General features: G+C 42.4%; 3 protein-coding genes across 3 annotated transcripts; all 3 read left to right on the top strand.

Annotated features, from left to right (window-relative positions):
• Positions 1 to 26,172: 26,172 nt before the first annotated feature.
• On the top strand, positions 26,173 to 31,896 carry LOC115125012 (GTPase IMAP family member 7). The gene is made up of 2 exons (XM_065024011.1): positions 26,173 to 27,742; positions 27,878 to 31,896. The coding sequence occupies exons 1-2, from the start codon at positions 27,739 to 27,741 to the stop codon at positions 28,771 to 28,773; spliced, it is 900 nt and encodes a 299-aa protein (XP_064880083.1). The 5' UTR covers positions 26,173 to 27,738; the 3' UTR covers positions 28,774 to 31,896.
• A 1,653-nt stretch (positions 31,897 to 33,549) lies between these two features.
• Positions 33,550 to 41,871, top strand: LOC115125014 (GTPase IMAP family member 8-like). Its single transcript, XM_065023437.1, has 3 exons — positions 33,550 to 33,630; positions 39,273 to 40,033; positions 40,168 to 41,871. The coding sequence occupies exons 2-3, from the start codon at positions 39,433 to 39,435 to the stop codon at positions 41,052 to 41,054; spliced, it is 1,488 nt and encodes a 495-aa protein (XP_064879509.1). The 5' UTR covers positions 33,550 to 33,630; positions 39,273 to 39,432; the 3' UTR covers positions 41,055 to 41,871.
• A 14,089-nt stretch (positions 41,872 to 55,960) lies between these two features.
• On the top strand, positions 55,961 to 56,884 carry LOC135573742 (histidine-rich glycoprotein-like). Its single transcript, XM_065023436.1, has one exon. It carries the CDS (start codon positions 55,961 to 55,963, stop codon positions 56,882 to 56,884), a length of 924 nt encoding a protein of 307 aa, XP_064879508.1.
• Positions 56,885 to 72,089: the final 15,205 nt, after the last annotated feature.

The raw sequence follows: 72,089 nt of genomic DNA, 5'->3' as shown, positions 1-72,089 counted from the left end.
ATCCTAGACCTGATCCTAGTTCACCACTCCTTCTCTGAGACCTGATCCTAGACCTGATCCTAGATCACCACTCCTACCCTGAGACCTGATCCTAGACCTGATCCTAGTTCACCACTCCTTCTCTGAGACCTGATCCTAGACCTGATCCTAGATCACCACTCCTACCCTGAGACCTGATCCTAGACCTGATCCTATACCTGATCCAAGACCTGATCTTAGACCTGATCCTAGACCTGATCCTATACCTGATCCTAGACCACCACATCTACCCTGAGACCTGATCCTAGATCACCACTCCTACCCTGAGACCTGATCCTAGATCACCACTTCTACTCTGAGACCTGATCCTAGATCACCACTCCTACTCTGAGAACTGATCCTAGACCTGATCCTAGATCACCACTCCTACCCTGAGACCTGATACTAGACCTGATGCTAGATCACCACATCTACCCTGAGACATGATCCTAGATCACCACTCCTACCCTGAGACCTGATCCTAGATCACCACTTCTACTCTGAGACCTGATCCTAGATCACCACTCCTACTCTGAGAACTGATCCTAGACCTGATCCTAGATCACCACTCCTACCCTGAGACCTGATCCTAGATCACCACTCCTACCCTGAGACCTGATCCTAGATCACCACTCCTACCCTGAGACCTGATCCTAGATCACCACTCCTACTCTGAGACCTGATCCTAGATCACCACATCTACTCTGAGACCTGATCCTAGATCACCACTTCTACTCTGAGTCCTGATCCTAGACCTGATCCTAGATCACAACTCCTACCCCGAGACCTGATTCTAGACCTGATCCGGGTCCACCCCCCCTACCCTGAGCCCTGATCCTAGAGCACCACTCCTACTCTGAAACCTTATCCTAGATCACCAAACCTACCCTGATACCTGATCCTAGACCTGATCCTAGATCACCACTCCTACCCTGATACCTGATCCTAGATCACCACTCCTACCCTGAGCCCTGATCCTAGAGCACCACTCCTACCCTGAGACCTGATCCTAGATCACCACTCCTACCCTGAGACATGATCCTAGATCACCACTCCTACCCTGAGACCTGATCCTAGATCACCACTTCTACTCTGAGACCTGATCCTAGATCACCACTTCTACTCTGAGTCCTGATCCTAGACCTGATCCTAGATCACAACTCCTACCCCGAGACCTGATTCTAGACCTGATCCGGGTCCACCACCCCTACCCTGAGCCCTGATCCTAGAGCACCACTCCTACTCTGAAACCTTATCCTAGATCACCAAACCTACCCTGATACCTGATCCTAGACCTGATCCTAGATCACCACTCCTACCCTGATACCTGATCCTAGATCACCCTGAGCCCTGATCCTAGAGCACCACTCCTACCCTGAGACCTGATCCTAGATCACCACTCCTACCCTGAGACCCTGATCCTAGAGCACCACTCCTACTCTGAAACCTGATCCTAGACCTGATCCTAGACCTGATCCTAGACCACCACTCCTACCCTGAGACCTGATCCTAGATCACCACTCCTACCCTGAGACCTGATCCTAGATCACCACTCCTACCCTGAGACCTGATCCTAGACCACCACTCCTACCCTGAGACCTGATCTTAGACCACCACTCCTACCCTGAGACCTGATCCTAGATCACCACTCCTACCCTGAGACCTGATCTTAGACCACCACTCCTACCCTGAGACCTAATCCTAGACCACCACTCCTACCCTGAGTCCTGATCCTAGACCTGATCCTAGTTCACCACTCCTTCTCTGAGACCTGATCCTAGACCTGATCCTAGATCACCACTCCTACCCTGAGACCTGATCCTAGACCTGATCCTATACCTGATCCAAGACCTGATCTTAGACCTGATCCTAGACCTGATCCTATACCTGATCCTAGACCACCACATCTACCCTGAGACCTGATCCTAGATCACCACTCCTACCCTGAGACCTGATCCTAGACCTGATCCTATACCTGATCCAAGACCTGATCTTAGACCTGATCCTAGACCTGATCCTATACCTGATCCTAGACCACCACATCTACCCTGAGACCTGATCCTAGATCACCACTCCTACCCTGAGACCTGATCCTAGATCACCACTTCTACTCTGAGACCTGATCCTAGATCACCACTCCTACTCTGAGAACTGATCCTAGACCTGATCCTAGATCACCACTCCTACCCTGAGACCTGATACTAGACCTGATGCTAGATCACCACTCCTACCCTGAGACCTGATCCTAGATCACCACTCCTACCCTGATACCTGATCCTAGACCTGATCCTAGATCACCACTCCTACCCTGAGACCTGATCCTAGATCACCACTCCTACTCTGAGACCTGATCCTAGATCACCACTCCTACTCTGAGAACTGATCCTAGACCTGATCCTAGATCACCACTCCTACCCTGAGACCTGATACTAGACCTGATGCTAGATCACCACTCCTACCCTGAGACCTGATCCTAGATCACCACTCCTACCCTGATACCTGATCCTAGACCTGATCCTAGATCACCACTCCTACCCTGAGACCTGATCCTAGATCACCACTCCTACCCTGAGACCTGATCCTAGATCACCACTCCTACCCTGAGCCCTGATCCTAGAGCACCACTCCTACTCTGAAACCTTATCCTAGATCACCAAACCTACCCTGATACCTGATCCTAGACCTGATCCTAGATCACCACTCCTACCCTGAGACCTGATCCTAGATCACCACTCCTACTCTGAGACCTGATCCTAGATCACCACTTCTACTCTGAGACCTGATCCTAGATCACCACTTCTACTCTGAGTCCTGATCCTAGACCTGATCCTAGATCACAACTCCTACCCCGAGACCTGATTCTAGACCTGATCCTAGTCCACCACCCCTACCCTGAGCCCTGATCCTAGAGCACCACTCCTACCTGAAACCTCCTAGATCCCAAACCTGATACCTGATCCTAGATCACCACTCCTACCCTGAGCCCTGATCCTAGAGCACCACTCCTACTCTGAAACCTTATCCTAGATCACCACTCCTACCCTGATACCTGATCCTAGACCTGATCCTAGATCACCACTCCTACCCTGAGACCTGATCCTAGATCACCACTCCTACCCTGATACCTGATCCTAGATCACCACTCCTACCCTGAGCCCTGATCCTAGAGCACCACTCCTACTCTGAAACCTTATCCTAGATCACCAAACCTACCCTGATACCTGATCCTAGACCTGATCCTAGATCACCACTCCTACCCTGAGACCTGATCCTAGATCACCACTCCTACTCTGAGACCTGATCCTAGATCACCACTCCTACCCCGAGACCTGATTCTAGACCTGATCCTAGTCCACCACCCCTACCCTGAGACCTGATGCTAGATCACCACTCCTACCCTGAGACCTGATCCTAGATCACCACTCCTACCCTGAGACCTGATCCTAGTTCACCATTCCTTCTCTGATACCTCATCCTAGACCTGATCCTAGATCACCACTCCTACCCTGAGACCTGATCCTAGATCACCACTCCTACCCTGAGATCTGATCCTAGACCTGATCCGAGTTCACCACTCCTTCTCTGAGACCTGATTCTAGACCTGATCCTAGATCACCACTCCTACCCTGAGACCTGATCCTAGACCTGATCCTATACCTGATCCAAGACCTGATCTTAGACCTGATCCTAGACCTGATCCTATACCTGATCCTAGACCACCACCTCTACCCTGAGACCTGATCCTAGATCACCACTCCTACCCTGAGACCTGATCCTAGATCACCACTTCTACTCTGAGACCTGATCCTAGATCACCACTCCTACTCTGAGAACTGATCCTAGACCTGATCCTAGATCACCACTCCTACCCTGAGACCTGATACTAGACCTGATGCTAGATCACCACTCCTACCCTGAGACCTGATCCTAGATCACCACTCCTACCCTGAGACCTGATCCTAGAGCACCACTCCTACTCTGAAACCTGATCCTAGACCTAATCCTACCTGATCCTAGACCACCACTCCTACCCTGAGCCCTGATCCTAGAGCACCACTCCTACTCTGAAACCTTATCCTAGATCACCACTCCTACCCTGATACCTGATCCTAGACCTGATCCTAGATCACCACTCCTACCCTGAGACCTGATCCTAGATCACCACTCCTACCCTGATACCTGATCCTAGATCACCACTCCTACCCTGAGCCCTGATCCTAGAGCACCACTCCTACTCTGAAACCTTATCCTAGATCACCAAACCTACCCTGATACCTGATCCTAGACCTGATCCTAGATCACCACTCCTACCCTGAGACCTGATCCTAGATCACCACTCCTACTCTGAGACCTGATCCTAGATCACCACTCCTACCCTGATTCTAGACCTGATCCTAGTCCACCACCCCTACCCTGAGACCTGATGCTAGATCACCACTCTACCCTGAGACCTGATCCTAGATCACCACTCCTACCCTGAGACCTGATCCTAGTTCACCATTCCTTCTCTGATACCTCATCCTAGACCTGATCCTAGATCACCACTCCTACCCTGAGACCTGATCCTAGATCACCACTCCTACCCTGAGACCTGATCCTAGACCTGATCCGAGTTCACCACTCCTTCTCTGAGACCTGATTCTAGACCTGATCCTAGATCACCACTCCTACCCTGAGACCTGATCCTAGACCTGATCCTATACCTGATCCAAGACCTGATCTTAGACCTGATCCTAGACCTGATCCTATACCTGATCCTAGACCACCACCTCTACCCTGAGACCTGATCCTAGATCACCACTCCTACCCTGAGACCTGATCCTAGATCACCACTTCTACTCTGAGACCTGATCCTAGATCACCACTCCTACTCTGAGAACTGATCCTAGACCTGATCCTAGATCACCACTCCTACCCTGAGACCTGATACTAGACCTGATGCTAGATCACCACTCCTACCCTGAGACCTGATCCTAGATCACCACTCCTACCCTGAGACCTGATCCTAGAGCACCACTCCTACTCTGAAACCTGATCCTAGACCTAATCCTAGACCTGATCCTAGACCACCACTCCTACCCTGAGACCTGATCCTAGATCACCACTCCTACCCTGAGACCTGATCCTAGATCACCACTCCTACCCTGAGACCTGATCCTAGACCACCACTCCCTACCCTGACCTGATCTTAGACCACCACTCCTACCCTGAGACCTGATCCTAGATCACCACTCCTACCCTGAGACCTGATCTTAGACCACCACTCCTACCCTGAGACCTAATCCTAGACCACCACTCCTACCCTGAGTCCTGATCCTAGACCTGATCCTAGTTCACCACTCCTTCTCTGAGACCTGATCCTAGACCTGATCCTAGATCACCACTCCTACCCTGAGACCTGATCCTAGACCTGATCCTAGTTCACCACTCCTTCTCTGAGACCTGATCCTAGACCTGATCCTAGATCACCACTCCTACCCTGAGACCTGATCCTAGACCTGATCCTATACCTGATCCAAGACCTGATCTTAGACCTGATCCTAGACCTGATCCTAGATCCTAGACCACCACCTCTACCCTGAGACCTGATCCTAGATCACCACTCCTACCCTGAGACCTGATCCTAGATCACCACTTCTACTCTGAGACCTGATCCTAGATCACCACTCCTACTCTGAAACCTGATCCTAGACCTGATCCTAGACCTGATCCTAGACCACCACTCCTACCCTGAGACCTGATCCTAGATCACCACTCCTACCCTGAGACCTGATCCTAGATCACCACTCCTACCCTGAGACCTGATCCTAGACCACCACTCCTACCCTGAGACCTGATCTTAGACCACCACTCCTACCCTGAGACCTGATCCTAGATCACCACTCCTACCCTGAGACCTGATCTTAGACCACCACTCCTACCCTGAGACCTAATCCTAGACCACCACTCCTACCCTGAGTCCTGATCCTAGACCTGATCCTAGTTCACCACTCCTTCTCTGAGACCTGATCCTAGACCTGATCCTAGATCACCACTCCTACCCTGAGACCTGATCCTAGACCTGATCCTATACCTGATCCAAGACCTGATCTTAGTCCTGATCCTAGACCTGATCCTAGATCACAACTCCTACCCCGAGACCTGATTCTAGACCTGATCCTAGTCCATCACCCCTACCCTGAGCCCTGATCCTAGAGCACCACTCCTACTCTGAAACCTTATCCTAGATCACCAAACCTACCCTGATACCTGATCCTAGATCACCACTCCTACCCTGAGCCCTGATCCTAGAGCACCACTCCTACTCTGAAACCTTATCCTAGATCACCACTCCTACCCTGATACCTGATCCTAGACCTGATCCTAGATCACCACTCCTACCCTGAGACCTGATCCTAGATCACCACTCCTACCCTGAGATCCTAGATCACCACTCCTACCCTGAGCCCTGATCCTAGAGCACCACTCCTACTCTGAAACCTTATCCTAGATCACCAAACCTACCCTGATACCTGATCCTAGACCTGATCCTAGATCACCACTCCTACCCTGAGACCTGATCCTAGATCACCACTCCTACCCTGAGACCTGATCCTAGATCACCACTCCTACCCTGAGACCTGATTCTAGACCTGATCCTAGTCCACCACCCCTACCCTGAGACCTGATGCTAGATCACCACTCCTACCCTGAGACCTGATCCTAGATCACCACTCCTACCCTGAGACCTGATCCTAGACCATTCCTTCTCTGATACCTCATCCTAGATGATCCTAGATCACCACTCCTACCCTGAGACCTGATCCTAGATCACCACTCCTACGCTGAGATCTGATCCTAGACCTGATCCAGTTCACCACTCCTCTCTGAGACCTGATTCTGACCTGATCCTAGATCACCACTCCTACCCTGAGACCTGATCCTAGACCTGATCCTATACCTGATCCAAGACCTGATCTTAGACCTGATCCTAGACCTGATCCTATACCTGATCCTAGACCACCACCTCTACCCTGAGACCTGATCCTAGATCACCACTCCTACCCTGAGACCTGATCCTAGATCACCACTTCTACTCTGAGACCTGATCCTAGATCACCACTCCTACTCTGAAACCTGATCCTAGACCTGATCCTAGACCATCCTAGACCACCACTCCTACCCTGAGACCTGATCCTAGATCACCACTAGACCTGATCCTAGATCACCACTCCTACCCTGAGACCTGATCCTAGACCACCACTCCTACCCTGAGACCTGATCTTAGACCACCACTCCTACCCTGAGACCTGATCCTAGATCACCACTCCTACCCTGAGACCTGATCTTAGACCACCACTCCTACCCTGAGACCTAATCCTAGACCACCACTCCTACCCTGAGTCCTGATCCTAGACCTGATCCTAGTTCACCACTCCTTCTCTGAGACCTGATCCTAGACCTGATCCTAGATCACCACTCCTACCCTGAGACCTGATCCTAGACCTGATCCTACCTGATCCAACCTGATCCAAGACCTGATCTTAGTCCTGATCCTAGACCTGATCCTAGATCACAACTCCTACCCCGAGACCTGATTCTAGACCTGATCCTAGTCCACCACCCCTACCCTGAGCCCTGATCCTAGAGCACCACTCCTACTCTGAAACCTTATCCTAGATCACCAAACCTACCCTGATACCTGATCCTAGATCACCACTCCTACCCTGAGCCCTGATCCTAGAGCACCACTCCTACTCTGAAACCTTATCCTAGATCACCACTCCTACCCTGATACCTGATCCTAGACCTGATCCTAGATCACCACTCCTACCCTGAGACCTGATCCTAGATCACCACTCCTACCCTGATACCTGATCCTAGATCACCACTCCTACCCTGAGCCCTGATCCTAGAGCACCACTCCTACTCTGAAACCTTATCCTAGATCACCAAACCTACCCTGATACCTGATCCTAGACCTGATCCTAGATCACCACTCCTACCCTGAGACCTGATCCTAGATCACCACTCCTACTCTGAGACCTGATCCTAGATCACCACTCCTACCCGAGACCTGATTCTAGACCTGATCCTAGTCCACCACCCCTACCCTGAGACCTGATGCTAGATCACCACTCCTACCCTGAGACCTGATCCTAGATCACCACTCCTACCCTGAGACCTGATCCTAGTTCACCATTCCTTCTCTGATACCTCATCCTAGACCTGATCCTAGATCACCACTCCTACCCTGAGACCTGATCCTAGATCACCACTCCTACGCTGAGATCTGATCCTAGACCTGATCCGAGTTCACCACTCCTTCTCTGAGACCTGATTCTAGACCTGATCCTAGATCACCACTCCTACCCTGAGACCTGATCCTAGACCTGATCCTATACCTGATCCAAGACCTGATCTTAGACCTGATCCTAGACCTGATCCTATACCTGATCCTAGACCACCACCTCTACCCTGAGACCTGATCCTAGATCACCACTCCTACCCTGAGACCTGATCCTAGATCACCACTTCTACTCTGAGACCTGATCCTAGATCACCACTCCTACTCTGAGAACTGATCCTAGACCTGATCCTAGATCACCACTCCTACCCTGAGACCTGATACTAGACCTGATGCTAGATCACCACTCCTACCCTGAGACCTGATCCTAGATCACCACTCCTACCCTGAGACCTGATCCTAGAGCACCACTCCTACTCTGAAACCTGATCCTAGACCTGATCCTAGACCTGATCCTAGACCACCACTCCTACCCTGAGACCTGATCCTAGATCACCACTCCTACCCTGAGACCTGATCCTAGATCACCACTCCTACCCTGAGACCTGATCCTAGACCACCACTCCTACCCTGAGACCTGATCTTAGACCACCACTCCTACCCTGAGACCTGATCCTAGATCACCACTCCTACCCTGAGACCTGATCTTAGACCACCACTCCTACCCTGAGACCTAATCCTAGACCACCACTCCTACCCTGAGTCCTGATCCTAGACCTGATCCTAGTTCACCACTCCTTCTCTGAGACCTGATCCTAGACCTGATCCTAGATCACCACTCCTACCCTGAGACCTGATCCTAGACCTGATCCTATACCTGATCCAAGACCTGATCTTAGACCTGATCCTAGACCTGATCCTATACCTGATCCTAGACCACCACATCTACCCTGAGACCTGATCCTAGATCACCACTCCTACCCTGAGACCTGATCCTAGATCACCACTTCTACTCTGAGACCTGATCCTAGATCACCACTCCTACTCTGAGAACTGATCCTAGACCTGATCCTAGATCACCACTCCTACCCTGAGACCTGATACTAGACCTGATGCTAGATCACCACTCCTACCCTGAGACCTGATACTAGACCTGATGCTAGATCACCACTCCTACCCTGAGACCTGATCCTAGATCACCACTCCTACCCTGAGACCTGATCCTAGATCACCACTCCTACCCTGAAACCTGATCCTAGACCTGATCCTAGACCTGATCCTAGACCACCACTCCTACCCTGAGACCTGATCCTAGATCACCACTCCTACCCTGAGACCTGATCCTAGACCACCACTCCTACCCTGAGACCTGATCTTAGACCACCACTCCTACCCTGAGACCTGATCCTAGATCACCATTCCTACCCTGAGACCTGATCTTAGACCACCACTCCTACCCTGAGACCTAATCCTAGACCACCACTCCTACCCTGAGTCCTGATCCTAGACCTGATCCTAGTTCACCACTCCTTCTCTGAGACCTGATCCTAGACCTGATCCTAGATCACCACTCCTACCCTGAGACCTGATCCTAGACCACCACTCCTACCCTGAGACCTGATCTTAGACCACCACTCCTACCCTGAGACCTGATCCTAGATCACCACTCCTACCCTGAGACCTGATCTTAGACCACCACTCCTACCCTGAGACCTGATCCTAGACCACCACTCCTACCCTGAGTCCTGATCCTAGACCTGATCCTAGTTCACCACTCCTTCTCTGAGACCTGATCCTAGACCTGATCCTAGATCACCACTCCTACCCTGAGACCTGATCCTAGACCTGATCCTACCTGATCCAAGACCTGATCTTAGACCTGATCCTAGACCTGATCCTACCTGATCCTAGACCACCACATCTACCCTGAGACCTGATCCTAGATCACCACTCCTACCCTGAGACCTGATCCTAGATCACCACTTCTACTCTGAGACCTGATCCTAGATCACCACTCCTACTCTGAGAACTGATCCTAGACCTGATCCTAGATCACCACTCCTACCCTGAGACCTGATACTAGACCTGATGCTAGATCACCACTCCTACCCTGAGACCTGATCCTAGATCACCACTCCTACCCTGAGACCTGATCCTAGATCACCACTTCTACTCTGAGACCTGATCCTAGATCACCACTCCTACTCCTGAGACCTGATCCTAGATCACCACTCCTACCCTGAGACCTGATCCTAGATCACCACTCCTACCCTGAGATCCACTGATCCTAGAGCACCACTCCTACTCTGAAACCTTATCCTAGATCACCAAACCTACCCTGATACCTGATCCTAGACCTGATCCTAGATCACCACTCCTACCCTGAGACCTGATCCTAGATCACCACATCTACTCTGAGACCTGATCCTAGATCACCACTTCCTACTCTGAGTCCTGATCCTGATCCTAGATCACAACTCCTACCCTGAGACCTGATCCTAGACCTGATCCGGGTCCACCACCCCTACCCTGAGCCCTGATCCTAGAGCACCACTCCTACTCTGAAACCTTATCCTAGATCACCAAACCTACCCTGATACCTGATCCTAGACCTGATCCTAGATCACCACTCCTACCCTGAGATCCTAGATCCCACTCCTACCCTGAGCCCTGATCCTAGAGCCCACTCCTACCCTGAGACCTGATCCTAGATCACCACTCCTACCCTGAGACCTGATCCTAGAGCACCACTCCTACTCTGAAACCTGATCCTAGACCTGATCCTAGACCTGACCTACCACCACTCCTACCCTGAGACCTGATCCTAGATCACCACTCCTACCCTGAGACCTGATCCTAGATCACCACTCCTACCCTGAGACCTGATCCTAGACCACCACTCCTACCAGACCTGATCTAGACCACCAGATCACCACTCCTACCCTGAGACCTGATCCTAGATCACCACTCCTACCCTGAGACCTGATCCTAGACCACCACTCCTACCCTGAGACCTAATCCTAGACCACCACTCCTACCCTGAGTCCTGATCCTAGACCTGATCCTAGATCACCACTCCTTCTCTGAGACCTGATCCTAGACCTGATCCTAGATCACCACTCCTACCCTGAGACCTGATCCTAGATCTGATCCTATACCTGATCCAAGACCTGATCTTAGACCTGATCCTAGACCTGATCCTATACCTGATCCTAGACCACCACATCTACCCTGAGACCTGATCCTAGATCACCACTCCTACCCTGAGACCTGATCCTAGATCACCACTTCTACTCTGAGACCTGATCCTAGATCACCACTCCTACTCTGAGACCTGATCCTAGACCTGATCCTAGATCACCACTCCTACCCTGAGACCTGATACTGAGACCTGATGCTAGATCACCACTCCTGACCTAGATCACCTGAGACCTGATCCTAGACCTGATCCTAGATCACCACTCCTACTCTGAGAACTGATCCTAGACCTGATCCTAGATCACCACTCCTACCCTGAGACCTGATCCTAGATCACCACTCCTACCTGAGACTGATCCTGATCCTAGATCACAACTCCTTCCCTGAGACCTGATTCTAGACCTGATCCTAGATCCACCACCCCTACCCTGAGCCCTGATCCTAGAGCACCACCCTACTCTGATTATCCTAGATCACCAAACCTACCCTGATACCTGATCCTAGACCTGATCCTAGATCACCACCCTACCCTGAGACCTGATCCTAGATCACCACTCCTACCCTGAGACCTGATCCTAGAGCACCACTCCTACCTGAAACCTGATCCTAGATCACCACTCCTACCCTGATCCTGATCCTAGACCTGATCCCCAGATCACCACTCCTACCCTGAGACCTGATCCTAGATCACCACTCCTACCCTGATACCTGATCCTAGATCACCACTCCTACCCTGAGCCCTGATCCTAGAGCACCACTCCTACTCTGAAACCTTATCCTAGATCACCAAACCTACCCTGATACCTGATCCTAGACCTGATCCTAGATCACCACTCCTACCCTGAGACCTGATCCTAGATCACCACTCCTAGAGACCTGATCCTAGATCACCACTCCTACCCTGAGACCTGATTCTAGACCTGATCCTAGTCCACCACTCCTACCCTGAGACCTGATGCTAGATCACCACTCCTACCCTGAGACCTGATCCTAGATCACCACTCCTACCCTGAGACCTGATCCTAGTTCACCATTCCTTCTCTGATACCTCATCCTAGACCTGATCCTAGATCACCACCCTACCCTGAGACCTGATCCTAGATCACCACTCCTACCCTGAGATCTGATCCTAGACCTGATCCAGTTCACCACTCCTTCTCTGAGACCTGATTCTAGACCTGATCCTAGATCACCACTCCTACCCTGAGACCTGATCCTAGACCTGATCCTATACCTGATCCAAGACCTGATCTTAGACCTGATCCTAGACCTGATCCTATACCTGATCCTAGACCACCACCTCTACCCTGAGACCTGATCCTAGATCACCACTCCTACCCTGAGACCTGATCCTAGATCACCACTTCTCTGAGACCTGATCCTAGATCACCACTCCTACTCTGAGAACTGATCCTAGACCTGATCCTAGATCACCACTCCTACCCTGAGACCTGACCTGATGCTAGATCCCACTCCTGACCTGATCCTAGATCACCACTCCTACCCTGAGACCTGATCCTAGATCACCACTCCTACCCTGAGACCTGATCCTAGATCACCACTCCTACTCTGAGACCTGATCCTAGACCACCATCCTAGATCCCATCCTAGATCACCACTTGAGACCTGAGACCTGATCCTAGATCACCACTCCTACCCTGAGACCTGACCCCTGAGACCTGATCCTAGATCACCACCACCCTGAGACCTGACCTGATCCTAGATCACCACTTCTAGAGACCTGATCCTAGATCACCACTCCTACTCTGAGAACTGATCCTAGACCTGATCCTAGATCACCACTCCTACCCTGACCTGACCTGATCCTAGACCTGATGCTAGATCACCACTCCTACCTGAGAACTGAGACCTGATCCTAGATCACCACTCCTACCCTGAGACCTGATCCTAGACCTGATCCTAGATCACCAGATCCTAGACCTGATCCTAGACCTGATCCTAGACCACCACCTCTACCCTGAGACCTGATCCTAGATCACCACTCCTACCCTGAGACCTGATCCTAGATCACCACTTCTACCTGAGACCTGATCCTAGATCACCACTCCTACCTGAGAACTGATCCTAGACCTGATCCTAGATCACCACTCCTACCCTGAGACCTGATACTAGACCTGATGCTAGATCACCACTCCTACCCTGAGACCTGATCCTAGATCACCACTCCTAAACCTGGATCCTAGACAGATACCTGATCCTGAGACCTGATCCTAGACCACCACTCCTACCCTGATCCTAGATCACCACTCCTACCCTGAGACCTGATCCTAGATCACCACTCCTACCCTGAGACCTGATCCTAGAGACCACTCCTACTCTGAAACCTGATCCTAGACCACCTAGACCTGATCCTAGACCTGATCCTAGATCACCACTCCTACCCTGAGACCTGATCCTAGATCACCACTCCTACCCTGAGACCTGATCCTAGAGACCCTGAGACCTGATCCTAGATCACCACCCTGAGACCTGATCCTAGATCACTCCTACCCTGAGACCTGATCCTAGACCACCACTCCTACCCTGAGACCTGATCCTAGATCACCACTCACTCCTACCCTGAGACCTGATCACTAGAGACCTGATTCCACTAGACCTGAGAGCCTGATCCTAGAGCACCACTCCTACCTGAAACCTTATCCTAGATCACCAAACCTACCCTGATACCTGATCCTAGACCTGATCCTAGATCACCACTCCTACCCTGAGATCCTAGATCACCACTCCTACCCTGAGACCCTGATCCTAGATCACCACTCCTACCCTGAGACCTGATCCTAGATCACCACTCCTGATACCTGATCCTAGACCTGATCCTAGATCACCACTCCTACCCTGAGACCTGATCCTAGATCACCACTCCTACCCTGAGACCTGATCCTAGATCACCACTCCTACCCTGAGACCTGATCCTAGATCACCACTCCTGCCCTGAGCACCACCACTCCTACCCTGAGACCTGATCCTCACCAAACCTACCCTGATACCTGATCCTAGACCTGATCCTAGATCACCACCCTGACCCTGAGACCTGATCCTAGATCACCACTCCTACCCTGAGACCTGATCCTAGATCACCACTCCTACCCTGAGACCTGATCCTAGAGCACCACTCCTACTCTGAAACCTGATCCTAGATCTACTCCTGAGACCTGATCCTAGATCACCACTCCTACCCTGAGACCTGATCCTAGATCACCACTCCTACTCTGAGACCTGATCCTAGATCACCACTCCTACCCTGAGACCTGATTCCTGATCCTAGATCACCACTCCCTACCCTGAGACCTGATCCTAGATCACCACTCCTACCCTGAGACCTGATCCTGATCACCACTCCTACCCTGAGACCTGATCCTAGATCACCACTCCTACCTGATCTGAGACCTGATCCTAGATCACCACTCCTACCCTGAGACCCTGATCCTAGAGCACCACTCCTACCCTGAGACCTGATCCTAGATCACCACTCCCTGCCCTGATACCTCCTACCTGATCCTAGATCCTGACCTCCTACCACTGAGACCTGATCCTAGATCACCACTCCTACCCTGAGACGATCACCACTCCTACCCTGAGACCTGATCCCACTCCTAGAGCCCTGATCCTAGATCACCACTCCTACTCTGAGACCTGATCTGATCACCACTCCTACTGATACCTGATCCTAGACCTGATCCTAGATCACCACTCCTACCCTGAGACCTGATCCTAGATCACCACTCCTACCCTGAGACCTGATCCTAGATCACCACTCCTACCCTGAGACCTGATCCTAGAGCACCACTCCTACTCCTTATCCTAGATCACCAAGACCTACCCTGATACCTGATCCTAGACCTGATCCTAGATCACCACTCCTACCCTGAGACCTGATCCTAGATCACCACTCCTACTCTGAGACCTGATCCTAGATCACCACTCCTACCCTGAGACCTGATCCTAGACCTGATCCTAGATCACCACTCCTACCCTGAGACCTGATCCTAGATCACCACTCCTACCCTGAGACCTGATCCTAGATCACCACTCCTACCCTGAGACCTGATCCTAGATCACCACCTTCTCCTGACCTCTCCTAGACCTGATCCTAGATCACCACTCCTACCCTGAGACCTGATCCTAGATCACCACTCCTACCCTGAGACCTGATCCTAGACCTGATCCTAGAGTTCACCACTCCTTCTCTGAGACCTGATCCTAGACCTGATCCTAGATCACCACTCCTACCCTGAGACCTGATCCTAGACCTGATCCTATACCTGATCCAAGACCTGATCCTAGACCTGATCCTATACCTGATCCTAGACCACCACCTCTACCCTGAGACCTGATCCTGATCACCACTCCTACCCTGAGACCTGATCCTAGATCACCACTCCTACCCTGAGACCTGATCCTAGACACCACTCCTACTCTGAGATCCTAGACCTGATCCTAGACCACCACTCCTACCCTGAGACCTGATCCCTGAGATCACCACTCCTACCCTGAGACCTGATCCTAGATCACCACTCCTACCCTGAGACCTGATCCTAGAGCACCACTCCTACCTGATCCTGATCCTCTACCTGATCCTAGATCACCACTCCTACCCTGAGACCTGATCCTAGATCACCACCCACTCTACCCTGACCTGATCCTAGATCACCACTCCTACCCTGAGACCTGATCCTAGACCTGATCCTAGATCACCACTCCTACCCTGAGACCTGATCCTAGACCCACTGATGAGACCTGAGACCACCACTCCTACCCTGAGACCTGATCCTAGATCACCACTCCTACTACCTGAGACCTGATCCTAGATCACCACTCCTACCCTGAGACCTGATCCTAGACCTGATCCTAGATCACCACTCCTACCCTGAGACCTGATCCTGATCCTAGACCTGATCCTAGACCACCAGACCTACCCTCTACCCTGAGACCTGATCCTAGATCACCACTCCTACCCTGAGACCTGATCCTAGATCACCACTTCTACTCTGAGACCTGATCCTAGATCACCACTCCTACTCTGAGACCTGATCCTAGACCTGATCCTAGATCACCACTCCTACCCTGAGACCTGATCCTAGATCACCACTCCTACCCTGAGACCTGATCCTAGATCACCACTCCTACCCTGATCCTGATCCTAGACCTGATCCTAGATCACCACTCCTACCCTGAGACCTGATCCTAGATCACCACTCCTACCCTGAGACCTGATCCTAGATCACCACTCCTACCCTGAGACCTGATCCTAGATCACCACTCCTACTCTGAGACCTGATCCTAGATCACCAATCCTACCCTGATACCTGATCCTAGACCTGATCCTAGATCACCACTCCTACCCTGAGACCTGATCCTAGATCACCACTCCTACCCTGAGACCTGATCCTAGATCACCACTTCTACTCTGAGACCTGATCCTAGATCACCACTCCTACCCTGAGACCTGATCCTAGACCTGATCCTAGATCACCACTCCTACCCTGAGACCTGATCCTAGACCTGATCCTAGATCACCACTCCTACCCTGAGACCTGATCCTAGATCACCACTCCTACCCTGAGACCTGATCCTAGATCACCACTCCTACCCTGAGACCTGATCCTAGATCACCACTCCTACCCTGAGACCTGATCCTAGACACCACTCCTACCCTGAGACCTGATCCTCCTAGATCACCACTCCTACCCTGAGACCTGATCCTAGACCTGATCCTAGATCACCACTCCTACCCTGAGACCTGATCACCACTCCTACCCTGAGACCTGATCCTAGATCACCACTCCTACCCTGAGACCTGATCCTAGAGCACCACTCCTACCACCTGATCCTAGATCACCAATCCTACCCTGAGACCTGATCCTAGACCTGATCCTAGATCACCACTCCTACCCTGAGACCTGATCCTAGATCACCACTCCTACTCTGAGACCTGATCCCACCACTGAGACCTGATCCTAGATCACCACTCCTACCCTGAGACCTGATCCTAGATCACCACTCCTACCCTGAGACCTGATCCTAGATCCTAGACCACTCTTCTACCCTGAGACCTGATCCTAGACACCACTCCTATCCTGAGACCTGATCCTAGATCACCACTCTACCCTGAGACCTGATCCTAGATCACCACTCCTACCCTGAGACCTGATCCTAGACCTGATCCTAGATCACCACTCCTGACCTGAGACCTGATCCTAGACCCACTCCTACCCTGAGACCTGATCCTAGATCACCACTCCTACCCTGAGACCTGATCCTAGATCACCACTCCTACCCTGAGACCTGATCCTAGATCACCACTTCTACTCTGAGACCTGATCCTAGATCACCACTTCCTACCCTGAGACCTGATCCTAGATCACTACTCCTACTCTGAGACCTGATCCTAGACCTGATACTAGATCACCACTCCTACCCTGAGACCTGATACTAGACCTGATCCTAGATCACCACTCCTACCCTGAAACCTGATGCTAGATCACCAATCCTACCCTGATACATGATCCTAGACCTGATCCTAGATCACCACCCCTACCCTGAGACCTGATCCTAGATCACCACTCCTACTCTGAGACCTGATCCTAGACCTGATCCTATACCACCACTCCTACACTGAGACCTGATCCTAGACCTGATTCTAGATCACCACTCCTACCCTGAGACCTGATCCTAGATCACCACTCCTACTCTGAGACCTGATCCTAGACCACCACTCCTACCCTGAGTCCTGATCCTAGATCACCAGTCCTACACTGACTCACTGTGAACATAGGCCCTGATAGAAAATAGAGGCCTGTGGTGGTACAAGTCAACACGGTGGGAACTACATATAGCAAGCTGCAGAGTGGTTGATACAGGAAGTAGCCTTGTCCCAGCCAGGAAGTAGCCTTGCCCCCCCCCTATATTACAGTGAGTAGTGTATTCTGGAAAAACAGGGAATTTGGGGAAAGTTACTGGAATTTTGCCCCCATAGTTGATGTACACTAAGCCATCTGACAGTATTTACTACTGTATTTGGTTGAGAAGACATGCAGTACCGTTTAAATCCAGCAGAGAACAGCAGAGATCCATGTTCAGTTCATCACAATCCAGTGTATTCATTCTGAGGGAACAGAATAGAACAACCACTTTCCTCCCCGATACTGGCAAACCGTCCATAGTTCCCTCTTACGCCCCAAAACCAGACTTGAAATAATGGCATAACAAAAATTATCGTGAATAGAATGACAATGGCAAGATATTACAGTTTCAGTAATATATTCCAGAAAGATCTGCATTGTAAGGTATGTATGCTTGCTTGGAACAACATTTGTGTCTAGAGACCAGGAGTTCTAGAACACAAAGACCAGGGGATCTTCTGTTTACTAGAGACCAGGAGTTCTAGAACACAAAGACCAAGGGATCTTCTGTTTACTAGAGACCAGGAGTTCTAGAACACAAAGACCAAGGGATCTTCTGTTTACTAGAGACCAGGAGTTCTAGAACACAAAGACCAGGGGATCTTCTGTTTACTAGAGACCAGGGGTTCTAGAACACAAAGACCAGGGGATCTTCTGTTCACAAGAGACCAGGGGTTCTAGAACATAAAGACCAGGGGATCTTCTGTTCACAAGAGACCAGGGGTTCTAGAACACAAAGACCAGGTTTTCTGTGTCTAGAGAAAGCAGATAGACAAGGAAACCTCAGATGGGAACAGACAGCTTTCTTGAACAAGCATAATTATTTATAAAACAAGTGCTATAACATGCTGAATAAGAGTTTGCATGTGTAGTAAAGCCTCAAACGACTGTAGTCCTCTTTAGAAAGCCTCTACATACATAGCATAATATGCCTACAGTTGTTGTATAACAGTAATTTATATTTGTTAGCCATTCAATGTTAGGTACAAAAAACTAAACTAAACAAGTTAACACGCTCTCCGTAGCCAATGTCAATGTGAGCAAGACCTTTAAACAGGTTAAGGCCGCAAGGCCAGACGGATTTCCAGGAATCGTACTCAGTTGGCAAGTGTCTTCACTGACATTTTCAACCTCTCCCTGACCCAGTCTGTAATACCTACGTTTCAAGCAGACAACCATAGTCCCAGTGGCCAAGAACGCCAAGCTAACCTGTCTAAATGACTACCGACACGTAACACTCACATCTGTAGCCTTGAAATGCTTCGAAAGGCTTGTTATGGCTCACATCCCAGAAACCCTAGACCCACTCCACTTTGCATAGAGCCCCAACCGATCCACAAGATGATGCCATCTCTATTGCACTCCACACTGCCCTTTCCCACCAGAACAAAAGCAACACCTACATACGAATGGTGTTCATTGAATGCAGCTCAGCGTTCAACACCATAGTGTCCTCCGAGCTCATCACCTATCTAAGGACCCTGGGACTGAATCTCCCTCTGCAACTGGATCCTGGACTTCCTGACGGGCCGCCCCCAGGTGGTGAGGGTAGGCAATTACACATCTGCCACGCTGATCCTCAACATAGGGGCCCCTCAGAGGTATGTGCTTAGTCGCCTCCTGTACTTCCTGTTCAACCACGACTGCGTGGCTGGGCACGACTCCAACACCATCATTAAGTGTACCGACGACACAACAGCGTTAGGCTTGATCATCGATGACTATGGGGTAGTAAGTTAAGTTCCTCGGCGTACACATCACAGACAAACTGAATTGGTCCACTCACACAGACAGCATCGTGAAGAAGGCGCAGCAGCGCCTCTTCAACCTCAGGAGGCTGAAGAAATTCGGCTTGTCACCAAAAGCACTCACAAACTTCTACAGATGCACAATCGAGAGCATCCTGTCGGGCTGTATCACCGCCTGGTACGGCAACTGCTCCGCCCTCAACCGTAAGGCTCTCCAGAGGGTAGTGAGGTCTGCACAACGCATCACCGGGGGCAAACTACCTGCCCTCCAGGACACCTACACCACCCGATGTTACAGGAAGGCAATAAAGATCATCAAGGACAACAACCACCCGAGCCACTGTCTGTTCACCCCGCTATCATCCAGAAGGCGAGGTCAGTACAGGTGCATCAAAGCTGGGACAGAGAGACTGAAAAACAGCTTCTATCTCAATGCCATCAGACTGTTAAACAGCCACCACTAACATTGAGTGGCTGCTGCCAACACACTGACACTGACACTGACTCAACTCCAGCCACTTTAATAATGGGAATTGATGGGAATTGATGTAAAATATATCACTAGCCACTTTAAACAATGCTACCTAATATAATGTTTACATACCCTACATCATTCATCTCAAATGTATATGTATATACTGTACTCTATACCATCTACTGCATCTTTATGTAATACATGTATCACTAGCCACTTTAACTATGCCACTTTGTTTACATACTCATCTCATATGTATATACTGTACTCGATACCATCTACTGTATCTTGCCTATGCTGCTCTGTACCATCACTCACTCATATATCTTTATGTACATATTCTTTATCCCCTTACACTTGTGTCTATAAGGTAGTAGTTTTGGAATTGTTAGCTAGATTACTTGTTGGTTATTACTGCATTGTCGGAACTAGAAGCACAAGCATTTTGCTACGCTCGCATTAACATCTGCTAACCATGTGTATGTGACAAATAAGATTTGGTTTGATTTGATTTGATTTGATTTATGAGACAGTGTGATGCAAGGACAGCAACGTCAACAAGACAAAGGAGCTGAGGAAATGGAGGGCCAAGGACTCCCCCGTTCACATCGACGGGGCGGGTCGAGAGCTTCAGGTTGCTCGGTGTCCACATCACTAAGGACCTATCATGGTCCACACATAAACACAAAAACACAAATGTGTGTGTTGTAAAGTGGCTGTTCCACTGGATGTCATAAGGTGAATGCACCAATTTGTAAGTCGCTCTGGATAAGAGCGTCTGCTAAATGACTTAAATGTAAATGTAAATGAAGAGGGCACAACAAAACCTATTCCCCCTGCACCATTGAGAGCATCTTGACTGGCTGCATTACCCCTTGATATGGCAACTGATCTGCATCTGACCGCAAAGGCAGAGGGTAGTGCGTACGGCCCAGTACATTACAGGGAGCTCCCGAGCTCCCATCCACACACAATACCCCATATTGATAAAGCAAAAACAGGTTTATAGAAACCGTATTTGGGGAGTTTATCCCATTCTTCTCTACAGATCCTCTCAAGCTCTGCAAGTTGGATGGGGAGCATCTCCCAACTATTTTCAGATCTCTCCAGAGATGTTCGATTGGGTTCAAGTCTGGGCTATGGCTGGGCCACTCAAGGACAATCAGAGACTTGTCCTGAAGCCACTCCTGCATTGTCTTGGCTGTGTGCTTAGGGTTGTTGTCCTGTTGAAAGGCGAATCTTCACCCCAGTCTGAGGTCCTGAGTGCTCTGGAGCAGGTTTTCATCAAGGATCTCTCTGTATTTTGCTCCATTCATCTTTCCCTGGGACCTGAATAGTCTCACGGTTGCTGCCTCTGAAAAACATCCCCACAATATGATGCTGCCACCACCATGCTTCACCATAGGGATGGTGTCAGGTTTCCTCCAGATGTGACGCTTGGCATTCAGGCCAAAGAGTTCAATCTTGGTTTCATCAGACCAGATAATCTTGTTTCTCATGGTCTGAACGTCCTTTAGGTGCCTTTTGGAAAACTCCAAGTGGGCTGTCATGTGCCTTTTACTGAGGAGTGGCTTCCGTCTGGCCACTCTACCATAAAGGCCTGATTGGTGGAGTGCTGCAGAGATGGTTGTCCTTCTGGAAGGTTCCCCCATCTCCACAGAGGAACTCTGGAGCTCTATCAGAGTGACCATCACTCTAACAGGCGGTCAGCTCTAGAAAGAGTCTTGGTGGTTCCAAACTTCTTCCATTTAAGAATGATGGAGGCCACTGTGTTCTTGGGGACCTTCAATGCTGCAGAAATGTTTTGGTACCCTTCCTCAGATCTGTGCCCCCGACACAATCCTGTCTCTGAGCTCTACGGACAATTCATTCGACCTCATGGCTTGACTTTTGCTCTGACATGCCCTGTCAACTGTGTGACCTTATATAGACAGGTGTGTGCCTTTCCAAATCATGTCCAATCAATTTAATTTACCACAGGTGGACTCCAATCAAGTTGTAGAAACATCTCAAGGACGATCAATGGAAACAGGATGCACCTGAGCTCAATTTCGAGTCTCACAGCAAAGGGTCTGAATATTTAAGTAAATAAGCTTTTTTCTGTTGCTTTTGTCATTATGAGGTATTGTGATGTCATTATGGGGTATTGTGATGTCATTATGGGGTATTGTGATGTCATTATGAGGTATTGTGATGTCATTATGAGGTATTGTGATTGATGAGGTTAAAAACAACTATTTAATCCATTTTAGAATAAGGCTGTTGTCACGTGTGCTCCCTCTCCGTCCTCTCGGTCACCAGGCTGCTCATTATGGTGCACACCTGTCACCATCGTTACACCTGCACGTCGTCAGGCTCACCTGGACTCCATCACCTCCTTGATTTCCTGTCCTATATATGTCACTCCCTTTGGTTCCTTCCCCAGGAGTCATTGTTTCTGTTTCTTGTCTGTGCGTTGTTCATGTTACTTGTTTTGGTCATTGCTTTTTAAACAATGCACTCCCTGAACTTGCTTCCTGACATAACAAATTGAGGAAAAAGTCAAGGGGTCTGAATACTAATACACTGTAAAGCCTCGTTATTCTTATTTTATTGTGTTAATATATATATATTTTTTGTGCTAGTTAATTATTATTTTTTACCTTTTAACTCTGCATTGTTGGGAAAGGGCTCGTAAGTAAGCATTTCACTGGTTGTATTCAGTGCAAATAAAACTTGATTTGATTTGAAGGAGTGGAATGTTATTATGAACATATTTTTCCAGGCTAGCACAAGAGGTCCATCCCTGTTGGACAATAATTACTTATAAACCAAAGCCCAGTTTTCCATCAATATAGTGTGCACTTGGAAACTCAATGAGAACGTTTTTTTGTCATTTTTGTTACCAACTTTTTCACCGGGCTTAATATTCTGTTTTATATGGCGAATCTCTGCTGCATTGTTTCTGCATCTCAGTTGCAACAGAAACCTTTAGTTGAACAGGATGCGCGAATTGAACGTGAGGCTGGGCTGGAACAGGACGTCTGTGGTTAAGGAGACCGTAATCAACTCCTGTGGTAGGTTAATATCTAGTATACAAAGAAAACTCTACTCAGATTAAAAACTCAGTAAAATAACAATAGTCAGACTATATACAGGGGGCACCGGTACAGAGTCAATGTGGAGGCTATATACAGGGTATTACGGTACAAAGTCAATGTGGAAGCTATATACAGGGTATTACGGTACAGAGTCAATGTGGAGGCTATATACAGGGTATTATTGGTTAAGGAGTTTTAGCCTGTCTTCATATTTGACAACGTTTGTTTTTTTAAATTCTCACATAAACCGACCGACGGTGAGTCATTTGACAATGCACTATGCATCTATTAGAATACTTCTCACAGAGTCAATGTGGAGGCTATATACAGGGGTTACGTTTGGACATGAAAGTGAAAGTAAGCCAGGTACAATTTTCGTACAGAGTCAATGTGGAGGTTATATTAAGCTAGGTCCGTTCCGTATTGGCAGGGGTGTAGGCCAGCTACCTTTCCACACTGGTACAGAGTCAATGTGGAGGCTATATATTTGTTTCAGGTATCATCATTCTCAATTTTCAGGGATTCTCTACTGACAGGTACAGAGTCAATGTGGAGGCTATTTTTGCAGGAAATATTTGTTTTTTTCAGGGGTACAGAGTCAATGTGGAGGCTATATACAGGGGTACCGGTACAGAGTCAATGTGGAGGCTATATACAGGGAGTTCAAATCCGGTACAGAGTCAATGTGGAGGCTATATTACAGGGTAAAATAACAATACGGTACAGAGTCAATGTGGAGGCTATATACAGGGGGTACCGGTACAGAGTCAATGTGGAGGTTATATACAGGGGGTACCGGTACAGAGTCAATGTAGAGGCTATATACAGGGGGTACTGGTACAGAGTCAATGTGGAGGCTATATACAGGGGGTACCAGTACAGAGTCAATGTGGAGGCTATATACAGGGGTACAGAGTCAATGTGGAGGCTATATACAGGGGTACAGAGTCAATGTGGAGGCTATATACAGGAGTACAGAGTCAATGTGGAGGCTATATACAGGGGTACAGAGTCAATGTGGAGGCTATATACAGGGGTACAGAGTCAATGTGGAGGCTATATACAGGGGGTACCAGTACAGAGTCAATGTGGAGGCTATATACAGGGTGTTACTGTACAGAGTCAATGTGGAGGCTATATACAGGGGTACAGAGTCAATGTGGAGGCTATATACAGGGGTACCGGTACAGAGTCAGTGTGGAGGCTATATACAGGGGGTACCAGTACAGAGTCAATGTGGAGGCTATATACAGGGTATTACGGTACAGAGTCAATGTGGAGGCTATATACAGGGTATTACGGTACAGAGTCAATGTGGAGGCTATATACAGGGTGTTACGGTACAGAGTCAATGTGGAGACTATATACAGGGTGTTACGGTACAGAGTCAGTGTGGTGGCTATATACAGGGGGTACCAGTACAGAGTCAATGTGGAGGCTATATACAGGGGGTACCAGTACAGAGTCAGTGTGGTGGCTATATACAGGGGGTACTGGTGCAGAGTCAATGTGGAGGCTATATACAGGGGGTACCAGTACAGAGTCAATGTGGAGCCTATATACAGGGGGTACTGGTACAGAGTCAATGTGGAGACTATATACAGGGGGTACCAGTACAGAGTCAGTGTGGAGGCTATATACAGGGTATTACGGTACAGAGTCAATGTGGAGGCTATATACAGGGGGTACCAGTACAGAGTCAATGTGGAGGCTATATACAGGGGGTACCAGTACAGAGTCAATGTGGAGGCTATATACAGGGGGTACCGGTACAGAGTCAATGTGGAGACTATATACAGGGGTACCAGTACAGAGTCAGTGTGGAGGCTATATACAGGGGGTACCAGTTACGGTACAGAGTCAATGTGGAGGCTATATACAGGGGGTACCGGTACAGAGTCAATGTGGAGACTATATACAGGGGGTACCAGTACAGAGTCAATGTGGAGACTATATACAGTGGGCACCGGTACAGAGTCAATGTGGAGGCTATATACAGGGGGCACCGGTACAGAGTCAATGTGGAGGCTATATACAGGGGGTACCAGTACAGAGTCAATGTGGAGGCTATATACAGGGTATTACGGTACAGAGTCAATGTGGAGGCTATATACAGGGTGTTGTGGAGACTATATACAGAGTCAATGTGGAGGCTATATACAGGGTGTTACGGTACAGAGTCAATGTGGAGGCTATATACAGGGTATTACGGTACAGAGTCAATGTGGAGGCTATATACAGGGTATTACGGTACAGAGTCAATGTGGAGGCTATATACAGGGGGTACCAGTACAGAGTCAATGTGGAGGCTATATACAGGGTGTTACGGTACAGAGTCAATGTGGAGGCTATATACAGGTTATTATGGTACAGAGTCAATGTGCAGGGGCACGGTTAGTCGAGGTAGTTGAGGTAATATATAGATGTAGGTAGCGTTATTTAAGTGACTATGCATTGATAATAACAGAGAGTAGCAGCAGCGTATAGGGAGGGGGGGGGGCGTGCAGGCATTTGATTAGCAGTTCTTATGGCTTCGGGTTAGAAGCTGTTAGCACTAGAGGTCGACCGATTATGATTTTTCAACACCGATACCGATTATTGGAGAACCATAAAAAAGCCGATTAGTCGGCCGATTAAAAAAAAAAAAAAAGTTTATTTATTTGTAATAATGACAATTACAACAATACTGAATGAACACTTATTTTAACTTAATATAATACATCAATAAAATCAATTTAGCCTCAAATAAATAATGAAACATGTTCAATTTGGTTTAAAGTTCCTTGCTCAGAACATGAGAACATATGAAAGCTGGTGGTTCCTTTTAACATGAGTCTTCAATATTCCCAGTTAAGAAGTTTTAGTTATTATATGAATTATAGGACTATTTCTCTCTATACAATTTGTATTTCATATACCTTTGACTATTGGATGTTCTTATAGGCACTTTACTATTGCCAGTGTAACTGTATAGCTTCCGTCCCCCTCCTCGCCCCTACCTGGGCTCGAACCAGGAACACATCGACAACAGCCACCCTCGAAGCATCGTTACCCATCTCTCCACAAAAGCCGTGGCCCATGCAGAGCGAGGGGAACAAGTCCTTCAAGGTCTCAGAGCGAGTGACGTTACCGATTGAAACGCTATTAGCGCGCACCCCGCTAACTAGCTAGCCATGTCACATCGGTCACACCAGCCTAATCTCGGGAGTCGATAGGCTTGAAGTCAAAAACAGCTCAATGCTTGAAGCACAGGGAAGAGCTGCTGGCAAAACGCACAAAATTGCTGTTAGAATGAATGCTTACGAGCCTGCTGCCGCCTACCACAGCTCAGTCAGACTGCTCTATCAAATCATAGACTTAATTATAACATAATAACACACAGAAATACGAGCCTTTGGTCATTAATATGGTCGAATCCGGGAACTATAATAAATATGAAACAAAACGTTTCTTCTTTCAACCCTAAGTCTAGATATTGCTGTTACATTGCACAACCTTCAATGTTATGTCATAATTATGTACAATTCTGGCAAATGAATTACGGTCTTTGTTAGGAATAAATGGTCTTCACACAGTTGGCAACGAGCCAGGCGGCCCAAACTGCTGCATATACCCTGACTCTGCTTGCACGGAACGCAAGAGAAGTGACACAATTTCCCTAGTTATAAGAAATTCATGTTTAGCAGGCAATATTAACTAAATATGCAGGTTTAAAAAAATATATACTTGTGTATTGATTTTAAAGAAAGGCATTGATGTTTATGGTTTGGTACACATGGGTGCAACGACATAATCGGCTTCATTTGTGAATTAAATCACCCGTTTCATTCCCCGTTTAAATGACTTTTTTTTTGCTCCGGGCCCTTAGTTGGAAGTTATTCACACGATAATCCCTATCCCGTTCTCATTGCTTAACTGTGCATTTATACACAGAATATTGTCCTAGTGGATTAGCCTACTGGTGCTGGGAAAAGCTCCCGATGCACAATGTTTTAACTTTGCTTTTTCAAAATCAGTAGATGAGAGCCAGCCACGTCGGAGAACATGGAGCTCAGAACTTCCTCCTAACATGAGTTAGTAAATGGCTCAGTTGTTTATCAATTTATGCTTTCAATACCACTCCTGTGTCCATTCACTTAGTCAAGGAGTATGCCATATAGTTGTGTGAGGCGTATGTGACTCTGTACTCCTTTTTTGTTCTCTCCTAGTGTTCATGACCAGAATAGTGCTGGTGGGGAAGACTGGTGCTGGGAAGAGTTCTTCAGCCAACACCATCCTGGGGAGAGATGCCTTCAGATCAGCTGGTCGTATGTCATCTGTCACCAAAGAGTGTTCTAAAGAGACAGGGGAGGTGGGAGACAGACAGGTCACCGTAGTCGATACACCTGGTCTATTAGACACAAATCTGCCTGAATTGACACTGAAGAGAGAGATAGCTAAGTGTGTCAACATGTCAGCACCTGGTCCCCATGCCATCATAGTTGTCATTAAAGTAGGTCCCATCACCAGGGAGGAGATGAGCACAGTGCAGAAACTTGAGGAAATATTTGGGAAAGATGCAGAGAAGCACACCATGATCCTTTTTACCTGTGCTGAAGGAGGGATTGAGAAAATGTTGGAAGAGGCAAATGAGGAATTCAGAAAAATTCTGCAGAGGTTAGGGAATAGATACCATGTCTTCAACAATATGGAAAAAAGTGACCGTACCCAAGTGCTGAAACTCTTTGACAAGATAGATGAAATGATTAAGGCAAATCAGGGTAGCTACTACACAAATTACACATATCAACAAGTAAACGAAATGCTTGCTGATAGGGAAAGGAAGGCCAGGGATATCTTTGAGAAGAAAATGCAGGAAAAAGAGGCATCATTACTAGCTAGATACGAGGAAGCTCTGAGAGCACTGCTGATTGAAAATCTAACTCTTGAGAAGACGGTCCTGGAGAAGGAAAACAGAATCAGACAGCTGGAGATCAATAGAGACAGGGAACTGAAAGAGACAAAGCGTTACTTTGCTGCTTTACGAAAAGATGCACGACAGCTTATTGAACAGATCCCAGATTTTGAGAATTTAGAATTTAGTTCCATTAAGCAATATGCATAGAAGGTGCCTACTCTGGAAACGAATGGATTTATTGATTTTAGTATTTTATCCCCAATTAGCCGCCGCCAGAAATACATAACTATGGCTGTAAACGGTGACTAGGCAGTCATAGGTTATGGACTTCAGTCAAATTCCACATGACCGTTTAGTCACGGTAATTCGGGTTCTCTAAGCTCTGATGCTCGTCGTTAGTAGTCAACCAAACTTGCTAACTGCCTGGTACTCAGCACTCTATTGTCCCTCTAATCACTCTGACATCAATAGAAATGTAATGGAAAATCTGATCAAACACTTCATGAGAGCTCGTGTTGCGCAACATTTCTATAGGCTATGTAATTGCGTGAGAAAACAGAGTGATGGCCTCTATTAAAAAGAGGAGGATCCCATCAGCTCTCTATAGAGTAGGCCTACTGTATTTATTTCTCAAATGTCCTAATATTAAGCACATTGCTTATCTTTACAACAGGAGTATAGATTACCTGACTAGCATAAAAATGAACCACAGGAAAAAGCGTCCTCCATTCGCTATTTAAGTGCAGAGATGACATATATTTATTCCCCCTGTTTCGATACAGGTGCCTGATAATGGTCCATTCTAAATCAATCACACATATGTCATTTAGTATATGTAAAGACAAGATTAAATCAAGAATAGTCTGATGGGTGACAATATTAGACTATCACATGTGAATATGGTGTATTATCACTTGATACCCAGCTTGTGTGCAGTAAGGCAAGAAACAGCGCATGCCTTTTTCTTCTTCAAATCATAGTTGCACACCTCATGTAGCCTAGCCCACAGGCCTATTTGCTCTGATAAGATTTGTATCACAACTAAGTGTCCAAATAACTTCTTGAAACGAAGCACATGAATCTGCTTTTCAACAGGTGTAGTGCCTAACTACATACATAAGCAGGGTGTAGTGCCTAACTACATACATAAGCAGGGTGTAGTGCCTAACTGCATACATAAGCAGGGTGTAGTGCCTAACTACATACATAAGCAGGGTGTAGTGCCTAACTACATACATAAGCAGGGTGTAAAGCCTAACTGCATACATAAGCAGGGTGTAGTGCCTAACTACATACATAAGCAGGGTGTAGTGCCTAACTACATACATAAGCAGGGTGTAGTGCCTAACTACATACATAAGCAGGGTGTAGTGCCTAACTGCATACATAAGCAGGGTGTAGTGCCTAACTACATACATAAGCAGGGTGTAGTGCCTAACTGCATACATAAGCAGGGTGTAGTGCCTAACTACATACATAAGCAGGGTGTAGTGCCTAACTGCATACATAAGCAGGGTGTAGAGCCTAACTACATACATAAGCAGGGTGTAGTGCCTAACTACATACATAAGCAGGGTGTAGTGCCTAACTACATACATAAGCAGGGTGTAGTGCCTAACTACATACAAAAGCAGCGCCTGAGTTTCAAGTTTGGGGAAAATAATTTTCACCATAAAAAATGCACCTTCTATGATAAAAGCATTACCTGCATCATTACGTTTGTGGCCTGTTTTGATAATAGTGTTTACTGATAATGGAACATTCACGCTTACTGAGGTGTGCACATTGCTTCCCTTATAATGTGAAGAAATAGCCTAATAGGTTATCACATTTTAAGCTCAACATTCTGATGTGTTGCAACAGCCACATTGCGTAATTTTGTGTTGTTGTTGATGTAAGTGGTTGTATTAATTTGGGATCTATCTCATTCCACAACTGTCCCAGACTATGTTTGCAATATGTCTTTCTCGCACAGAAAGACAAGTTGACCAATGGAATAGGTCGACCTTTGTACTATGGGGGATAGTAGATTGACATAGGCTAGTGCTGTTGCTGTTCGTTAGACCTACTCATCTTGTTGGCTGACGAAAAGTAAATGTGCACAGTTCTTTTAACATCTGATATATGCGCCTCGGGAATTGGATAAGAAGGACGTGTGCAGTTGTGTCCCCGATGTGTCTGTCTTCACTTGTAGCTTACTTCTTAGGTGAGATGCCTGTGAGAAGGACACGATCGTGTGACAGGCATTGGCTAATAAAAATGTAGATTTTTATGAGAGAGCCATCTGAGAGAGCCATGTGAGTGAGAGGTGCTTTGGAGCACAGTGATTGGCAGCCGGAAGAAGGGGATTATAATATTCAACCCAAGGGCGCAACGGCCACTGGCCACAAAAGACATGGATTTGTTTAGGGGGCGTTACGGCCACACGGGGGATTCTGCCAGGAAATTGTTTGCTCGTCAAATTGTGAATGAGAGACTGATGAAGTGTGTACAGCCTGTGCAAAAAACAATGAGGGTTTTTACTCATTACACACATCAACAAATATTGTTCACATATTCGACAAAACCTATTTTATGACCACATATACACCATTTTTGTCTTTGCAACTTTGGTTTTCCTAGACATTGATATTATATTATGATCACTACATCTGATGGATCTGAATAATCTTGACAGGAATGTGGTTCTGAATATAAACACCAACACCTCCACCATTGGCATTCCTGTCTTTTCTGTAGATGTTATGACCTGGTACCTGTTGTACCTGTTCACTGACTCTGAAGGAAAACAACTCAGCGGTCTATAGGAGCTTCCTACTAAAGCTGTGGCAGTCATGACATTTTGTCAGCCGGTTATGCAAAATGCCTCATGCTGCACAGCTTTTCCCTCATCAAGTGATCATATTTTCACCCATCAGACTATTCTCAATTAAATATTATCTTTGCTAATATATTCAATTAGTTTTGATTTAGTATGGCTCATGATCAAATGGGCAGGAACAGGGGCAGGGTAGAAAATACATGTCACAAATAGCGAATGGAGGCCACTGCCCATTTGATAATAATACTGTATCAAAGGAATTAGCTAAGTATGTTTCAGAGAATACAGAATGTTCAATATGGGGATGTTTTGTTTTGTAATAATCAAGTATGTGGTATGTATATATTGTTTTTAGTTTTTTTACTTTTTTCATATACTGTATTTTGTAAATATATGACTGTAATGAGGACCACATTGGTTATAACGGGTTTATAATGTTTCAACACGAATGTATTGTTGTTTGTTTTCTTTATACCAAAATACAAATGAATAACAGATAAAACAGACAAGTTGATTTTTTTATTACTTTTCTATTCATCTATTGTCTTGTTCTCTGCATTGTTGCCCGTAAGTAAGCATTTCAATGTTTGTCTATGGCTGTTGTTTACGAAGCATGTGACAATTAAAATGTCATTTGATTTGAAGCATTTTCGCTTTTAACTCGGGGCTCAGATGATATGCAGAATTATACTGGCCTATCGTTCATGATCAGATATTCATTATCGTTAATAATGAACATTGATCCCCAGAGGCAAATCTGATCCTGTATCTATTCAGGCCTACTGTCAAACTGGCTAATGTCAGTTCACTAGCACGGGTGCCAGTCTGTTTCAACTGTCTTGCCAATTCCTTATGGAATTGCCATGTCATGTTTTCTACCAGCATGTTAAATGTTCAACCTGGAGGAAAAAAATCCTACACCACCTTTACTCCACACACAGAGATGCATACAAAGCTCTCCCTCACCCTCCATTTGGCAAATCTGACCTTAATTCTATCCTCCTGATTCCTGCTTAAAAGCAAAAACTAAAGCAGGAAGTACCAGTGACTCGCTCAATACCGAAGTGGTCAGATGACGCGGATGCTACACTACAAGACTGTTTTGCAGCACAGACTGGAATATGTTCCGGGATTTCTCCGATGGCATTGAGGAGTACATCACATCAGTCACTGGCTTTATCAATAAGAGCATTGATGACGTCGTCGACGTCGTCGCTGCAGTGACCGTACGTACATATCCCAACCAGAAGCCATGGATTACAAGCAACATCCGCACTGAGCTAAAGGGTAGAGCTGCCGCTTTTCAAAGAGCAGGACTCTAACCCGGAAGCTTCTAAGAAATCCCGCTATGCCCTCCGACGAACCATCAACCAGGCAAAGCATCAATACAGGATTAAGATTGAATCCTACTACTGACGCTTGTCAGAGGTGGCAGTGCTTGAAAACTATTACAGACTACAAAGGGAAACTCCTGCCGCACGCCGCCCAGTGATGCGAGCCTACCAGACAAGCTAAATGCCGTTTATGCTCACTTCAAGGCTGAAGCATGCACAAGAGCACCAGCTGTTCTGGATGACTGTGTGATACAGCTCACGGTAGCCTATGTGAACAAAACTTTTAAACAGGTCAACATTCACAAAGCTGCTGGGCCAGATGGATTACCAGGACGTATACTCAAAGCAGGGTTTCCGGGAGGATGCTGTTGATGTGAGCCGTGACCAGCTTTTCAAAGCACTTCATGGCTACCATCGTGAGTGGTATAGGGCGGTAATCATTTAGGCAGGTTACCTTCACTTCCTTGGGCACTATGGTGATGTGCTTAAAACATTTAGATATTACACACTCGGTCAGGGAGAGGTTGAAAATGTCAGTGAAGACACTTGACAGTTGGTCCGCGCATTCTTTGAACAGGACTATGTAGTGGGAGAGGTGTGGTTGGGATAGGGAGTTGAACAGGAGTAGTATTTAATTATGTATTTAGTTTCCTTAGGGAGACTGGATTAGTGGGTAGGATTGAGACATTCCCTGTCTCTGGTCCACACTCCAGTCCAGTTGGTGGCGGTAATGCACCCTATAGTTGGTTGCCAACCGCTATATAAAATTCACAGAAGAAGACAAAAGAAAAAGAAGGAAGGAGGAAGTCTCTTGCGCAGTTGTTATATAACATTCACAACCGAAAGTAGTCGAAAGTAGTTATGTGGACGATGTTTAACCGATAAATCAGACCTTATAGGTTGTTATAGGTAAGTGTAAAGATTTTATTCAAAGCTAATTAAATCATTAGCTGTTTCATAATCGCTGTAAAATTCTAGAGAGAGTTTATCAAGTTGTGACTGTAGCACAGTTCACAATTTGTCTCATTGGGCATTCAATGTGGATCATATTTACATTGTAGTTCACTCGGAGACGTTAGTAAGCGCTCAAGGCTTTAGTGGGTACAATGGGTGGTGTTTGTCTCTTGGGGAAGTCAGAAAGGAAGAGAAAGATAATTTAAAAAGACATTTGCAATTTGAAGCAAGTGGTAAATTGCTGAGGTTGTTGGTTTGCGCCTGAGGAAATAGCCTACAATTCTCTTTTACCTAACCTTCATGACCAAAGTTAAAGTTGGTTTTATTTTCAGACGTTGAACCGGCATTGAACAGGCATTGTAGAAGAAAAAGATACACACACCTATTTAGGTGAGGTGCTGGCTAGCGGAGTAGAAAACTTGAAAATGAAGGAGAGCCGCACATTCTAGGAGCTCAGATGCAAAGATTTAATACCAACATTTTGACAGCCAAGCTTCTTCATCAGGGTATAATCACAAACACTGCGGGATGACTCGTTTATATAGTGTCAAAAGACACACAGGTGTCTGTAATCATGGCCAAGAGTGGCCTACTCTTAGGCATTGAACAGGCATTTGCCAAAAGCCATTTGCAATTGTATAAATCAATAACTAATTCACCCTTTGTCACAGAAACTTCAAACTAACTAACTATTTATTCAATCAATGTCTAGCATACTTGTACGACCTTTGTTTTGAGGGGGAAAAAATCCAGTTTTGATTTGATATAAATACATCATCGCATTTAACGATGAAAAAGGTGAAAATATGCATTTATTTGTAATAACTTTTTTAAAGAAATAATTTCAAGTGCAATTTGTTCTATATGAAATTAGACAATGTTTACATTAAGTTGTGCAATGGTTACCATCTTAAATTGTATGCCCAAATCAATGTTTGCATTGTTAGTGCAACAGTTCTGCATTTTAAAGTAGTTACACAACAGTCATTTATTTATATGTCTCTAATTTAACAGCAGAGAGGCCCCTTCAATCATTTTTTATTTGGGCTTTGTTAAAGTCCTGCTTTGTCATCCCCAGACAAGCTGAATGGTACCATCTCTGGCACGCTGAGCATTCTATCTGCAGCTTATGTTTATTTACATGTCAATTACAGTTCTGGAATACCCAAATTCTGTTACATGCTTTTGCAATTAGGAACATTTTCAAATTGAATTTGATTTTTTTGTTCAATTGCTAAATTGTCTGTCTTTAAAGGACATGCATTTGACCACAACCCTGACTGAAGCACACACACCTGAGGCGTTAATCATTATTGAGTATTCAGGCAATATAAATCATATAAACTCAGCAAAAAAAGAAACATCCCTTTTTCAGGACCCTGTCTTTCAAAGAAAATTGGTAAAAATCCGAATAACTTCTCATATCTTTATTGTAAAGGGTATAAACTAGAGGTATGATTTTTCATTACTGCTTTATTGGAGGACCAAGAAAGCCAATACCGATTAATCGTCCCAAAAATATTAGTTATTTTTGTTGTTGTAATAATGACAATTACAACAATACTGAATGAACAATGAACACTTTTTTATTTTAACTTAATATTATACATAAATAACATCTATTTAGTCTCAAATAAATAATGAAACATGTTCAATTTGGTTTAAATTATGCAAAAACACAGAGTCGGAGAAGAAAGTAAAAGTGCAATATGTGCCATGTAAAAAAAGCTAACGTTTAAGTTCCTTGCTCAGAACATGAGAACATATGAAAACTGGTGGTTCCTTTTAACATGAGTCTTCAATATTCCCAGGTAAGAAGTTTTAGGTTGTAGTTATTATAGGAATTATGACGCGTTGACTATTTCTCTCTCTACCATTTGTATTTCATATACCTTTTGACTATTGGATGTTCTTATAGGCACTTTAGTATTGGCAGCCTAATCTCGGGAGTTGAAAGGCTTGAAGTCATAAACAGAGCTGTGAATCAAGCATTGCTAACTTAGACATAAACTGAGCAAGTTCCACAGACATGTGTCTAACCGAAATGGAATAATGTGTCCCTGAACAAAGCGGGGATCAAAATCAAAAGTAACAGTGGCCACCAGCTGCATTATGTACTGTAGTGCATCTCCTCCTCATGGACTGCACCAGATTTGTCAGTTCTTGCCTTGAGATGTTTACCCCGCTCTTCCACCAAGGCACCTGCAAGATCCCAGACACTTCTGGGGGGAATGGCCCTAGCCCTCACTCTCCGATCCAACAGGTCCTAGACGTGTTCAATGGGATTGAGATCTGGGCTCTTCACTAGCCATGGCAGAACACTGACATTCCTGTCTTGCAGACAATCACGCACAGAACGAGCAGTATGGCTGGTGGCATTGTCATGCTGGAGGGTCATGTCAGGATGAGCCTGCAGGAAGGGTACCACATGAGGGAGGAGGAGGATGTCTTCCCTGTAACGCACAGCGTTTGTATTGCCTGCAATGACAACAAGCTCAGTCCGATGATGCTGTGACACACATTCTCTTTGAAAGACAGGGTTCTGAAAAAGGATGTTTATTTTTTTGCCGAGTTTAGTTCTTTCTGCAATGTGAATTGAAATGGTAATACCTACGTAGGTGATGTAGTTTCTCCACTGGTATAATGTGGTAGTTGCACACCTCCCTGCTTAATTATGTACAGCTGATTTGGCCCAGATTATGTTTTCTTTTTCTTTGCTTTTGTGAGAGAAAAAAAAACACGTAGGCTTTTGTGTTTAAGAGAAGGAGAGCAAATGGCATAGCGACAGCCTGGTTGAAGTCCTAGTCTTTAATAGTTTGTAGATTACAGAAGGGTTCACAGTTCACAGGCAAATTATAAACATAATTTTTAAAAACTTTTAAAAGACAAAACGTCTACTTCTAACGTCTACTTCTTTGTAAGTGTTTTTGTTTGTATCTTTCTTACTCATGTAGGTTGAAGTTGGAAGTTTACGTACACTTAGGTTGAAGTCATTAGTCATTAAAACTCGTTTTTCAACCACTCCACAAATGTCAAACTATAGTTTTGCAAGTCGGTTAGGACATTTACTTTGTGCAAGACACAATACATTTTTCCAGAAATTGTTTACAGTGGGTCAGAATTCCACAATTCCAGTGGGTCAAGTTGACTGGGCCTTTAAACAGCTTGGAAAATTCCAGAAAATGATGTCATGGCTTTAGAAGCTTCTGATAGGCTAACTGACATAATTTGAGTCAATTGGAGGCCTACCTTCAAACTCTTTGCTTGACATCATGAGAAAATCAAAATAAATCAGCCAAGACCTCAAACAAAATTGTAGACTCCCAGAAGTCTAGTACATCCTTGGGAGCAATTCCCAAACGCCTGGAGGTACCACGTTCATCTGTACAAACAATCGTAGTTTATGAACACCATGGGACCACGCAGCCGTCATACCGCTCAGGAAGGAGACATGTTCGTTCATCAAGGACAACAAAAGTCAAGGTATTGGAGTGGCCATCACAAAGCCCTGACCTCAATCCTATAGTTCATTTGTGGACAGAACTGAAAAGGTGTGTACGAGCAAGGAGGTCCACAAACCTGACTCAGTTACACCAGCTCTGTCAGGAGGAATGGGCCAAAATTGACCCAACTTGTTGTGGGAAGCTTGTGGAAGGCTACCTGAAACGTTTGACCCAAGTTAAACAATTTAAAGGCAATGCTACCAAATGCTAATTGAGTGTATGTAAACTTCTGATCCACTGGGAATGTGATGAAAGCTGAAATACATTTTTCTCTACTATTATTCTGACATTTCACATTCTTAAAATAAAGTTGTGATCCTAACTGACCTAAGACAGGGAATTTAGACTAGTATTAAATGTCAGGAATTGTGAAAAACTGAGTTTAAATGTATTTGGCTAAAGTGTATGTATTATTGTTCACTTTTAGTTTTTCCTTATCGCCACTGTGGAATGTCCATGTTGATCCTCTTGGTTATCTTGGTCCTCTTGATCCATCCACCTGTCTTCTTTGTTAGTCAGGCCTGATCCCTTCGTTTTTTTCCTGTAACCTAATTTAATATGACTAAAGATGCACTATTTTCTGCCAGGCCCCTTCTAATAGGGTATAACAGACTGGTTTTGAACATCTTGGCCATGTTCTGTTATAATCTCCACCCGGCACAGCCAGAAGAGGACTGGCCACCCCACATAGCCTGGTTTCTCTCTAGGTTTCTTCCTAGGTTTTGGCCTTTCTAGGGAGTTTTTCCTAGCCACCGTGCTTCTACACCTGCATTGCTTGCTGTTTGGGGTTTTAGGCTGTGCTTCTGTACAGCACTTTGAGACATCAGCTGATGTACGAAGGGCTATATAAATACATTTGATTTGATGACTGGTTAGAACTTTGACCACACGCCCCTCTAGACAGACGACATGCCCTCTAGACAGACGACACGCCCTCTAGACAGACGACACGCCCTCTAGACAGACGACACGCCCTCTAGACAGACGACACGCCCTCTAGACAGACGACACGCCCTCTAGACAGACGACACGCCCTCTATCAAATCAAAACTGGATTTTTTTATTCAAAACAAAGGTTGTAAAAGTTCAAAATTTATAGAATAAATATATATAATACATAATTTGGTGTTTCTGTGACAAACGGTGAATTAGTTATTGATATTTAAAATGTTTGGCGAATGTCTGGAAGTGTTCATATAGAACCAACATTACCACGAACTACAGTGTTTAAAAAAAAAAAATGAAGCAAAAATGTAATCTGTAGGCAATAACGTGCTTTTCTTTTTCAACATCAGACCTGCTTCATTCTGTTCTTGCAATTTGTGGTCTGACAATTCAGATTGTCATATGATCATTTATCCCAAAAAAGGTTTGGATTTAGTTAACTACTTTTCAAAGTAACTTTAGTTAAAGGGGCAATCAGCAGTAACTTTAGTTAAAGGGGCAATCAGCAGTAACTTTAGTTAAAGGGGCAATCAGCAGTAACTTTAGTTAAAGGGGCAATCAGCAGTAACTTTAGTTAAAGGGGCAATCAGCAGTAACTTTAGTTAAAGGGGCAATCAGCAGTAACTTTAGTTAAAGGGGCAATCAGCAGTAACTTTAGTTAAAGGGGCAATCAGCAGTAACTTTAGTTAAAGGGGCAATCAGCAGTAACTTTAGTTAAAGGGGCAATCAGCAGTAACTTTAGTTAAAGGGGCAATCAGCAGTAACTTTAGTTAAAGGGGCAATCAGCAGTAACTTTAGTTAAAGGGGCAATCAGCAGTTGCCACATCCATTTTTTTGATGTTTATATTAATGATGTGTACCCATTGATTCTTGAAAAATACTGTACAACTTTATTAGCCTCGTGATCTTAGTTCAACTGTTGCACCCCATCAGAACCCCAAATATAAGTTGTTGTTTTTACTACAATGTCTGCAAACAAACTACATGTAAGAAACCCTATATAGCCTCAAAACATGATTAAAACTGTAATTCTGATATGATGGTAAATCATTTCTTGTTTATGAATTTGAGTGGTTACATTTCTGTTTGAATCTTTGACTATCCTGGGGAAATAAATTGGTAATTTTTCTCCCCATTTTTCATTGATAGATCATTATGGATATTCTACTTTATTCTCTTCAGATAAACAAACAATATTCTTCACAGTTCGTTCAGCAAACCTCATCAATGACTCACCTCCACCTGCTGAAGGTGCTTAAACGCTTGTTGTTTCCTATAGTGATCCTCGGGACATCTTAAGACGAAAGTGATGGCTGAGTCAAGAATGACAGAGTCACCGCACCTTAGGATTGTCCTGTTAGGCAAGACAGGCGTTGGGAAGAGTGCATCAGGGAACAGCATCCTGGGAAGAAAAGCGTTTCTGTCCAAACGGAGTTTAGTCTCTGTGACAAAAGATTGTGCGGAAGAAATGTGCGTAATTAATGGTCGTAATATCTCTGTGGTGGACACTGTGGGTATTTTCAGCACTAACAGCTCTGGTGGACTGATTGAGGCAGAGTGCAAGCGGGCCATGGAATCTCCTGTCCCCTGTATTTTCCTTGTGGTAATAAAAGTGGACAGGTTCACAAAGGAAGAGCAAGAAGCCGTGGAGAGAATTGAAGACATAGTTGGTAAAGAGGGAATGGAAAGAAGCTGTATCCTTTTGACACACGGTGACATGGCAGATGAGCTGACAGTGGATGAAATGATTCAAGAAGAAGGAGCTGAAGACTTCCGTGAAGCAGTGATGAAATTCCAGGGGAGGTGCTCTCTGTTCAACAATAAGATTGAGAGTCGTGATCAGGTTGACAATCTCCTGACCAAACTAGAACCACTCCAAAGACTGGTGAGTACTGTAACATGTTGTTCCTGTACAAACTGTTGTTAAAGACAAGCGGGTTAAAGTGTGCCTTCCATTTGAAAAGGACATCTGGGGAAATGTCTTGTTGTTATTGAGACAATTGTCAGTATCAGTCGTTCTATTAACTCAACCTAAAAAAAGAAGTGTTTTACAAATTAGCTTTTTCTTCTTCATCAGCTTCCAACATGAATTCAGAAAACACCACGGAGAGCTCAGCTGAGAGAAGAATTGTGTTACTGGGCAGAAGTGGAGTTGGGAAGAGTGCATCAGGAAACACCATTTTGGGTCTGAGAGGATCAGAGCAGTTCAGGTCTGACTGTAGCTTTAACTCAGTAACAGAAAAAAGCGAGGCCAAATCAGCAGTAGTGGCAGGAAGGGAAGTCAAGGTGATAGACACACCTGGCCTCTCCAAGGGGAAACACACTCATCGGCATGTGTTTAATGAGATGATGAAGAGTTGCCTGCTCGCTGAAGAGGGGCTGCATGCTTTTGTCTTAGTGATTGAACTGGGCAGGTTTGAAAAGAATGATGATGATGAGATCATTTACTTACTCAAAAAGGCATTTGGTAAGGAGGCCTTAAAATATGCAGTGGTTCTTTTCACACGTGGTGATAGACTCAGCAGCCAAAACATTGAACAAAATATACAGGCAAACGAGGATCTTAAAAATCTTGTGGAAATGTGTGGTGGCAGATACTGTATCTTCAACAACACATCCATGAACAACGAACGGCAGGTTAGGGAGTTGTTTACCAAGGTAGATGAGATGGTACAAGTCAATGGTGCTACAGCCTATGTTGGTGAGATTGTCGGCATAGCGCGCACTATCATGCGAGAACAAAGAGAGACCACTACAGATAACAGCGATAGGCGGAGTACTGCCTGGAGACGCTTTTGCGACTGGTTGCGCGCCATCTGGGTAGCAATGCGTGAATCTTTTACACGTTTTTTGGAAAACACCATCATCCTTGCCGGAACATTTCCCCACAAACCTGCCCACAATTACAGCGATCTTTCACAAACGCGCTAATTCACAGGTCATTTTAATCATCTGGAAATATTTACAGACAATTGAGGATACATTTTAAAGGTTATTTTCGAGGTACCCATGTTGCTCTAGATACTTGTTAGTGGATAGAACAAAATATGGGGCGGCAGGGTAGCCTAGTGGTTAGAGAGTTCGACTAGTAACCGCAAGGTTGCAAGTTCAAATCCCAGCGCTGACAAATCTATTGTTCTGCCCCTGAACAGGCAGTTAACCTGCCGTCATTGTAAATAAGAATTTGTTCTTAACTGACTTGCCTAGTTAAAGGTAAAAAAAATTAAATATAAGAGTTGTACAAATTTTGCTGCAGGACTAGACTACCAGGGCAGTTGTAATCGGAGATTGCAGGACTATCAGGGCAGGTGTAATCGGGAGGGATTAGATGTGGAGAAGGATGCGACTGAACAAACTATCACGTGTTAATGTGTAAGAATGAATGACATCACACATCCCTCAAATAATCTGTCTCATTTATTAATAACAGAGGTGTTCCAAGGTGTTCAGAGTGCCAAGGTGTTCCATCTCATTTATTAACAGGGGGCCAAAGTGTTCCATCTCATTTTTTAACAGAGGGCCAAGGTGTTCCATCTAATTTATTAACAGAGGGCCAAGGTGTTCCATCTAATTTATTAACAGAGGGCCAAGGTGTTCCATCTAATTTATTAACAGAGTGCCAAGGTGTTCCATCTCATTTATTAACAGAGTACCAAGGTGTTCCATCTCATTTATTAACAGAGGGCCAAGGTGTTCCATCTCATTTATTAACAGAGGGCCAAGGTGTTCCATCTCATTTATTAACAGAGTGCCAAGGTGTTCCATCTCATTTATTAACAGAGGGCCAAGGTGTTCCATCTCATTTATTAACAGAGTGCCAAGGTGTTCCATCTCATTTATTAACAGAGGGCCAAGGTGTTCCATCTCATTTATTAACAGAGTGCCAAGGTGTTCCATCTCATTTATTAACAGAGGGCCAAGGTGTTCCATCTCATTTATTAACAGAGGGCCAAGGTGTTCCATCTCATTTATTAACAGAGTGCCAAGGTGTTCCATCTCATTTATTAACAGAGTGCCAAGGTGTTCCATCTCATTTATTAACAGAGTGCCAAGGTGTTCCATCTCATGTATTAATAACAGAGTGACAAGGTGTTCCATCTCATTTATTAACAGAGGGCCAAGGTGTTCCATCTAATTTATTAACAGAGTGCCAAGGTGTTCCATCTCATGTATTAATAACAGAGTGACAAGGTGTTCCATCTCATTTATTAACAGAGGGCCAAGGTGTTCCATCTCATTTATTAACAGAGGGCCAAGGTGTTCCATCTCATTTATTAACAGAGTGCCAAGGTGTTCCATCTCATTTATTAACAGAGTGACAAGGTGTTCCATCTCATTTATTAATAACAGAGTGCCAAGGTGTTCCATCTCATTTATTAACAGAGGGCCAAGGTGTTCCATCTCATTTATTAACAGAGGGCCAAGGTGTTCCATCTCATTTATTAACAGTGCCAAGGTGTTCCATCTCATTTATTAACAGAGGGCCAAGGTGTTCCATCTAATTTATTAACAGAGGGCCAAGGTGTTCCATCTCATTTATTAACAGAGTGCCAAGGTGTTCCATCTAATTTATTAACAGAGGGCCAAGGTGTTCCATCTCATTAATAACAGAGTGCCAAGGTGTTCCATCTCATTTATTAACAGAGTGCCAAGGTGTTCCATCTCATTTATTAACAGAGGGCCAAGGTGTTCCATCTAATTTATTAACAGAGGGCCAAGGTGTTCCATCTCATTTATTAACAGAGTGCCAAGGTGTTCCATCTCATTTATTAACAGAGTGCCAAGGTGTTCCATCTCATTTATTAACAGAGGGCCAAGGTGTTCCATCTCATTTATTAACAGAGTGCCAAGGTGTTCCATCTAATTTATTAACAGAGGGCCAAGGTGTTCCATCTCATTAATAACAGAGTGCCAAGGTGTTCCATCTCATTTATTAACAGAGTGCCAAGGTGTTCCATCTCATTTATTAACAGAGGGCCAAGGTGTTCCATCTAATTTATTAACAGAGGGCCAAGGTGTTCCATCTCATTTATTAACAGAGGGCCAAGGTGTTCCATCTCATTTATTAACAGAGGGCCAAGGTGTTCCATCTCATTTATTAACAGAGGGCCAAGGTGTTCCATCTCATTTATTAACAGAGGGCCAAGGTTTTCCATCTCATTTATTAACAGAGGGCCACGGTGTTCCATCTCATTTATTAACAGAGGGCCAAGGTGTTCCATCTCATTTATTAACAGAGTGCCAAGGTGTTCCATCTCATTTATTAACAGAGTGCCAAGGTGTTCCATCTCATTTATTAACAGAGTGCCAAGGTGTTCCATCTCATTTATTAACAGAGTGCCAAGGTGTTCCATCTCATTTATTAACAGGGCCAAGGTGTTCCATCTCATTTTGTAGTTCACAGAATGCAGACGTGTTTTAATTCTTAAAAATTGTGTTTGGTTTCTTTTATCGTTTGAATTATACTGAACAAATGTATATAAAACGCAACATGTAAAGTGTTAGTCACATGTTCCAAGAGCTCAAATAAAAGATCCCAGGAATGGTCCGTACGCACAATAAGCTTATTGCTCTAAAATGCACAAATTAGTTTGCATCCCTGTTAGCGAGCATTTCTCCAGCCTAAGGCTGGCCATCGTTCATAAATATACACACCAAATAAATAACGGACCATTTTTAATGTCAGGTAAAAAGTGTTATTGTAACAATTGTGAAAAAAATGTCCTGTACAGATGGGAAATGGTTTTTGTACTCACTGTCCAGTAGAGGATCTAACAGCCTCTCCTTTACAGTTCTGAGAATATGGGAAATGGTTTTTGTACTCACTGTCCAGTAGAGGCTCAAACAGCCTCTCCTTTACAGTTCTGAGAATATGCAGGACTTGTCTTTTTGTTTGTCCTGGGATAATGTTGTGATAATACTATTCATTCAACCTTTATTTTGACAGGGAGTCATGCTGAGACCAAGGTCTATTTTACAGATGAGCCCTGTATACACCTCTATACTCACCTCAATACTCACCTCAATATTCACCTCAATACTCACCCCAATACTCACCTCAATATTCACCCCAATACTCACCTCAATATTCACCTCAATACTCACCCCAATACTCACCTCAATATTTACTCAATACTCACCTCAATATTCACCCCAATACTCACCTCAATATTTACTCAATACTCACCTCAATATTCACCTCAATACTCACCTCAATACTCACCTCAATATTCACCTCAATATTTACTCAATACTCACCTCAATACTCACCTCAATACTCACCTCAATACTCACCTCAATACTCACCTCAATACTCACCTCAATACTCACCTCAATACTCACCTCAATATTTACTCAATACTCACCTCAATATTTACTCAATACTCACCTCAATATTTACTCAATACTCACCTCAATACTCACCTCAATACTCACCTCAATACTCACCTCAATACTCACCTCAATACTCACCTCAATACTCACCTCAATACTCACCTCAATACTCACCTCAATACTCACCTCAATACTCACCTCAATACTCACCTCAATACTCACCCCAATACTCACCTCAATATTTACTCAATACTCACCTCAATATTCACCTCAATACTCACCTCAATACTCACCTCAATATTTACTCAATACTCACCTCAATACTCACCTCAATACTCACCTCAATACTCACCTCAATACTCACCTCAATACTCACCTCAATACTCACCCCAATATTTACTCAATACTCACCTCAATACTCACCCCAATACTCACCTCAATACACACCTCAATATTTACTCAATACTCACCTCAATATTTACTCAATACTCACCTCAATACTCACCTCAATATTTACTCAATACTCACCTCAATACTCACCTCAATACTCACCTCAATACTCACCTCAATAATGACTCAATACTCACCTCAATACTCACCTCAATACTCAATACTCACCTCAATACTCACCTCAATACTCACCCCAATACTCACCCCAATACTCACCCCAATACTCACCTCAATACTCACCTCAATACTCACCTCAATACTCACCTCAATACTCAATACTCACCTCAATACTCACCTCAATACTCACCTCAATACTCAATACTCACCTCAATACTCACCTCAATATTTACTCAATACTCACCTCAATACTCACCTCAATACTCACCTCAATACTCACCTCAATACTCACCCCAATACTCACCTCAATACTCACCTCAATACTCACCTCAATACTCACCTCAATACTCACCTCAATACTCACCTCAATACTCACCTCAATAATGACTCAATACTCACCTCAATACTCACCTCAATACTCACCTCAATACTCAATACTCACCTCAATACTCACCTCAATACTCACCTCAATACTCACCTCAATACTCACCTCAATACTCACCTCAATATTTACTCAATACTCACCTCAATACTCACCTCAATATTTACTCAATACTCACCTCAATACTCACCTCAATACTCACCTCAATACTCACCTCAATACTCAATACTCACCTCAATACTCAATACTCACCTCAATATTTACTCAATACTCACCTCAATACTCACCTCAATACTCACCTCAATACTCAATACTCACCTCAATATTTACTCAATACTCACCTCAATATTTACTCAATACTCACCTCAATACTCACCTCAATATTCACCTCAATACTCGCCTCAATATTTACTCAATACTCACCTCAATACTCACCTCAATACTCACCTCAATATTCACCAATATTTACCTCAATATTCACCTCAATACTCACCTCAATACTCACCTCAATATTTATTCAATACTCACCTCAATATTTACTCAATACTCACCTCAATACTCACCTCAATAATCACCTCAATATTCACCTCAATACTCACCTCAATATTTACTCAATACTCACCTCAATACTCACCTCAATACTCACCTCAATAATCACCTCAATATTTACTCAATACTCACCTCAATATTTACTCAATACTCACCTCAATATTTACTCAATACTCACCTCAATACTCACCCCAATACTCACCTCAATATTTACTCAATACTCACCTCAATATTTACTCAATACTCACCTCAATACTCACCCCAATACTCACCTCAATACACACCTCAATATTTACTCAATACTCACCTCAATATTTACTCAATACTCACCTCAATACTCACCTCAATATTTACTCAATACTCACCTCAATACTCACCCCAATACTCACCTCAATATTTACTCAATACTCACCTCAATATTTACTCAATACTCACCTCAATACTCACCCCAATACTCACCTCAATACACACCTCAATATTTACTCAATACTCACCTCAATATTTACTCAATACTCACCTCAATACTCACCTCAATATTTACTCAATACTCACCTCAATACTCACCCCAATACTCACCTCAATATTTACTCAATACTCACCTCAATATTTACTCAATACTCACCCCAATACTCACCTCAATATTTACTCAATACTCACCTCAATATTTACTCAATACTCACCTCGATACTCACCTCGATACTCACCTCAATATTCACCTCGATACTCACCTCGATACTCACCTCAATATTTACTCAATACTCACCTCAATATTCACCTCAATATTCACCTCAATACTCACCTCAATATTCACCTCAATACTCACCTCAATACTCACCTCAATACTCACCTCAATATTTACTCAATACTCACCTCAATACTCACCTCAATACTCACCTCAATACTCACCTCAATATTTACTCAATACTCACCTCGATACTCACCTTGATACTCACCTTGATACTCACCTCGATACTCACCTCAATACTCACCTCAATTTTCACCTCAATTTTCACCTCAATACTCACCTCAATACTCAATACTCACCTCAATACTCACCTCAATACTCACCTCAATACTCACCTCAATACTCACCTCAATACTCAATACTCACCTCAATACTCACCTCAATATTTACTCAATACTCACCTCGATACTCACCTTGATACTCACCTTGATACTCACCTCGATACTCACCTCAATTTTCACCTCAATTTTCACCTCAATACTCACCTCAATACTCAATACTCACCTCAATACTCACCTCAATACTCACCTCAATACTCACCTCAATACTCACCTCAATACTCACCTCAATACTCACTACTCACCTCAATACTCACCTCAATATTTACTCAATACTCACCTCAATACTCACCTCGATATTCACCTCAATACTCACCTCAATACTCAACTCAAAACACGAAAAGCAAAACACCATCATAGAAAACAAACACATGCTTCAGTAAAAAGGTGCTCGATATATTTGAATTGTATATGATCACAATTGGCCCAGTGTCGTCCGGGTTTGGCCAGGGTAGGCCGTCATTGTAAATAAGAATTTGTTCTTAACCGACTTGCCTAGTTAAATAAAATAAAAACATCTCAACTTTAAGGATATTATCCTTGGGGCAGCAGGTAGCCTAGTGGTTAGAGCGTGGGACTAGTAACCGAAAGGTTGCAAGTTCAAATCTGTCGTTCTGCCCCTGAACAGGCAGTTAACCCACTGTTCCTAGGCCGTCATTGAAAATAAGAATTTGTTCTTAACTGACTTGCCTGGTTAAATAAAGGTTAAATAAAGGTTAAATAAAGGTTAAATAAATAAAAATATTATGAGATTTTTTTGGTCCGTTTCAAAATTTGATTGTGTATGGAGGCCTTATTTTATAAATGTTTGTATTATTTTTTTATCTTTCTAAATGTAATGTATCTTTTTGTTTCTTGCGCTTTTTAATACATTACATCATATTACATGTTAAACAGCAAAAGGTTTATGAAATAATAAAATAACTCTTTCTCTCATCAAGCGCTTCTGTGATTGATGTTAGAACTTAGCAAGAGATCTCTCTCAGTTTCCCGATTGTTGCATTCCAAAGTCTTATCTGGCTGGTTTACACTCCCCTGCCTGATGTTCTTTCTCTCTCTAACACACACACACACACACACACGCACGCACGCACGCACACACACGCTCACACACACACGCACACACACGCACACACACACACGCTCACACACACGCACACGCACACACACACACATACATACACACACACACACACGCTCACACACACACGCTCACACACGCTCACACACACGCGCACACACGCACACACACACGCACACACACGCTCACACGCTCACACACACGCGCACACACGCACACGCACACACACACACACGCTCACACGCTCACACACACGCGCACACACACGCTCACACACACGCGCACACACACGCTCACACACACACGCACAACCGAACACACACACACACAGCGAGAGAGACTATGCTTATGTAATGTGATCATGCGCCGAATACAAGAAGTCTAAACTTAACAGTGAAATGCTTACTTACGAGCCCTTAACCAAAAAATGCATTTAAATAGTTATAAATTAAATAGTAACACAGTAAAATGACACAATAAAATAATATACAAGAGGTACCAGTACAGAGTCTGTGTACTGGGCTATGAGGTAGTTGGGGAAAAAAAAGTTTTAAAGTATTCAGACCCCTTGACTTTTTCCACATTTTGATACATTACAGCCTTATTCTAAAATTGATTAAATGAAATAGAATACCCCAATAATGACATCACAATACCCTAATAATGACATCACAATACCCTAATAATGACATCACAATACCCCAATAATGACAAAGCGAAAACAGGTTTCTGGAAATTTTAGCAAATGTATTAAAAATAAACAGATACCTTATTTACTTCAGTATTCAGACTCTTTGCTATGAGACTCGAAATTCGGTTCAGGTGCATCTTGTTTCCCTTGATCATCCTTGAGATGTTTCTACAACTTGATTGGAGTCCACCTGTGGTAAATTCAATTGATTGGACAAGATTTGGAAAGGCACACACCTGTCTATATAAGGTCCCACAGTTGACAGTGCATGTCATAGCAAAAACTAAGCCATGAGGTTGAAGGAATTGTCCATAGGGCTCCGAGACTGGATTGTGTCGAGGCACAGATCTGGAGAAGGCTACCAAAACATTTCTGCAGCATTGAAGGTCCTCAAGAACACAGTGGTCTCCATCATTCTTTAAATGGAAACAGTTTGAAACCACCAACATCTCCTAGAGCTGGCCAATCTGGGGAGAAGGTCATCTCCCTGACCAAGGACCCGATGGTCACTCTGACAGAGCTCCAGAGTTCCTCTGTGGAGATGGGAGAACCTTCCAGAAGGACAGCCATCTCTGCATTCGAGACCTGAAAATAGCTGATGCAGCAACTCTCCCCATCCCAACCTGACAGAGCTTGAGAGGATCTGCAGGGAAGAATGGGAGGAACTCCCCAAAAACAGGTGTACCAAACTTGCAGCGTCACCCTAGAAGACTTGAGGCTGTAATTGCTGTCAGTGGTGCTTCAACAAAGTAATGAGTAAAGGGTCTGAATACTTCTATGCTTTGTCATTATGAAGTATTGTGTATAGATTGACGAGGGCAAAAAAAAAACCCAGATTTAATCAGTTTTAGAATAAGGATGTAACCTAACAATGTGGAAAAGTCAAGGGGTCTGAGTACTTTCTGAAGGCCCTGTATATGTAGGTAGGTGGTGAACGTCTGGGTAGCCGTTTAACTGTTCAGCATTCTTATGGCTTTGGCGTAGAAACCGCTCAGGATCTGTTTGGTCCTCAGACTTGGCTCTCTCGTACCGCAGAGAGAAAGGACTGTGACTTGGATGGCTGGAGTCTGTGACAGTTTTTTTACAAACCATATACGTTTGTTGGACTGCCAGATGATGAAGTGTGATTTATCATACCAGAGAACGTGTTTCTACTGCTCCAGAGTCCAGAGGCAGTTTGTAACTCGGTAATGAGACTTGCAACCAGACGATTTAGACACGCTTTGCGCTTCTCTTAGTTCAGTTCTGTGAGCCGTTGTTGCTCCTAGACATTTCCACTTCACAATAACAGCACTTAGAGTTGACCGGGTGCAGCTCTAGCAGAGCAGAAATTTGACAAACTGACTTGTTGGAAAGGTGATGGTGTCTCATTGAAAGTCACTGAGCTCTTCAGTAAGGCTTCTTTTTTTAGTTTAGTTTATTATTTTGACCATTTAAAACAAACAAACATACATAACACTTGAAATAGCCATACACATGAGTAAAATCGAGGATAACACAGAATACAGTCTGGGACTTATTTCCATTGTTAAATCCTGGAGAATAACACAGAATACAGTCTGGGACTTATTTCCATTGTTAAATCCTGGAGGATAACACAGAATACAGTCTAGGACTTATTTCCATTGTTAAATCCTGGAGAATAACACAGAATACAGTCTGGGACTTATTTCCATTGTTAAATCCTGGAGAATAACACAGAATACAGTCTAGGACTTATTTCCATTGTTAAATCCTGGAGAATAACACAGAATACAGTCTGGGACTTATTTCCATTGTTAAATCCTGGAGAATAACACAGAATACAGTCTGGGACTTATTTCCATTGTTAAATCCTGGAGAATAACACAGAATACAGTCTGGGACTTATTTCCATTGTGGTCCTCTTGAGACAAGATGGCTGGACAAGATCCAACACGGTTGAACACAGTATTGCAGTGAACATAGAAGAAAAACATCTATCTCGTCAAAAACAGAGAAGAAGAAATCTATCTCGTCAAAAACAGAGAAGAAGAACATCAATCTCATCGTTGCAGTTACATCCTAGGGGTTATTCATACGGGCACAGAAGACAAACATATTTTTACTTTATGTTTAAAGCTGCCCAGAGAGGACGTTGTTTTTATGGACAGAGGCAACTCATTCCATTCTGAAGCTCCAGTAAACAAGAAAGTACCTTTCCCAGCATTACTCCTGAACCTGTATAAGCACACATCAGCAACACCTGATCTGATGCTGTGATTGTGTGCATACCTAACACGCCTCAACATGCAGCCAGTTTAGTTCCTGAAGGCAGCTCTTGCCTATGTGAGTACATGGACTCACCTTCAGTACTACCCTGATCAGCTTATTCTGGGATAACTGGAGCTTCTCCTTCATTAGTTTAGATAAGCCCCCCAAACCAGGAAGTACTAGCGTAGTCAAAATGGCATTGAATGAGGGCAGTAGCCAGCAGCTTGGACTTTCTAGCTAAAAATGTAGTCCTGGCATTAACCTTCCCTAGCACTTTATTGGCCATGCTCACACCTCCCAAGCTTCCATCAAGGATACATCTCAAGTAGCTAACAGTAGTCAGCAACTCACCCACTAACTCCACTCTGATTTCAGAGGACCTACTCATTTTAGATCTGGATCCAAAAATAATTGCCTCAGTTTTCCCAAAGTGCTTATTATCTCCAAGCCATTTGCTAATGTTAGTTAGTTCTGTGCTAAGTATGCTCTCCAACGTAGTTTAACCTTTGTGAGACACCAGAAGTGTAGAGTCATCCGCATAAAGAAAAAGGCAAGAACAAGCATCTTTCATATCGTCAATATACAATATTCTACTGCCAATGTTTGTCTATGGAGATTGCATGGCGGTGTGCTCGGTTTTATAAACCTGTCAGCAGTGGGTGTGGCTGAAATAGCAGAATCCACTTATTTGCCACATACTTTTGTATATATATATATATATATAGTGTAGCTAGCTCAGGACACTGCAATGCTAAGGACACTGCACTAACTAGGAAGCTAACGCAGGCAGCTGTTTCATTGAAACTGTACCGTTTGTCATCGGAAGGAGACCAAGGTGCAGTGTGGTAGGCGTACATTCTTCTTTCATTTGAAATGTTACACCAAAAAAACTATAAACAATATAACGAACGAAAAGCTTTGTCGTGCAAACTACACGCACTCAAACAAAGACAAGATGCCACACTGAAGGAGGGAAAAAGGGCTGCCAATGTATGATCCCCAATCAGAGACAATGAAAGACAGCTGCCTCTGATTGGGAACCATACTCGGCCAAACACAAAGAAATAGAGAACATAAAATGACCACCCAAATCACACCCCGACCTTACCAAACATAGAGAATAACAAGGATCTCTAAGGTCAGGGCGTGACAGAAAAGATCTAATCCATTGTGATTTAATTATAATACTAGCTACAGTTAGCTTGGAGGAAGTACTTAGTGCTGTGTGCATTGCGTGTGTGCACTTAGCTAGCTAATACAGTGCCTTGCAAAAGTACTCGTCTTTCTTGGCGTTTTTCCTATTTTGTTGCATTACAACCTGTAATTTAAATGCATTTTTATTTGGATTTCATGTAGTGGTCAAAATAGTCCAAATTGGTGATTAGTGATTTTGTTTTATTTCTTTAAGAAAATAAAAATAAATAAAAACTAAACGGAAAAGTGATATGTTCATATGTATTCACCCCAAAATAAGATCCAATTACCTTCAGAAGTCACATCATTAGTTAGAGTGGACTTTATTTAAGTGTTACATAATCTCAGTATATATACACTTGTTCTGAAAGGCCCCAGAGTCTGCAACACCACTAAGCGAAAGCACCACCAAGCAAGCGGCACCATGAAGACCAAAGAGCTCTCCGTTCCACTGGTGTACAGCAATCTTTAAGTCATACCACAGATTCTCAATTGGATTGAGGTCTGGGATTTGACAAGGTAAAGCAACACTCGAGTGGTTTAAGGGGAAACATTTAAATGTTTTTCAATTACCTTGTCGAGTGTTGCTTTAGCAGTATGCCTTGGTCATTGTCCTGCTGGAAGGTGAACCTCTGTCCCATTACCAAATCTCTGAAACAGGTTTTCCTCAAGAATTTCCCTGTATTTAGCACCATCCTTCAATCCTTCAATTCTGACCAGTTTCTCAGTCCCTGCTGATGAAAAACATGGTGTTCTCGGGGTCAAGAGAGGTGTTGGGTTTGTACCAAACATAACGTTTTTCATGATGGCCAAAAAGCTAATTTTCAGCCTCATCTGACCAGATTACCTTCTTCCATATGTATGGGGAGTCTCCCACAGTACCTTCTTCCATATGTATGGGGTGTCTCCCACAGTACCTTCTTCCATATGTATGGGGAGTCTCCCACGGTACCTTCTTCCATATGTATGGGGTGTCTCCCACAGTACCTTCTTCCATATGTATGGGGAGTCTCCCACAGTACCTTCTTCCATATGTTTGGGGAGTCTCCCACAGTACCTTCTTCCATATGTATGGGGAGTCTCCCACAGTACCTTCTTCCATATGTATGGGGTGTCTCCCACAGTACCTTCTTCCATATGTATGGGGAGTCTCCCACCTTCCATATGTATGGGGTGTCTCCCACAGTACCTTCTTCCATATGTATGGGGAGTCTCCCACAGTACCTTCTTCCATATGTTTGGGGAGTCTCCCACAGTACCTTCTTCCATATGTTTGGAGAGTCTCCCACAGTACCTTCTCCCATCTGTTTGGGGGAGTCTCCCACAGTACCTTCTTCCATATGTATGGGGAGTCTCCCACGGTACCTTCTTCCATATGTATGGGGTGTCTCCCACAGTACCTTCTTCCATATGTTTGGGGAGTCTCCCACGGTACCTTCATCTGTTTGGGGAGTCTCCCACGGTACCTTCTTCCATATGTTTGGGGAGTCTCCCACAGTACCTTCTTCCATATGTTTGGGGAGTCTCCCACGGTACCTTCTTCCATATGTTTGGGGGAGTCTCCCACAGTGCCTTCTCCCATATGTTTGGGGGAGTCTCCCACAGTACCTTGTTCCATATGTATGGGGAGTCTCCCACAGTACCTTCTTCCATATGTTTGGAGAGTCTCCCACAGTACCTTCTTCCATATGTATGGGGTGTCTCCCACAGTACCTTCTCCCATATGTTTGGGGAGTCTCCCACAGTACCTTCTTCCATATGTTTGGGGGAGTCTCCCACAGTACCTTCTTCCATATGTTTGGAGAGTCTCCCACAGTACCTTCTTCCATATGTTTGGGGAGTCTCCCACAGTACCTTCTCCCATATGTTTGGGGGAGTCTCCCACAGTACCTTCTTCTATATGTTTGGGGAGTCTCCCACAGTACCTTCTTCCATATGTTTGGAGAGTCTCCCACAGTACCTTCTTCCATATGTTTGGGGAGTCTCCCACAGTACCTTCTTCCATATGTTTGGGGAGTCTCCCACAGTACCTTCTTCTATATGTATGGGGAGTCTCCCACAGTACCTTCTTCCATATGTTTGGAGAGTCTCCCACATGCCTTTTTGAGAACACAAACATGTTTGCTTATTTTTTTCTTTAAGCAATGGCTTTTTCTGGCCACTCTTCCATAAAGCCCAGCTCTGTGGAGTGTACGGCTTAAAGTGGTCCTATGGACAGATACTTCAATCTCCGCTGTGGAGCTTTGCAGCTCGTTTAGGGTTATCTTTGGTCTCTTTGTTGCCTCTCTGATTAATGCCCTCCTTGCCTGGTCTGTGAGTTTTGGTGGGCGGCCCTCTCTTGGCAGGTTTGTTGTGGTGCCATATTCTTTCAATTTTTTTAATAACGGATTTAATGGTGCTCCGTGGGATGTTCAAAGTTTCAAATATTTTATAACCCAACCCTGATCTGTACTTCTCCACAACTTTGGCCCTGACCTCAGCGGAACACATCCAACTTGAAGGAGCTGGAGCAGTTTTGCCTTGAAGAATGGGCAAAAATCCCAGTGGCTAGATGTGCCAAGCTTATAGAGACATACCCCAAGAGACTTGCAGCTGTAATTGCTGCAAAAGGTGGCTCTACAAAGTATTGACTTAGTTATAGTTATGCACGCTCAAGTTCTGTTTTTTTGGTCTTATTTGTTGTTTGCTTCACAATAAAACATATTTAGTGTCTTCAGAGTGGTTGGCATGTTGTGTAAATCAAATCATACAAACCACCCCAAAATCGATTTAATTCCAGGTTGTAAAACAACAAAATAGGAAAAATGCCAAGGGGGTGAATACCTTCACTAGCCACTGCACATCAGCCACAGCATAATTATTCTCCTGACCGTTCTTACATTGTTATTTTTACCCATCTACCAATCAATGCCCTTCTTTATAAGGCATTTGAAAAGCTCCCTGTCACTCCCTGAACATAGTTTGCTTTGTATGTTTTTAGGTTTTGTTTGGTCAGGGTGTGATCTGAGTGGGCATTCTATGTTGGATGTCTAGTTTGTCTGTTTCTGTGTTTGGTCCTCCGATCCTTCTCGCTTCTCCTCGTCAGATGAGGAGGACGGAGACAGCCGTGACACTCCCTGGTCTTTGTAGATGAATCTGTGCTTAAAATTCAATACTAGACTGAGGGATCTTACAGCTGTTGTATGTATGGGGGACAGAGGAAGGAGTAGTCATTCAAAAATCACATCAACTCCCATTATTTAACACTGAGTTAGTCCATATAATTTATCTGATTTGTTAAGCCACATTTGACTTCTGAGCTAATCTAGGATTGCCTAAACAAATGGGTGAATACTTATCCAACAACTGTATTTTAGATATTACATTTTTACTAATAAAACAAAATACACAGTACGAGTCAAAAGGTTGGACACACTCATTGAAGTTTTTTTTTTAACAGCTTTGCTCACTTGGCATTCTCTCAACCAGCTTCACCTGGAATGCTTTTCCAACAGTCTTGAACGAGTTCCCACATATGCTGAGCACTTGTTGGTTGCTTTTCCTTCAGTCTGCGGTCCAACTCATCCCAAACCGTCTCAATTGGGTTGAGGTCGGGTGATTGTGGAGGCATCTGATGCAGCACTCCACACTCCTTCTTGGTCAAATAGCCCTTACACAGCCTGGAGGTGTGTTGGGACATTGTCCTATTGAAAAACAAATGATAGTCCCACTACAAGCGCAAACAAATGGGATGGTGTATCGACACACCACGACACATCAAGACACACCACGACACACCACGACACACTACGACACACCACGACACACGAAGACACACCACGACACACTACAACACACCACAACACACCAAGACACACCACGACACACCACGACACACCAAGACACACCACGACACACCAAGACTCACCACGACACACTACACCACACCACGACACACCAAGACACACCAAGACACACCAAGACACACCAAGACACACCACACCACACCACACCACACCAAGACACACCACATGACACCACGACACACCAAGACACAACAAGACACACCAAGACACACCACACCACACCACGACACACCACACCACGACACACCACACCAAGACACACCACACCAGGACACACCACACCACGACACACACAAGACACACCACGACACATCAAGACACACCCCACCACGACACACCAAGACACACCACGACACACCAAGACACACCAAGACACACCAAGACACACCACAACACACCACGACACACCACGACACACCACACCAGGACACACCACACCACGACACACACAAGACACACCACGACACATCAAGACACACCCCACCACGACACACCAAGACACACCACAACACACCAAGACACACCACGACACACCACACCAAGACACACTACACCACGACACACCACACTACGACACACCACATCACGACACACCAAGACACACCACGACACACCACACCAAGACACACTACACCACGACACACCACACTACGACACACCACATCACGACACACCAAGACACACCACGACACACCAAGACACACCACACCAAGACACACTACACCACGACACACCACACTACGACACACCACATCACGACACACCAAGACACACCACGACACAACAAGACACACCACACCATGACACACCACACCACGACACACCAAGACACACCACACCAAGACACACCACGACACACCACGACACACCAAGACACACCACGATACACCAAGACTCACCACGACACACCAAGACTCACCGACACACCAAGACACACCAAGACACACCAAGACACACACACACAAGACACACCACGACACACCAAGACACACCACGACACACCACGACACACCACACCAAGACACACTACACCACGACACACCACACTACGACACACCACATCACGACACACCAAGACACACCACGACACACCAAGACACACCACACCATGACACACCACACCACGACACACCACACCACGACACACCAAGACACACCACGACACACCAAGACACACCACGACACACCAAGACACACCACGACACACCAAGACACACCACGACACACCAAGACACACCACGACACACCAAGACACACCAAGCTGGTGACTGGCTACAGCTGCAAGAGAAGAACCCTACGCTGGCCACTTGTGATATTCTTCAATATGTTGGACATCTCGGCGTACAACGCGCGTTGGTCATCTGGACGGCGTTGAACCCAGATTGGAACAGAGGGAAGCTCCAGAGGAGTCGGCTCTTTCTCGAGGAGCTGGGCAAGGCATTGGTAAGACCTCACATCCAGAGGAGACAGCTCTTTCTTGAGGAGCTGGGCAAGGCATTGGTAAGACCTCACATCCAGAGGAGACAGCTCTTTCTAGAGGAGCTGGGCGAGGCATTGGTAAGACCTCACATCCAGAGGAGACAGCTCTTTCTTGAGGAGCTGGGCAAGGCATTGGTAAGACCTCACATCCAGAGGAGACAGCTCTTTCTAGAGGAGCTGGGCGAGGCATTGGTAAGACCTCACATCCAGAGGAGACAGCTCTTTCTTGAGGAGCTGGGCAAGGCATTGGTAAGACCTCACATCCAGAGGAGACAGCTCTTTCTCGAGGAGCTGGGCGAGGCATTGGTAAGACCTCAAATCCAGAGGAGGCAACATATCCCAAGGACCCCAGCTTCTGCAGCCATTGTTAGGAGGGTTCAGGAGGATGCTGGTGCCCCATCCGCCCGACCCACAGAACCAACTGGAAGGAAATGTGAGTGATGTTGTTGTGTGTCTCACTCTCCTACCTTGGACTGATGTAACTATCTATGTGAGTGAGTGAGATGTTAGTAACATTTCTGAACTAAGGAGGGAGGGAGGTGTTAGTAACATTTCTGAACTAAGGAGGGAGGGAGGGAGGGAGATGTTAGTAACATTTCTGAACTAAGGAGGGAGGGAGATGTTAGTAACATTTCTGAACTAAGGAGGGAAGGAGGGAGGTCTTAGTAACATTTCTGAACTAAGGAGGGAGGGAGGGAGATGTTAGTAACATTTCTGAACTAAGGAGGGAGGGAGTGAGATGTTAGTAACATTTCTGAACTAAGGAGGGAGGGAGGAAGGGAGATGTTAGTAACATTTCTGAACTAAGGAGGGAGGGAGGTGTTAGTAACATTTCTGAACTAAGGAGGGAGGGAGGTGTTAGTAACATTTCTGAACTAAGGAGGGAGGGAGGGAGGTGTTAGTAACATTACTGAACTAAGGAGGGAGGGAGGTGTTAGTAACATTTCTGAACTAAGGAGGGAGGGAGGGAGGTGTTAGTAACATTTCTGAACTAAGGAGGGAGGGAGGGAGATGTTAGTAACATTTCTGAACTAAGGAGGGAGGGAGGGAGGTGTTAGTAACATTTCTGAACTAAGGAGGGAGGGAGGGAGGTGTTAGTAACATTTCTGAACTAAGGAGGGAGGGAGGGAGGTGTTAGTAACATTTCTGAACTAAGGAGGGAGGGAGAGAGGGAGGTGTTAGTTACATTTCTGAATTAAGGAGGGAGGGAGGGAGATGTTAGTAACATTTCTGAACTAAGGAGGGAGGGAGGTGTTAGTAACATTTCTGAACTAAGGAGGGAGGGAGGGAGGGAGGTGTTAGTAAAATTCATTCTAGATTGCTGCCGGTAGCAACAAGAAGAAGCAACAAGAAGAAGCGCTGTGATGTGTGTGGACCAAGAAGGACAGGAAGACACAGTACACATGCATCAAGTGCAAGAAATACATTTGCAACACACACAGTAAAACTCTGTCCCTCATGCGGTGTGTAGACCAGCCTTAATTTGTGTTCAATGGGGCTCATTTATCATTTCCATATAATACTGTATGTAAATGTTGTTCTTCCAATTGGTTCAGTTCAAAGCAATAAACATCAAAAGTGATGAAAACCCTGTTTCAATTATATTTGTTCAAGATAAACATAATTTATTTCACCCATGTCTTGAGTGGGGTGGCAGGGTAACCTAGTGGTTAGAGTGTAGAGGTGGCAGGGTAGCCTAGTGGTTAGAGTGTAGAGGTGGCAGGGTAGCCTAATGGTTAGAGTGTAGAGGTGGCAGGGTAACCTAGTGGTTAGAGTGTAGAGGTGGCAGGGTAGCCTAATGGTTAGAGTGTAGAGGTGGCAGGGTAACCTAGTGGTTAGAGTGTAGAGGGGGCAGGGTAGCCTAGTGGTTAGAGTGTAGAGGGGGCAGGGTAGCCTAGTGGTTAGAGTGTAGAGGTGGCAGCGTAGCCTAGTGGTTAGAGTGTAGAGGTGGCAGCGTAGCCTAGTGGTTAGAGTGTAGAGGCGGCAGGGTAGCCTAGTGGTTAGAGTGTAGAGGTGGCAGCGTAGCCTAGTGGTTAGAGTGTAGAGGTGGCAGGGTAGCCTAGTGGTTAGAGTGTAGAGGAGGTAGGTAGCCTAGTGGTTAGAGAGTAGAGGTGGCAGGGTAGCCTAGTGGTTAGAGTGTAGAGGCGGCAGGGTAGCCTAGTGGTTAGAGTGTAGAGGCGGCAGGGTAGCCTAGTGGTTAGAGTGTAGAGGCGGCAGCGTAGCCTAGTGGTTAGAGTGTAGAGGTGGCAGCGTAGCCTAGTGGTTAGAGTGTAGAGGTGGCAGCGTAGCCTAGTGGTTAGAGTGTAGAGGTGGCAGCGTAGCCTAGTGGTTAGAGTGTAGAGGTGGCAGCGTAGCCTAGTGGTTAGAGTGTAGAGGCGGCAGGGTAGCCTAGTGGTTAGAGTGTAGAGGCGGCAGCGTAGCCTAGTGGTTAGAGTGTAGAGGTGGCAGCGTAGCCTAGTGGTTAGAGTGTAGAGGTGGCAGCGTAGCCTAGTGGTTAGAGTGTAGAGGTGGCAGCGTAGCCTAGTGGTTAGAGTGTAGAGGTGGCAGCGTAGCCTAGTCATTAGAGCGTTGGACTAATAACCGGAAGGTTGCAAGATCAAACCCCTGAGCTGACAAGGTACAAATCTGTCGTTCTGCACCTGAACAGGCAGTTAACCCACTGTTCCTAGGCCGTCATTGAAAATAAGAATTTGTTCTTAAACCTGTTAGGGCTACTAGTTCCCCTTTGGGAACTCACCCCACCCCCCCTGAGCTGTAATGTGGCGCAGGGAACGCAAGAAATAATCCTAAAAATATTTAACCTCCACAGAATCGCTTGAAAAATGGCTCAAATGAAAGATAAAGAAGTTATTTATCTACCCAGCAAGTCAGATTTCTAAAATGTTTTACGGCGAAAACATAGCACATATTTATGTCCAACCACCACTGCATACATACTTCATTAGCTTAGCCAAGTAGGAAAAAATATGCAATCAACAAACGCAGGATTAAAAGAAAAATAATTTCACTAACCTTTTGAAATCTTCATCAGATGACAGTAATATAACATGTTACACAGTACATTCATTTTTTTTCAATAATATGCAATATATATCCATAAATATCTGTTTACAATTATGCATCGTTCAAAAATGCTACTCAATGTCAGGAGAAATAAATAGCTCCGGCAGATAACGTCAGCAAACAAGGAATACACATCATAAACTTTGACTAAATATGCATGTTTTACATATGTATGGCAAGATAAACTTCTTCTAAATGCAATTGCTATGTTACAATTATTTTTAACGTTACATTTGGCGTTTACTAGGCTATAATAGAGAGTCGGCGCTCTCAGTTAGCATGCTGACTCCTCTATCATGGAGTCGGCAGAAACCCAAAATGAAGACGTAAATATTCCTTACCATGGCTGTTCTTGCTTCAGAAGACGTGGAAGGGTTAATACTCACCAAGTTAGCGTTCAGTTTGCAAGTCTGTGTCTTTCCGTTCTCAAACTAGACACTTTTCGGTCGAAATGTATGCAAATTTCAAGTGGCTGCGCACCAAAACGTCGAAAGTATACATTATATTTCGAGTAAACTTATCAAACTATGTTTATAATTAAGCCTTAGCATGTTATAAAGGTCTACAGCAATCGTGAGGGCGAACAGATTAGCACACGTTGTTCAGTCTGTCCTGGGAGAAAGAGAGAAATCTTCAGTCTCCCATTGGTGAATTTTTTTGTGCGTCACCACGTTTGGTCACGCTGAACGTCTCGTGAGCACGTGATTCTCGCAGTTACAGGCCTCATCGAAAGCAGGCTTCACGCTGAAGACATAGAACGTGTTTCCATGGTTATAGCTCTTTGGGAAGTGTGTAAACAATGACGTCAAAGTGAGGGCAACTTTTCCCATTACAAGAGAGACTTTGGGAGAATGCATGCCCTGAGAGTTCTGCTTTAGCTAGAGACAAAATTTAAACGGTTTTATAAGCTTTAGAGTGTTTCCTATTCGATAACAATTTTTAATTGCATATATTAGCAACTTTTGACAAAAATTTATCATGGTTTATATGGGTGCCGAATTCCTCCAGAAGGGGCAGTATTCAGGGCTAGCCCTAACAGGTTACTGACTTGCCTAGTAAAATAAAGGGTTAGGGTTATATATATAAATACCTGGTTAAATAAAATAATTATTTATTTTTGTTTACAAAAATAACATTTAAATTTAAAAAATGAATATACTGTCTACATTAACCATGTATACTGTATACTGTCTATATTAACCATGTATACTGTCTATATTAACCATGTATACTGTCTACTGTCTATATTAGCCATGTCTACTGTCTATATTAACCATGTATACTGTCTATATTAACCATGTATACTGTCTATATTAACCATGTATACTGTCTATATTAACCATGTATACCATATATGTATACTGTCTATATTAACCATGTATACTGTATACTATATTAACCATGTATACTGTCTATATTAACTGTATACTGTCTACTGTCTATATTAACCATGTATACTGTCTATATTAACCATGTATACTGTCTATATTAACCATGTATACTGTCTATATTAACCATGTATACTGTCTATATTAACCATGTATACTGTCTACTGTCTATATTAACCATGTATACTGTCTATATTAACCATGTATACTGTCTATATTAACCATGTATACTGTCTATATAAACCATGTATACTGTATATATTAACCATGTATACTGTATACTGTCTATATTAACCATGTATACTGTCTATATTAACTATGTCTACTGTCTATATTAACCATGTATACTGTCTATATTAACCATGTATACTGTCTATATTAACCATGTATACTGTCTATATTAACCATGTATACTGTATACTGTCTATATTAACCATGTATACTGTCTATATTAACCATGTATACTGTATACTATATTAACCATGTATACTGTCTATATTAACCATGTATACTGTCTATATTAACCATGTATACTGTCTATATTAACCATGTATACTGTCTATATTAACCATGTATACTGTATACTGTCTATATTAACCATGTATACTGTCTATATTAACCATGTATACTGTATACTATATTAACCATGTATACTGTCTATATTAACCATGTATACTGTATACTGTCTATATAACCATGTATACTGTATACTGTCTATATTAACCATGTATACTGTCTATATTAACCATGTATACTGTATACTATATTAACCATGTATACTGTCTGTCTATATTAACCATGTATACTGTCTATATTAACCATGTATACTGTCTATATTAACCATGTATACTGTCTATATTAACCATGTATACTGTCTATATTAACCATGTATACTGTATACTGTCTATATTAACCATGTATACCATGTATACTGTCTATATTAACCATGTATACTGTCTATATTAACCATGTATACTGTATACTGTCTATATTAACCATGTATACTGTCTATATTAACCATGTATACTGTCTATATTAACCATGTATACTGTCTATATTAACCATGTATACTGTCTATATTAACCATGTATACTGTATACTGTCTATATTAACCATGTATACTGTCTATATTAACCATGTATACTGTCTATATTAACCATGTATACTGTCTATATTAACCATGTATACTGTCTATATTAACCATGTACTACTGTCTATATTAACCATGTATACTGTCTATATTAACCATGTATACTGTCTATATTAACCATGTATACTGTCTATATTAACCATGTATACTGTATACTGTCTATATTAACCATGTATACTGTATACTATATTAACCATGTATACTGTCTATATTAACCATGTATACTGTCTATATTAACCATGTATACTGTCTATATTAACCATGTATACTGTCTACTGTCTATATTAACCATGTATACTGTCTATATTAACCATGTATACTGTATACTGTCTATATTAACCATGTATACTGTATACTGTCTATATTAACCATGTATACTGTCTATATTAACCATGTATACTGTCTATATTAACCATGTATACTGTCTATATTAACCATGTATGTATACTGTCTATATTAACCATGTATACTGTCTATATTAACCATGTATACTGTCTATATTAACCATGTATACTGTCTATATTAACCATGTATACTGTATACTGTCTATATTAACCATGTATACTGTCTATATTAACCATGTATACTGTCTATATTAACCATGTATACTGTCTATATTAACCATGTATACTGTCTATATTAACCATGTATACTGTATACTGTCTATATTAACCATGTATACTGTCTATATTAACCATGTATACTGTCTATATTAACCATGTATACTGTCTATATTAACCATGTATACTGTCTATATTAACCATGTATACTGTATACTGTCTATATTAACCATGTATACTGTATACTGTCTATATTAACCATGTATACTGTCTACTGTCTATATTAACCATGTATACTGTCTATATTAACCATGTATACTGTCTATATTAACCATGTATACTGTCTATATTAACCATGTATACTGTCTATATTAACCATGTATACTGTATACTGTCTATATTAACCATGTATACTGTCTATATTAACCATGTATACTGTCTATATTAACCATGTATACTGTCTATATTAACCATGTATACTGTCTATATTAACCATGTATACTGTCTATATTAACCATGTATACTGTATACTGTCTATATTAACCATGTATACTGTATACTGTCTATATTAACCATGTATACTGTCTATATTAACCATGTATACTGTCTATATTAACCATGTATATTGTCTATATTAACCATGTATATTGTCTATATTAACCATGTATACTGTCTATATTAACCATGTATACTGTATACTGTCTATATTAACCATGTATACTGTATACTGTCTATATTAACCATGTATACTGTCTATATTAACCATGTATACTGTATACTGTCTATATTAACCATGTATACTGTCTATATTAACCATGTATACTGTCTATATTAACCATGTATACTGTCTATATTAACCATGTATACTGTCTATATTAACCATGTATACTGTCTATATTAACCATGTATACTGTCTATATTAACCATGTATACTGTCTATATTAACCATGTATACTGTCTATATTAACCATGTATACTGTCTATATTAACCATGTATACTGTCTATATTAACCATGTATACTGTCTATATTAAACCATGTATACTGTCTATATTAACCATGTATACTGTCTATATTAACCATGTATACTGTCTATATTAACCATGTATACTGTATACTGTCTATATTAACCATGTATACTGTCTATATTAACCATGTATACTGTCTATATTAACCATGTATACTGTCTATATTAACCATGTATACTGTCTATATTAACCATGTATACTGTATACTGTCTATATTAACCATGTATACTGTATACTGTCTATATTAACCATGTATACTGTCTATATTAACCATGTATACTGTCTATATTAACCATGTATACTGTCTATATTAACCATGTATACTGTCTATATTAACCATGTATACTGTCTATATTAACCATGTATACTGTCTATATTAACCATGTATACTGTCTATATTAACCATGTATACTGTAACCATGTATGTCTATATTAACCATGTATACTGTCTATATTAACCATGTATACTGTATACTGTCTATATTAACCATGTATACTGTCTATATTAACCATCTATACTGTATACTGTCTATATTAACCATGTATACTGTATACTGTCTATATTAACCATGTATACTGTCTATATTAACCATCTATACTGTATACTGTCTATATTAACCATGTATACTGTCTATATTAACCATGTATACCATGTATACTGTCTATATTAACCATGTATACTGTCTATATTAACCATGTATACCATGTATACTGTCTATATTAACCATGTATACTGTCTATATTAACCATGTATACTGTCTATATTAACCATGTATACTGTCTATATTAACCATGTATACTGTATACTGTCTATATTAACCATGTATACTGTATACTATATTAACCATGTATTCTGTCTATATTAACCATGTATACTGTCTATATTAACCATGTATACTGTCTATATTAACCATGTATACTGTCTATATTAACCATGTATACTGTATACTGTCTATATTAACCATGTATACTGTCTATATTAACCATGTATACTGTCTATATTAACCATGTATACTGTATACTGTCTATATTAACCATGTATACTGTCTATATTAACCATGTATACTGTCTATATTAACCATGTATACTGCCTATATTAACCATGTATAGTGTATATATTAACCATGTATACTGTCTATATTAACCATGTATACTGTCTATATTAACCATGTATACTGTCTACTGTCTATATTAACCATGTATACTGTCTATATTAACCATGTATACTGTCTATATTAACCATGTATACTGTCTATATTAACCATGTATACTGTCTATATTAACCATGTATACTGTCTATATTAACCTTGTATACTGTATACTGTCTATATTAACCATGTATAGTGTCTATATTAACCATGTATACTGTATACTGTCTATATTAACCATGTATACTGTCTATATTAACCATGTATACTGTCTATATTAACCATGTATACTGTCTATATTAACCATGTATACTGTCTATATTAACCATGTATACTGTATACTGTCTATATTAACCATGTATACTGTCTATATTAACCATGTATACTGTCTATATTAACCATGTATAGTGTCTATATTAACCATGTATACTGTCTATATTAACCATGTATACTGTCTATATTAACCATGTATAGTGTCTATATTAACCATGTATACTGTATACTGTCTATATTAACCATGTATACTGTCTATATTAACCATGTATACTGTCTATATTAACCATGTATAATGTCTATATTAACCATGTATACTGTATACTGTCTATATTAACCATGTATACTGTCTATATTAACCATGTATACTGTCTATATTAACCATGTATACTGTCTATATTAACCATGTATACTGTATACTGTCTATATTAACCATGTATACTGTATACTGTCTATATTAACCATGTATACTGTATACTGTCTATATTAACCATGTATACTGTCTATATTAACCATGTATACTACTGTCTATATTAACCATGTATACTGTCTATATTAACCATGTATACTGTCTATATTAACCATATAACCATGTATACTGTCTATATTAACCATGTATACTGTCTATATTAACCATGTATACTGTCTATATTAACCATGTATACTGTCTATATTAACCATGTATACTGTCTATATTAACCATGTATACTGTCTACTGTCTATATTAACCATGTATACTGTCTATATTAACCATGTATACTGTCTATATTAACCATGTATACTGTCTATATTAACCATGTATACTGTCTATATTAACCATGTATACTGTCTATATTAACCATGTATACTGTCTATATTAACCATGTATACTGTCTATATTAACCATGTATAGTGTCTATATTAACCATGTATACTGTCTATATTAACCATGTATACTGTCTATATTAACCATGTATAGTGTCTATATTAACCATGTATACTGTCTATATTAACCATGTATACTGTCTATATTAACCATGTATACTGTCTATATTAACCATGTATACTGTATACTGTCTATATTAACCATGTATACTGTCTATATTAACCATGTATACTGTATACTGTCTATGTTAACCATGTATACTGTCTATATTAACCATGTATACTGTCTATATTAACCATGTATACTGTCTATATTAACCATGTATACTGTCTATATTAACCATGTATACTGTATACTGTCTATATTAACCATGTATACTGTCTATATTAACCATGTATACTGTATACTGTCTATATTAACCATGTATACTGTCTATATTAACCATGTATACTGTATACTGTCTATATTAACCATGTATACTGTCTATATTAACCATGTATACTGTATACTGTCTATATTAACCATGTATACTGTCTATATTAACCATGTATACTGTCTATATTAACCATGTATACTGTATACTATATTAACCATGTATACTGTCTATATTAACCATGTATACTGTCTATATTAACCATGTATACTGTCTATATTAACCATGTATACTGTCTACTGTCTATATTAACCATGTATACTGTCTATATTAACCATGTATACTGTCTATATTAACCATGTATACTGTCTATATTAACCATGTATACTGTCTATATTAACCATGTATACTGTCTATATTAACCATGTATACTGTCTATATTAACCATGTATACTGTCTATATTAACCATGTATACTGTCTATATTAACCATGTATACTGTCTATATTAACCATGTATACTGTCTACTGTCTATATTAACCATGTATACTGTCTATATTAACCATGTATACTGTCTATATTAACCATGTATACTGTCTATATTAACCATGTATACTGTCTATATTAACCATGTATACTGTCTATATTAACCATGTATACTGTCTATATTAACCATGTATACTGTCTATATTAACCATGTATACTGTCTATATTAACCATGTATACTGTATACTGTCTATATTAACCATGTATACTGTCTATATTAACCATGTATAGTGTCTATATTAACCATGTATACTGTATACTGTCTATATTAACCATGTATACTGTCTATATTAACCATGTATACTGTCTATATTAACCATGTATACTGTATACTGTCTATATTAACCATGTATACTGTCTATATTAACCATGTATACTGTATACTGTCTATATTAACCATGTATACTGTCTATATTAACCATGTATACTGTCTATATTAACCATGTATACTGTCTATATTAACCATGTATACTGTCTATATTAACCATGTATACTGTCTATATTAACCATGTATACTGTCTATATTAACCATGTATACTGTATACTGTCTATATTAACCATGTATACTGTCTATATTAACCATGTATACTGTATACTGTCTATATTAACCATGTATACTGTCTATATTAACCATGTATACTGTATACTGTCTATATTAACCATGTATACTGTCTATATTAACCATGTATACTGTCTATATTAACCATGTATACTGTCTATATTAACCATGTATACTGTCTATATTAACCATGTATACTGTCTATATTAACCATGTATACTGTCTATATTAACCATGTATACTGTCTACTGTCTATATTAACCATGTATACTGTATACTGTCTATATTAACCATGTATACTGTCTATATTAACCATGTATACTGTCTATATTAACCATGTATACTGTCTATATTAACCATGTATACTGTATACTGTCTATATTAACCATGTATACTGTCTATATTAACCATGTATACTGTCTATATTAACCATGTATACTGTATACTGTCTATATTAACCATGTATACTGTATACTGTCTATATTAACCATGTATACTGTCTATATTAACCATGTATACTGTCTACTGTCTATATTAACCATGTATACTGTCTATATTAACCATGTATACTGTCTATATTAACCATGTATACTGTCTATATTAACCATGTATACTGTATACTGTCTATATTAACCATGTATACTGTCTATATTAACCATGTATACTGTCTATATTAACCATGTATACTGTCTATATTAACCATGTATACTGTCTATATTAACCATGTATACTGTCTATATTAACCATGTATACTGTCTATATTAACCATGTATACTGTCTATATTAACCATGTATACTGTCTATATTAACCATGTATACTGTCTACTGTCTATATTAACCATGTATACTGTCTATATTAACCATGTATACTGTATACTGTCTATATTAACCATGTATACTGTCTATATTAACCATGTATACTGTCTATATTAACCATGTATACTGTCTATATTAACCATGTATACTGTCTATATTAACCATGTATACTGTCTATATTAACCATGTATAGTGTCTATATTAACCATGTATACTGTCTATATTAACCATGTATACTGTCTATATTAACCATGTATACTGTCTATATTAACCATGTATACTGTCTATATTAACCATGTATACTGTCTATATTAACCATGTATACTGTCTATATTAACCATGTATACTGTCTATATTAACCATGTATACTGTCTATATTAACCATGTATACTGTCTATAACCATTAACCATGTATACTGTCTATATTAACCATGTATAGTGTCTATATTAACCATGTATACTGTATACTGTCTATATTAACCATGTATACTGTCTATATTAACCATGTATACTGTCTATATTAACCATGTATACTGTCTATATTAACCATGTATACTGTATACTGTCTATATTAACCATGTATACTGTCTATATTAACCATGTATACTGTCTATATTAACCATGTATACTGTCTATATTAACCATGTATACTGTCTACTGTCTATATTAACCATGTATACTGTCTATATTAACCATGTATACTGTATACTGTCTATATTAACCATGTATACTGTCTATATTAACCATGTATACTGTCTATATTAACCATGTATACTGTATACTGTCTATATTAACCATGTATACTGTCTATATTAACCATGTATACTGTCTATATTAACCATGTATACTGTCTATATTAACCATGTATACTGTCTATATTAACCATGTATACTGTATACTGTCTATATTAACCATGTATACTGTCTATATTAACCATGTATACTGTCTATATTAACCATGTATACTGTCTATATTAACCATGTATACTGTCTATATTAACCATGTATACTGTCTATATTAACCATGTATACTGTCTATATTAACCATGTATACTGTATACTGTCTATATTAACCATGTATACTGTCTATATTAACCATGTATACTGTCTATATTAACCATGTATACTGTCTATATTAACCATGTATACTGTCTATATTAACCATGTATACTGTCTATATTAACCATGTATACTGTCTATATTAACCATGTATACTGTCTATATTAACCATGTATACTGTATACTGTCTATATTAACCATGTATACTGTATACTATATTAACCATGTATACTGTCTATATCTAACCATGTATACTGTCTATATTAACCATGTATACTGTCTATATTAACCATGTATACTGTATACTGTCTATATTAACCATGTATACTGTCTATATTAACCATGTATACTGTATACTATATTAACCATGTATACTGTCTATATTAACATGTATACTGTCTATATTAACCATGTATACTGTCTATATTAACCATGTATACTGTCTATATTAACCATGTATACTGTCTATATTAACCATGTATACTGTCTATATTAACCATGTATACTGTCTATATTAACCATGTATACTGTATACTGTCTATATTAACCATGTATACTGTCTATATTAACCATGTATACTGTCTATATTAACCATGTATACTGTCTATATTAACCATGTATACTGTGTCTATATTAACCATGTATACTGTCTATATTAACCATGTATACTGTCTATATTAACCATGTATACTGTCTACTGTCTATATTAACCATGTATACTGTCTATATTAACCATGTATACTGTCTATATTAACCATGTATACTGTCTATATTAACCATGTATACTGTCTATATTAACCATGTATACTGTCTATATTAACCATGTATACTGTATACTGTCTATATTAACCATGTATACTGTCTATATTAACCATGTATACTGTATACTGTCTATATTAACCATGTATACTGTCTATATTAACCATGTATACTGTCTATATTAACCATGTATACTGTCTATATTAACCATGTATACTGTCTATATTAACCATGTATACTGTCTACTGTCTATATTAACCATGTATACTGTCTATATTAACCATGTATACTGTCTATATTAACCATGTATACTGTCTATATTAACCATGTATACTGTCTATATTAACCATGTATACTGTCTATATTAACCATGTATACTGTCTATATTAACCATGTATACTGTATACTGTCTATATTAACCATGTATACTGTCTATATTAACCATGTATACTGTCTATATTAACCATGTATACTGTCTATATTAACCATGTATACTGTATACTGTCTATATTAACCATGTATACTGTCTATATTAACCATGTATACTGTCTATATTAACCATGTATACTGTCTATATTAACCATGTATACTGTATACTGTCTATATTAACCATGTATACTGTATACTGTCTATATTAACCATGTATACTGTATACTGTCTATATTAACCATGTATACTGTATACTGTCTATATTAACCATGTATACTGTCTATATTAACCATGTATACTGTCTATATTAACCATGTATACTGTCTATATTAACCATGTATACTGTCTATATTAACCATGTATACTGTCTATATTAACCATGTATACTGTCTATATTAACCATGTATACTGTCTATATTAACCATGTATACTGTCTATATTAACCATGTATACTGTCTATATTAACCATGTATACTGTATACTGTCTATATTAACCATGTATACTGTCTATATTAAC

Source organism: Oncorhynchus nerka, linkage group LG10 (assembly GCF_034236695.1).
Source record: "Oncorhynchus nerka isolate Pitt River linkage group LG10, Oner_Uvic_2.0, whole genome shotgun sequence".
Classification (NCBI taxonomy): domain Eukaryota; kingdom Metazoa; phylum Chordata; class Actinopteri; order Salmoniformes; family Salmonidae; genus Oncorhynchus; species Oncorhynchus nerka.
Note: the sequence above shows the minus strand (reverse complement) of the source record. Positions and strands in the feature narration are given on the sequence as shown.

Coding starts and splice junctions, on each gene's coding strand:
- LOC115125014 (XM_065023437.1), top strand. CDS start 39,433: ATGGCTGAGTCAAGAATGACAGAGTCACCGCACCTTAGGATTGTCCTG. Junction 40,034..40,167: donor TACTGTAACATGTTGTTCCT/GTACAAACTGTT, acceptor TAAAAAAAGAAG/TGTTTTACAAATTAGCTTTT.
- LOC135573742 (XM_065023436.1), top strand. CDS start 55,961: ATGGGATGGTGTATCGACACACCACGACACATCAAGACACACCACGAC.